This window comes from Cupressus sempervirens, chromosome 7 (genome assembly GCF_028749045.1).
Source record: "Cupressus sempervirens isolate cs-2001-9-10 chromosome 7, ASM2874904v1, whole genome shotgun sequence".
In the NCBI taxonomy this organism is placed as follows: domain Eukaryota; kingdom Viridiplantae; phylum Streptophyta; class Pinopsida; order Cupressales; family Cupressaceae; genus Cupressus; species Cupressus sempervirens.
The window spans coordinates 619,393,042-619,465,130 of NC_143124.1; the positions used below are offsets into that span (position 1 = coordinate 619,393,042).

The 72,089-nt window shown below is 34.1% G+C and overlaps 1 protein-coding gene across 1 annotated transcript; it reads left to right on the forward strand.

Moving 5' to 3' along the window:
• Positions 1-6,106: 6,106 nt before the first annotated feature.
• LOC149548230 (transportin MOS14-like) lies at positions 6,107-28,194 on the forward strand. The gene is made up of 28 exons (XM_089792278.1): positions 6,107-6,305; positions 6,398-6,475; positions 6,580-6,642; positions 6,827-6,874; positions 6,953-7,096; positions 11,728-11,859; positions 13,767-13,807; positions 13,913-14,004; positions 14,284-14,411; positions 14,515-14,556; positions 14,725-14,800; positions 14,891-15,011; positions 15,136-15,235; positions 15,354-15,435; positions 19,671-19,753; positions 20,031-20,153; positions 20,583-20,634; positions 20,860-21,015; positions 25,155-25,278; positions 25,412-25,493; positions 25,586-25,674; positions 25,793-25,867; positions 25,990-26,044; positions 26,160-26,279; positions 26,369-26,461; positions 26,569-26,714; positions 27,198-27,375; positions 27,624-28,194. Exons 1-28 carry the CDS (start codon positions 6,186-6,188, stop codon positions 27,897-27,899), a joined length of 2,919 nt encoding a protein of 972 aa, XP_089648404.1. The 5' UTR covers positions 6,107-6,185; the 3' UTR covers positions 27,900-28,194.
• Positions 28,195-72,089: the final 43,895 nt, after the last annotated feature.

Here is a 72,089-nt window from a genome sequence, read left to right on the forward strand (position 1 = left end):
ATGAGATGTTATTATATAATTGCCAAATGTTGACGATTAGTCAAATGAACAACCTTGCATAAGGGGTTGTTCTCATTTTCCTTTATGGTAACATCGTTATTGAGTAACACATTGTGTTCAACAAGTTCTATGATTATCCTATGAATGTTGGGTTGCATTTTTTTATGTAGGAGTGTTGAGATTATACTTCAAAGAGATAAATGTTCTATGATTTTTGTATCTAACTAGAACATAGAGTATATCTTTGCAATGATCTCTATGATAAGTGGATCTTATGAGTTGTTATAAATCTCTCTTGGTTGTAGGGTACAATGAAAAAGTGATAGATTATGCAATGTTGCTTGCATTCTTGATACCAAATTGGTGGCACATTGTCTTCATTAATAGATGAAGATCATGTTTAAAGAGAGACTATTCAAAGGGAGGCTGATAGAGGGAGATGTTCAGCCCTTTGCAAGTTTATGCAATAGTCAACTATCTTATTGTCAAGATTAAAGTTGTTCCTGTTGATAGGGAGTCTCTCTTACGAATGCATTCTTCTCTAGGAGAAGTTTGAGGTGAAAGCCCTTGTTCCACCCTCTGTGAGTAGGCATGGTGGAAGCACATTCTTCTTTATGATTAGTTTGAGGTGAGAGCCCTCATTCCACCCTAGATATGGTGGACCACCCTCTATGAGTAGGCATGGTGGAAATGCATTCTTCTCTGGGAGAAGTCTAAGGTGAGAACCCTCATTCCACCCTTTGTGAGTAGGTATGGTGGACCACCTTCTACGAGTAGGCATTGTGGAAATGCATTCTTCTCTAGGAGAAGTATGAGGTGAGAGCCCTCATTCTACCTTCTGTGAGTAGGTATGGTGGACCACCCTCTACAAGTAGGCATGGTGGAAATGTATTCTTCTCTGGGAGAAATTTTGAGGTGAAAGCTTGTGAGTAGGCATGCTAAAAGTCGTGTGTGACTACATTTTATGTGCTTATGAAATAACTACAATGGCTTATGTTATGCTAGATATCATCTGTGTTATGAGAATTTATCATCTTTGGTTACAATTATAGCTGTCTCATTTAAAGATCTCTCTCTTGCTAAGAATGAAATGGAAATATGTTTGTTATGGTCATCCTTAGTTGAAAGAGAAATTTGTGGTATTATTTAAGTTAATATTATATAAAATACATGTGTCCTATGTCATGTGAATAGGCATGCACATGGAAATACGAAATGTCGAATAGTTGGAATTATGAAGGGTCTTGTATTTGGAAATTGAATAGACCTTTGTGTGCAAGATGAAGAGTCTAAATTCAATCTATTTATATGATTGTTTAGCTTATTGTAAAGCAATCAAGTGAAAGCCTTATAATTGAACATTTTATTATATTAATAAAAGAGATATTTTGTTGGTGTGGTTGGGCTTTTCCCTCTAGTTGGAGGGTTTTCCCAAAATAAATGTCATGAGTCTTTGTGTGTTGTTTTTACTCTTACTTACTATTGTTTATCTCCATTTCTAGGGAAAAAATTTAACATGATCATTATGTGTTGTCTGTTATTTAATAAATTTAGTTAAATATCTAATAATAAATAGTAAACTTATAAAGTTGATAAATGCATGATAAGGTCTTGAAGGAGTCCAACCATAATTTAAATAAAACCTTTGAATGAAAAGATAATCAACTTCATGAGTATACCAATGACTCATTGACCCAAGTTAAGTTTAAATATTTTAATTTTAAAAAATAATTTAATTTTTGAAAGTTTTAAAAATTGACACAACTTTCTACCCTAAATGAAGACATGCAAATATTAGATAAAGAATTTAAGTAAACGATACTAACTATTGAGATCTTTTCTATGCTCTATAATTTGAAATATATGATTCCCATTTAGAATGTTGAATTACTAGATTCTTTCCTTATATACACTAGCAGTTGTATGTTTTTATACATACAACGATGAGCCGATAGGTAATACAACTTGTTGATATATAAAAACGTAAATATAAAATACATATTAAACTCTAATCTAAATTGAACTCTGATTATGATTAAATCTCTGATTAAACTCTAATACTAATTGTACTCTAATCCAACTTTATTTGAAGCTGAACTAATTTAAAACATGATTAAATTCTAACCAAAGATATCTCATACAAATCTATTTGAACCCTACTACTTATAATAATTAAATTGTACCCATAATTATTATTCTAGTTATAACAATTGATAATGTATTGTCTAATTTAAAGCCTGATCTTAAAGTTAAGCCTTAATAAATCCTAACATTAAAAGCTATTTGAAAGTTCATTTATTTAACCGTATCCCTTCCTAAGAAAAATATTTTATTTAAATTGTGAGATATTTATCTATTTTTCATTCTTAACCATGTATATCAAGATTCTAAACAATTACACTCATTATATATTTTTAATTGAGGTATACAAATATTCTTTACTTTTGAATAACAATAATGAAATCAACATTTTAATTGATTTCCATTTTTCTTTTTTTCTCAATTTCACATGCAAATCATTAAATACAATTTATAAATAATTTTTTTGATTTTATCAACAACAAATTTTAGAATAAATCTAAAGCTAAAATTTAATTACATATAAAATAGTTTTAAATTCTTGTAGATATCTTTCTAAATCTATACCTTTTTTTTAATAATAAATTTAAAACTAAAATCTTGATAGAAATAGAATATTTCTATAAGTTTCTAGATATGTTAAAATATTTTTATAAAAATCTAAAATGAAAATCTAAATAGATATAAAATATTTTTAGATAATATATCTCTAAATCAATATATTTTTAAAATAATAAATTTAAAACTAATCTAGCTGGTAAAAATACAATATTTCTATAAAGATTGATTAATTTTTTTATTAAAAAAATTCTATAAATTTGTGGGTTTTATTTTAATTATACCAATTAATAATCTATTGTCTAATTTAAAGCCTAACCTTAAAGTTAAGCCTTAATAAATCTTGACATTAAAAGTTATTTGAAAGTTCTTTTGTTTAACCCTATCCCTTTCCCAAGACAAATATTTTGTTTAAATTGTGAGATATAATTTATCTATTTTTCATTCTTAACCACTATGTATATCAAGATTCTAAACAATTACACTCATTATATATTTTATATTGAAGTATACAAATATTCTTTAATTTTGAATAACAATAATGGAATTAACATTTTAATTGATTTCCAATTTTCTTTTTTCTCAATATTACATGCAAATCATTATACAATTTATAATTTATTTTATTAATAATTTTTTTGAATTTATCAACAACAAATTTTAGAATAAATCTAAAGCTAAATCTAAATACATATAAAATATTTTTAAATTCTTGTAGATCTTTCTAAATCTATACCTTTTTTAAAATAATAAAATTTAAACTAAAATCTAGATAGAAATAGAATATTTGTATAAGTTTCTAGATATGTTAAAATATTTCTATGAAAATCTAAATAGATATAAAATATTTTTAGATAGTATATCTCTAAATCGATATATTTTTTAAATAATAAGTTTAAAACTAATCTAGATAGAAATAGAATATTTCTATAAAGATTTATTAAAATATTTTTAAAAATTTCTATAAATTTGTGAGTTTTATTCTAATTATAACAATTAATAATCTATTGTCTAATTTAAAGCCTGACCTTAAAGTTAAGCCTTAATAAATCCTAACATTAAAAGTTATTTGAAGGTTCATTTGTTTAACCCTATCGCTTTCACAAATATTTTATTTAAATTGTGAGATACTTATCTATTTTTCATTCTTAACCACAATGTATATCAAGATTCTAATCAATTACACTCATTATATATTTTAAATTGCATATACAAATATTCTTTAATTCTGAATAACATTAATGAAATTAACATTTTAATCGATTTCCAGTTTTTTTTTTTGTTTTTTTTCTCAATTTCACATGCAAATCATTATACAATTTATAAATTATTTTTTGAATTTATCAACAACAAATTTTAGAATAAATCTAAAGTTAAAATCTGAATACATATAAAATATTTTTAAATTCTTGCAAATCTATACCTTTCTTTAAATAATAAATTTTAAACTAAAATCTAGATAGAAATAGAATATTTCTATAAGTTTCTAGATATGTTAAAATATTTCTATAAAAATCTAAAAGGAAAATCTAAATAGATATAAAATATTTTCAGATAATATATCTCTAAATCGATATATTTTTTAAATAATAAATTTAAAACTAATCTAGATATAAATAAAATATTTCTATAAAGATTTATTAACATATTTAAAAAAATTTCTATAAATTTGTGGGTTGAGATAATTTTAAAATTTAAAAACAAAACTTAAATTCATTGAATATCATTGAGTAGTTTAATAGCAACAATAATATTTTTTTATTGAAGTAAAGAAAAAGATGATAACACAAGAAATTATGCATATGTAATGTCAATTTTAATAGCTCAAAACATGAATCACTCTCAAACATTAGTCATCACTTTAATGCTACCAAATAGTTCAATATATATTAAAAAATACTCATAAACAGTTTGCATAAGTGATAATGGCTTGTTCCATTTATTTATAAATGTCTTAAAAAAAGAGGAACATTTCTAAGGAAGATAAAACGTGAATAAAGTGTATTGCTATCCTTGAAGAAATGCACAAACAAACAATAGGAAGTTGTTTGTTGGTCACTGCCTCTTAAAGGGACTCAAAAGAAGCCCATCAATTAATAACTTGCTCCTTAAAGAATTAATACCATACCAAACTTAGTTCTCATACATATAGTAATACATGCAATGTATATAAATGCATACAACCATCTTAATGATATGTATATTGATCTATATAACATACACAAATATTGAACTGTACCACATGAGATAGCCGTTATAGATGTAATGCCCACTTATGAGAAACACCTCAACAAATGATGAATCAAGTACTAATACTAAGTATACCAAACATTTTAAAAATCCAGTTACACATGATCTAGGCATGAAAAAGATGTGGAAACATAGTCCCAAGAGAAATAGAAGTAGAGATATCACAATAGAAAAAAATCTCATAGAGAAAGCACAAGAGTGGTTCATATAAGAAATTAAAGATTAAAAACCATTGAATAAAATTGATAAAACCACTCATAAAAAATGTAAGTTTCCCAAATAGCTATAGATCTAGAAAACAGGCACATCTAATAAACCTCATTGTGAGCTTAGAAGGGCAATTTAAAGACATGGCAATTACAAAGATTGAGCATGTAGAAGGAAAAAACAAGTTAAAAGGGAAGGTTTTGATACAACAAATCAAATTAGAGAAAGTATTAATAATATGACAGATAAGAATAGAAAGGAATTTAAATGAAATAAAAAAGAAATGAAAAACATTTTAAAAAGAAAATATGATTGGAAAGTAGCTTAAAATAACCAGAAATATTTTCATTATAACTTGTAATTTTCCATTTCTTATTTCAAGGGATCTATAATCTCCAATCTCATAGATTGATAAAAATAATCAGTTCATTCAAATATGAAAATTAAATATGTTTTACACTGGTTGAAAATATTACTTACCCAATTAAAACTATATATATATATATATAAACACTATTACACATATATTTACACACATGTATATGTATACATATATATTCATATACACATGTATATATGTATTGTCTATATATGTATATGTATGTGTGTATATACAGAAATACATATACATATATACACATATATCTATGAATTAAATCTTACTTGTTATTATCTAACAAAAAGAAATCTGAAAACTGAAAAGTATTCAGTTCTTTAAAACTGAAATTTAAATACATTTTATACTCATTATAAATATTACTTCCCGACTAAAAATCAATAAAAAGTATATATATATGTTGGGCACTAGTTATTGGCTAACAAGGAAGAAAACTAGAAACTGTTTCTACAGTATAGAAATGAGATCCACTATTTCTTGGACAATAATTTGAACTTTTAAGGAATTTAAACAAGGAAAAATCAGTTGGCGCGACGTGTGTGGAAGTTCGTTTTGTGGCGGTTGGTGATCCTCGCCTATTTCCATTAATAAGCTATTCAGATAATCAGAGCATTGGATTGGGCAGAGGAGAAGCGGCGAACGGCGGGTGCGGTTGGCTGTAAATAAAGAAATTGATTCTTGTCCACTGGTACCAATGGAATGCCAACAAGTGGAAGCGGCTCTCAGAGCCCTGTACCATCACCCTGATGATCCCGTTCGCAGAGATGCTAACAAATGGTTGCAGGATTTCCAGCGAAGTAGGGATGCCTGGCAGGTATGCCCTTCTCTTCTTCTTGTTCTTCTTTTCCTCCTCTTTTACATTGCCTCCGCCTTTCATTAACTCGTGTAAAAATGCCTTTTTCTCAGGTGTCCGATAGTTTACTTCATAATCCGAGCAGTAATGTAGAAACTCTTATATTCTCTTCTCAGACTCTCAAGGCTAAGGTACCGTGGTACTTGATCACCATGTCGCCCTTTTGCTTCTCCAACTTCCCTACAGCACTTCAAAATTGTTATTTTATTTACTCTTTTTCCTTTTCTACTGTCAGGTCCAGCGAGACTTTGAGGAACTCCCACCAGAGGCTTTTGTGCCATTACGTGAATCACTGAAGGTAACTACAACACCACTCTTCTCAATCTGTTTTCTCCATTTTTCTTGTTTGACAGTTCCATTCTTGATCTATAATGGTGTCTAGTATGGCCCAGAGTTAAAGAGATTGAGGTACTGAGTGTAACGTTATGCTTCTTCAGACACCCATTCCAGTCGCTCACACAATAATTATTGTTGATTTGCAGAATTTGCTGAAAAAGTTTTGCAAAGGTCCCAAAAAAGTTAGAACACAGGTATGATTGACAAGTTGGGGACCCTGAAGTATAATATTTTTGGATTCCTGATAGCTGTGTTTTAATTTCTTTATGCAGATTAGCATAGCGATGGCGTCACTAGCAGTCCACGTCCCTGCACAAGAGTGGGATGGCGGTCATTTGAACTGGTTGAGCAATGAGTTGGGCGCTACACCTGAATACATTCACAGCCTTCTGGAGTTCCTTACAGTAATACCACAGGTAATACTTTGTCATCATAATACAGTTTATAGTCGAATCTTAAATTTGAAATTTGAAATACATTGCATTTCTTTTTCTCGAGGATTATGTTCATTGTGTAGATAGAACCATTAAACCTTGTATTCTCAATCTAGTTCAAGCTCGTGTGAATTTAATGAAGTTCCTATTTAGGATAACTCATCAGGAGAAAATCTGGATTTTTGTGAAATGAAATAAAATAAGGGACTTAGAGAGCCAGAAAATGTTTCTGGTTGCTTATGCAATAGCATTGGTTGTCCCTAATAACTCTATGCTTACTTTTCTAGATATCGAAACAAAACCAGTTTTGATTGCATCTAAAGGCATGTAGCCGTAACTATATATGATATCTCTCAACATCAATTTTTATGCAATCTGTAGATTCTGTACTATCATATTCAAAACAAAACTAGATTTCTGTCCACTCGCCTTCATTGTGTTCTTCAATTTCCCATTTTCCTGTTCTATTCGACGAACAACTTATTCATGATCGTCATCGTTTCTGAAAGAATTTTTTTGATTTTTGTAGTTTTACCGTGTGAAAACCTTTATATACAATCAGAAGCATACTTCAAGCCCGGAAAAAATGTGACCGATTTGGAGAACCTCTAATGAGAAACAATACATCATTTATTTTGCAAAAGTAGTCCCATAGAGACAACGTCAATGTTCCTACTATATTTGCCATGTCAAAATAAAAAGTAGCAAACTGTTCTATTAGTTTTCTGGGAAAGACTGTAAAAATCAACTTTTCTGATCAATTTTTTTCAGAGGCTTCTTCCAAATCCTTAAAAACTTGTAAATTTTCCTTGCCCCTTAATGGAATCAAAGGCACAAGATCCTCTAATTTTTTTAATTCGATTCAATGACATGTGACTTGTAATTGCAGATGAGGCAATGTAAAATGTCATTTGATAGAACTAAAGAATGGCAGTGATTGAATTCATGGACTTGTCTCATCTACACAACAAGAATGGCCCGCGCATCCTTACCCCATATGCATTGTCTGCACCAATGCAACCCAACTCGTTTCTTCCTCATATTTAATGACAAGTTTCTCCCCTTCCCATATACTCTACCAAAGACAAGCAAAGCTCTAGGTGAGCAACTCATTCACTCGATGTGTAGTAGACTCCTATTTCAATGAAGATCGAGTTCCATTGTTAAAGCACCATGTATAGAAAACAACATAATATTACTAATGATCCAATACCCTGCCCTAATATCCAGATTAGAACTATCCATGACGCATTGTCCCTCTAGCACCTTCCTTCTTAACATGTACAAGTACATATTGATCACATAAGTATAAATGCAAGTTTTCAAATGTATACAAGACTCATGGAATGTGAAATCCACAAAATCAAAACAAATATCGAAACTTAAAATATAAGTCTTCAGCTAAGATAGCCTACATTACTCATCCCAACATCATCGTAAGTTATGAAGGGTGCTCAAGATAAGTCTTCGATGTGCAGTCATGATATTTTCTCGTGTCTCAGTGATTAGTGTATATTCAAGTGAGAAATTTTTAAATTTTTCTCTAGGTCTTCATTGTTACATGTTTTGTTGTCAAGCTCATTAACAGAGAGGAGCGGCTATATGAAAAGATAACTATTTATGTTCTAGTGTGACCTTAGTTAGGATACTAATAGATGAAATTGTTTAATGAGATGTCTATGCAGGGCATTATGATACATTTTTGTATACTGAAAATTTCATTTTTGCCAACTATGAGTTACAATGACTATAGCACGCCAACTTTACTTATGGCAGTGACCATTCCTTGTACACTTAAAAAGTTGTCCAATATATGAAGTAAGATAATCCTTGCTTGTGGCTTTGACTTCAAAGATACCGAGATATGCAACAAGGGACATACTTAGATGTTATATTTTGTGTATGTATTTTGATGAAGAGAATGAGACTGGTTTGAAGGCAAACATGGGGAGAATCCTGAATTGGCATGTCGTAGACCAAGTCAGTATAGAAAGGCAATTAGTCTTTACAAAAAATAATAACTAAATGTCAAATAATTGTTTTACAATTTTTAAAAAATAAAATTTTAAACTTTTTGCCCCAATCCTGTTCGAGTCTAGCCTGCAAGGCTCATTGAGTCTGGCAAGTTAGACTTTGCAAGTCTCCCAAAACTCAGGTAGACTTGAAGAGTCTGAGTCTAGTGTTGGTAGGCGTAGCTTGCATTAGGACTTGTAGAGTCTGGGTGAGTCGGACCAAGTCCTGTAGCACTGATTTAAACTGCTCTACCGCTGAGCTATAGGCCCTCTTTGCGATTGGTTCATTTTTTATTAGGGCTTGTCTCATTTTCCAACACCTCCTTTGAACTACACTGCAATTGCTAGGAATCCTAGCTTGGTTTGGCTCTGCTGATTCTGATATCATGTTGAACTTTTCAGGACCAACTTGGAGTTGAACTTAGGACCCCCTGTTTTCTGCTGGGGTGCTCTCTCATTAAGCAAGCAGACTTCTTAGTGACCAAAGAACCTTTGGTTTGGGTGTGGCTCATTTTCCAGTACTTTTAAATTTATGATCTCATCAAACTTATCTATTACAGTTTAAATATTGAAAGTATAATTACCTAATTTGATGGATTCTTCTGTAGTTTCAGCAGCTGTATATTACATTGTGCCTGATAGCTTTTCCTCGGCATCTAGACAATCAGAAGTGCTCACCATTTCTTTTCCTTGTACCGTCCAGTCCCTCTTAGATTTTCTTTTCTGTTCTAATTTTTATTGCACCGTTTTTACCAGAAATTTAAACACTCACTCTTTCAGCTAGTAGGTTTCTACATTTTAGTATTCAATTCCCTTTTTCCACAACTTCTCTTCTTAGCACATATTTACAATAGCACTGGTAGATGGAAGAAAAACCTATCCAAAGCAAGCAATGATGGCGTCACAAGGACTTATATCTTTCACTTAGATAATAGGAACTGTACTAGGCGTGCAATTTCAGAAGCACTGTAAGCTACTAATTAAAAATTGGCTATGGCAGTGATGGGGCTGAAATACTGGATGCAAAATATAGACAGATCTTTAGGGTGACATTCTTAACATGTTAACATTTATTACTTCCCTCATTTTGGACTTTCTTGGCCACCAATTTTTCCAGCAAATTAGGCTATTTTGGATATTAAACTACTAACTTGTCCTGATGCTTAAGCCATTTATAAGTATTACCTTACTACATTTTCTCAGAATTTACACCATTTGTGATATTACCTCGGAAGCATATTTTTCTTCCCCACAAACTACATTAAATGTCATGCCACTCTCAAATAGAATACCTAACTGTTTAGGTAGGTTCTATCAAGATATATTTAGTATTGATCTCAATTACCATTGTCAGTCCCTCTATGATAATTCTCAAGTCCTATTATATCAGATAAAGACAAGTTTAGATGCAAAGAAGCCTACAATAACACATTTCCATCTTTGGTGATGCCACCTTCTTCATAACAGTGTGAATTTCCCTCAACTACACTAATGTTTAACCTTTAAAACCAAGCACCATCTTTTCTAGTGCGCATTAAATTTTAACTTTAATACCTTTTTGAAGGTTTAAGTTATGCTTTGAAAGATTACAAGAGGTAGTGAGCTTAGAAACACATAATGTGATAAATGTAATTCACTTTAATAAAGATGTACGAATCCTTGAGTCCATTCTATGTGTTGGAAGCTTGTAGGGCATTGCAATATTGTTCCCTCAGATGTGTCTAGCATTCAAAAAAAAAATTCTGAGAGAGCAGAGCAGGTCGTGTACTAACCAAATTAGAAGCTGGTTCTAACAGTTAATAAAAAGCTTCTACATACTCTAACAGAATACAAAGAATTTCTTGAAAGTAATTAACAGAAGCAATTTCAAATAAAGTTCAGATGTTTTTTATATTGTTTTTAGATTCTAATAAATTTGAAGATTACAAATTGCTGCTTGTTAATAAATACTTTTTTTGTCTTCAAGATTTTGTGATCAAATGTTGTGCAAGCTAAGACATCTAGAAAAGTTGGTAATCAATAAGCTTTATTACATTATTAGTCGGTGAACCATTAGACTAAAATCTAAATAAGTTGTCTATGCAGATTTTACAGATACTATTTTCTGAACTGGCATTTTTGTGGTTCTTTATCTCATATTTTTACAGCTATAAGTAGGAATGAGTAATATGTTAAGAGATACGCATTGTGCATTAATGTCTTTCTTACTGATCAATGGTGCTATGTATCATTTTCGAGTTATCTGTTGTAGTTTTGTCTTCCAAATTAACATGAATCTCATACAATCCAAATCAATGTGATTTATTCACCTCGTCAGATTTATATTATTGTCTCTCTTTTAAATTAATATGTTTGCCTTCCTAGTCAGCATTGCTTCTTTCAAATTGACAACCTTTATTTCTGTCATTAGACATTTTTGCAGTTTGCATGTGAGCGCCACAACTAGCCTAATTGGTTGATTTATCTTATTTACTTTTAGTTGCAGATTCTGTTGCCTTGAAGCAATGTACCAGACTCTAATCCCTTTTAAGTAACAATGGAATTCTGAGTAGTTTATATAATAGTGTTAATAGCTATAGTTTCTTGTACTGATTTGCTTAGGAAGCACATAGCTACAAAATTGCAGCTCGTCCAGAACGGCATCGACAATTTCAGAAAGAACTTGCTGCATCAGTTGAAGTTGCTTTTAACATGTTAGATTCATTTCTGGCTTTTGAAGAATATCATGAGCAGGTATTTGTTAGTCAATTATTCTGTTTTTACTTTTCTGAGTGAGGATTAATGGTATCTTATAATTTGCATTTCTTGGTAAACGAACATAAGTTGAAACACAGTTGAGCGTTGACTTCTTTCTGGAACATTTAAAGTTTGATTTGACTGCAAAAATAAATTATGTTCTAAGCAATGTGCCCAAGAGCAATGTTTTTAAGCACTGAACATACTTGAAATTTCACAATATTTTACTTTTTGTGCTATGAATTCTCCTTCTCAGACTTTCTGATGCCAGAGTATTGGCTTCTATCAAGTTTCCTTCCTATTCTCTGGTGTAGCCTTTCTATTATAATGTTTCATTTCTGGTTGCATGGAAATTTGTGAGCTAATGATTCGCTGTCTCAATTTGAAAGGAGTGGAAACTGGTTGTGAAGAAGCTCACAGAAGCAATGCTGTAAACATTAGCAACAGTTGCAAGGTTAATCTTTATCATGGAAACATGGACCCGAGGCTCTCTAACTGTGACAGACTCAAATGACGTGTCCAAAGTTATAAACCTTAGTATTTATTTGTAAATCGGATCTAGAGATGGACATCGGTTCGTCAATTGTCTTTCCATGTAGAACACTATATTGAACATTTCGATTAGAATTAAAAAAATATATTCCATGCATATCACATCATTTGAAAAAGTAAAGTATAAGCATGACATTCTGCTGTTGAAATTGTTGACAAAACAAGTGTGATAAACATGTATAATATAGGTAGTGTATTTACAATCTGAAACCAAATAAGAAGAATGAAAAGAAGATATGCAGCATTTTACCCTAGGAAACCCTATTGGCGAGAATCCAGCAGAGGGATTCCAAAAATTCAAATTATTCTTCCTTACAATAATGAATCTCTCCATCTTCATTCTTAAGCATTTGTGGATATAAATAGGCACATCAATAAAAGTTGAAGAACATATTGCATGAAATGATGCAAGAAAATGAATAGACTTCTTTAATGCATAGGCAAAAATAAAAATACCTAAAAAAATCCAATTTTTTTAAGAAATGCAATAAAATACTATTGTGTTTTTCCAATAAACTAAATAAAAATACCTAACAAAATCCAAATTTTTTATTTTTTTTAGAAATGCAATAAAATACTATTGTGTTTTTCCAATAAACTTGTCAGATTGATTCATTTAGACTATTATGGAAAGTATGCAACAATTATCCAACAGGAATCAAACATAAAATAACATTCTACTTTTCACGATGATTGGATTTACCTTTGAGAAAAAATGCTAATTATTGCTTTGTTGTCTTTTGATTACCTAGGCTAAGTGAGTAGGAATCTTGTTGGAATGTCACCTGACAATTTGATTCCATAAAGTCCTATAGCAGTTTTAGATTATAAGTAGGCACATCAAATGCAGATTTATCTATTGCGTGATTCCAAAAACTCAAACTATTCTTCCTTGCAATAATGAATCTCTCCATCTTCATTCTTAAGCATTTGTGGATATAAATAAGCACATCAATAAAAGTTGAAGAACATATTGCATGAAATGATGCAAGAAAATGAACAGACTTCTTTAATGCATAGGAAAAAATAAAAATACCAAAAAAAAACTTAATTTGGCATGCTCTTCCCTGTTGTGGGGGGATGATTTTCTTGATGTGTTAAGTGCTTTTCTTTTACTATAAAATATATGTAAATTTAGAGTCCTGTTGATCTATTATGGTCACTTTTTAACCTTATTATCCTATTTATATATAAACTGACATACTTTAATAGCTTGTAGTTTTTTCTTATTATTATTTTGATGTCTCTATTATACATTAAAATATTTTGAAAAAAAAAATGAATACCAAGAAAGTTCTTGTGCAGCTTGTCTTACTACAGGAACTCTAAATTCTACTAACACTTAATTTCAGGTTATAGATGCTTTTTCATCTTGGCTGAGACTAATTAATGGGTAGCTCTCGCTTTCCCTGTGATGCTGTAATATCAATTTCCATACTTTTTTTTTTGTTGTTTGCCATGGGCATCAGAAAACAATGCTGATATGATTATTTTTCAGAATTCCAGTTAGCACACTTCCTTTTCATAATCTAGTGCAAGCATCCCTAGCTGGTTTGAACTCAGACAAGCTTTTTGATGCAGCAGTAAATGGTATGAGACCAAATCTTTAAGTTCCTAGCACGTTCGCATCTCTTTGCTAAAAATAATCCTCACGTTTTCCTGGATATTGAAACCATATCACACTGGTGGGGTTTTAGTTTTGCTATTATTTAATTCAAATATAGTAATTCAGTAGATGTACTGCATTTCTTGGCAAGATGTTGCCTGGTAATTCCATCCTTTATAAATTTCTTACGTAGTAATTTAAAAAATATGTAGATTTGATTGTGCCTTGTTGGTAAAATAATCAAGAAAATGACCTTTATGCAGCTAGCTGTGAGTTGATACATTACACAGTTTCAGGAAGTCCTGATGATTTTCAAACACAAATGCCTTTAATTCAGTTACTTGTGCCTCATGTAATGGGATTTAGATCACGCTTTGTGGCTTCACTAAAGGTATCTTGTTTTTCCTCCTCATTATGGTTGCTAGTTTCAATTTTTCCTTACATGAAAGATGTAAGACAAATATCTTATTCCCACAATGTTTTCAAAACTCAAGAGTTCTAAGGGCGAGGCTGGAATGGGTCAAACATCCATGGAGGTGAATTTCTATTTAATATTTAGTCTTACAGCTTTTTCTTGTGGATGCATTTGTTTATCAAAATAATAATATCTCTTGTCTTTGCCTTAGTTGTACATAAATTTAAATGAAATAACTATATCTCCAGGTATTTTAATCACTTTCTGATGCTGTGAGATTTCTTTGCAGGATGAAGAGACTCTGAAAGGAATGGCTCGCTTATTTGTTGAAATGGGTGATGCATATGCTCGGATGATAGCCACTGGTACGCATAAGTATAGTTGAGCTTTTTTTGATAGCACTCTTCTGTAAAGGTTTACCTTGCAAGTTGATTCAATTGTATTTTGACTTTCAGGATCTCAAGAGTCGCTAATGATTGTTGATGCCATTCTTGAAGTTACATCACACCCAGATTATGATATAGCTGCAATGAGTTTCAACTTCTGGCATAGCCTCCAACTTATCTTGACAAGAAGGTAAGCTTTGCGGTAACAAATTGAACATATTTTTAACGAAAAATGCTATGCTGAAGACTAACTAATCTTAAGGTTAGTCTTCTGTGTAAAGCAATTTTTAGCTCTAATATAAAACTGTGTACAGGGAATATTATGTATCCTTTCAAAATGATGCAAGTATTGATGCTGAAAAAGAAAGGAGATTGGCTCTCTTCCGTCCAATATTTGAATTATTAGTGTCATTGGTGAACTGCCTTTCTTTTCTCTTTGATGGATTTTTAGTTTATATACTTCGATTCCTAAGAAGTGGGGTTTTCAAACACAGCACTCACTGAAATTGTCTTCAATCTTATTTCTTTGTAGGTTTGTTTCCGAGTAACCTATCCTGAAAATTATGATCAGTGGTCAATGGAGATTCTCACAGATTTCAAAAGAACTAGATATGGTATGAACTACAATTAAGTGGCTTACATCATCATTATGTGTATCATTTCTCTCCCCATGCTATCAAATTTGTTTTCCCCATTTGTTTCTCTGTGGTTTAGAGTTGTTTTTTGATGATAAAAGCATCATTTCATTTAGTGGATTTTATAGTTGTCAGCTGTTGCAGGATAGAGTTTTCTCTCTTAAACTTGACTCATGCAAATTTCTATGTAGCATGCCTAATATATAAAAGATTAGGAGTCCATGTCATGTTTATCCTCAAGAGTTTGAAGCAACATTGAAAAAATCATGAATGTCAAGTTTTTGTAATGATCGAGTAAAAGATAGAATAAAAGCAGAGAGAAAACGTAGGAAACTTAAAATTCCTGAAATTGAAGCATGAATGTCTTTTCTGTGTTTTGTCATCTGTAATTGAGAAGCAAGGCAAGGAACTTGGACTCATCTCAATTTGACCCAAGAGATCTCAAACATATTAAGTTTGTTAAATTGGTTTGTAAAATAAGCCAAGTTTATGTGGGTGTCAATACGAATATTCAGTTTAGTTATCAGAGTCTCTTTGGATGAACTTCACGTGTAGTTACCTAACAATATGCAGCCAAATACATCATAAAGAAGACAGTTGAATTGCAAACTCAATTTGCCTATTGTTGTTGTACAAGGTAACTTATTTCATATTCACAAAGTGCTTCAGCCTTCTATATTTAGATTTCTTCGATCCCTGACTGGTATGTTTTTTAAATAGTTTTTGAAAGTATGTAACAGCCTTAACTAGATTATGGGCTTGTTGCAATGATGGAAATATTTTGTCTGTAGTGCAAAATTTCTGTTGGAGTTTTGATCTTGCCCAAATTTACCTGCCCTTGCAAACACATTTATGTCTGTCTGAGATGTTCTTATTAGAATTAGGTTTGCTCTGATATATAATTTTGCTAGGAGTTCCTTCTTAGACCAATAAGAAATCTTGATTCTTCTTGGTCCCATGCAGAAATACGATTGGATTAATTTCAGGCAGTGTTTGTACTAGTCCTTGTTATCCTTTACTATTGGATTGCTTTGGGGTTTCCTTGGCTTGGGATGTGCTTTGTTTCCACCATAAAATTCACAGATACCAACTTAATTTTACTCAAGGGCAGCCAGGGTCAGCTGGGACAGTGGTTGTACTTTCTGTCTAGATGTGTTTCGTGTGTTTGTTGGGGTCTTCCATGTTTCAGTATACTATCTATATGGGTAGACCTAAGGTGCGATTGGGGTTCATTGAGGTGCATTTTGTTGAAATAGTTGGTGCCTCTTGCATAGTTTTTCCTTTTATCCATGTCTTAATAACCGATTCAACATCATTATGTTACTAATTCAAATTTCAAATTCCTTTAGCAAGATCTACAGATTAAGTAGTAAATTTAATCTTTTAAGTATTCAAAAAGATTATTTTATACTCTTGAAAATGATTCCAAACTTTTATATGATATCAAAAGTATTTGATCATAAAGATGATTACAATGAATATCATGATATCGGAACAAGTATAAAATCAAAATGTATTGAAGAAGGCTAATCATCCCTCGAACTATTAGACTCGCCAAGGTCAAGAGCCACCAAAGGAACACCTACCAGCTCTACATCTAACACATCCTCATCCTCATCAATCTATGATAAAAAGAAGTGTTTTTTTTAAAATATGTGCCTTAAGTTGTCGTCGTGGGAGGCATCCCTGAGGCGCTCAAGGGACACACAAGCATCCCCCTCAGCATTTGATGAATGTTGGGATGTCCTCGCATTCCCGTTGGTGAGTGTTAAAATTGGTGGTGCTACTGGGGACTTGGGAATGTTGTCCCACATTCTAGGGATGTCCCCACTCTATGAATGCTTGGGATTTAGGATGATACCGTAACAAGTGTGGTTGTCATTGCACCAAAAGAGCAATATGTCAATGACTGATACAACCACTAGACATGTAGAAACCACAGGAGGTAGTTAGTCCCTTGTCACGAATTTGAGGGGATTGAGGGGATTTGAACCTGTGACCAAGCTCTGATACAACTTGTTACAAGTGTGGTTCCTGTTGCACCAAAAGATTGACATGTCAATGCTCGATATAACCACCACACATAAAGAATCCACAAGATGCGGTTAGTCCCTTGTCACAAATCCTGAGGGGAGTGTTGACCATTTTGCCAATAGGTACGTGTCCTTGGGTACATTGATTAATATCCAAAATTTGAGGGTATTATGGAAAAGGATAAGAAGAGTAGCTACATACCCCCACTTGGATGTGTTTATTGACCTATTTGTGTTAGATACCATATTGACAGGTGCCCATAAAACAATATGTGCACGGGCACATGCAAAATACTATTTCCACATTGGCCCAAAAACACTAATTTCCTTAATTTGACATAGACGCTCCTAAACTTAATTTAAAGCATTCATTCAAGCCACTTCTATTTTACTTTTCTATTATTTTGTGAAATTTTATCAAGTTCTATTGTTTATCTAGTTATTTATATTTATTTAATTGGGAAGTCTAATAAGAATATAATCTTCTTTTTCAATTAATATTTAAATTTTACTTTCTTTTATCTAAATTTAGATTTTAGTGAAATAATTGTTAACCTAATTTTAGGTCATGGTTTTTATTTTTTTGGGTACATTATGGTTTATTAAACGTAGCTTATTATTTATGTTGCATTTGTAGTGATGAAAATCTCCACATAGAAAATTATGTTAAATGTGTGTGTTTATGAATATTGTATACAACCATATCTATGGGTCTTGAAAAATAGCACTATCTGAATCCAATATTGCATCTGTATTTATATTCTTATCCATATCCGTGCAACTTTGAATGAAAAAAATAAAGATTGATATACCAAACAGACTAAAATGGATGCTCCTAAACTTAATTTAAAGCATTCATTCAAGCCACTTCTATTTTACTTTTCTATTATTTTGTGAAATTTTATCAAGTTAAAATTACTATTGTTTGTCTAGTTATTTATATTTAATTGGGAAGTCTAATAAGAATATAATCTTCTTTTTTAATTAATATTTAAATTTTACTTTCTTTTATCTAAATTTAGATTTTAATGAAATAATTGTTAACCTAATTATAGGTCATGGTTTTTATTTTTTTGTGTACATCATGGTTTGTTAAATATAACTTATTATTTATGCACAAATAATATATTTATGTTGCATTTGTAGTGATGAAAATCTCTACATAGAAAATTATGTTAAATGTGTGTATTTATGAATGTTGTATACAGCCATATCTATGGGTCTTGAAAAATAGTACTATCTGGATCCAATATTGCATCTGTATTTATATTCTTATCCGTATCCGTGCAACTTTGAATGAAAAAATAAAGATTGATATACCAAACAGACTAATGAAAACAAAATAATAGGAGCTATTGATTCTTACGAATTTACAATAATTTAGTTATGCATATACTTAGGCACTTCTAGTTTCATATTTAATTTCTACAGTCATCAATATGCTCCATTTCTTCCTTTTGTGTCCTCTTCAGACATGATCCTATTCGGAGTTTCATATTTGGTTTACTCCCAAGGATGTCTATTCAGTTATGTTTCCTAATTAATTCCACAAGTTGAGAATGGTGAAAATGACATCATGATGTTCACTCGATCAATTGATAAAGTCGACGTCCCTCTCTGAGCTTCTGGATCAAATGTTTGGATGTGCAGGGTGGCGCCTACTCCTACCCCCTACTACAGCAAAGGGAGGGAAGGGTGAAGCTGCTTGCTTGCTTCCTTTAGTTGTTAATTTATGTATTTGTTTTGATATATTAGATCAGGGGTTTCAATATCAGCACTAATGGGGGCAAATAATACATCAGATTTGTCTTCTATTTAAGCAATTCTTTTTCAGAATTAATACTATATTATATTTGTCTTTCTATCAATGTCACTCATCAGGTACGTCACTTGTGGGTGCTAGATGCACGATTGGCAGAAACTCTCCACAGTAACACAAAAGCCTACTATGTTGGGTGCTTATTCAGTTTTAACATTATCAGAGTCGTCCTTTGTCTCACTAACACTTTTAAATGTGCCACAATGCATATTATTGTGGAGATATACATCATTCTTCTTTAAGGATCTTTCCTTCATTATTCTGTTAATAACCACACTTTTATTTTTAAATTTATGTGTATGCTCTCCGTTTGGCGTTTTTTCTAAATTTCAATTGTAACCAACATTAGATTCTGTTGTCAGCTGTTGCAGACATCCTGATGGATGCAGCTTCAGTTTTGGGAGGCGAAAACATACTCAAGATTCTGTCAAATAACTTTATCCAAGTAGAGGCTTCTCTTTCCCATCATGTTTGAGGTTACAGGAAATGCTTAGACAGATATCCAAATGCTTTCACAAAGGCCATTTCTTATGGTTTTGTAAATCATTTTAGTTTATAAAACTCACTTTTCCAATGCATAGTCATAGGGTATCATAATGCCGTGCTCATTTGCTTTGTTTGTTCCATTTACCTTGCATTTTATAAATTCTTTCAATAAGTAGAATATTTGGAACTTACTTGCCTGATATAGAGTACTGAAAAAGAGCTGATATGAATTGAAGCTGGCTGCAAGAAGTGTTGGCAATGATGCATCTTGGGATTGGCGACCTTTAGAAGCTTCATTATATTGTATTCGAGCCATATCAAGAGCAGTTTCTACGTCAGAGGAAGTTATAATGCCACAGGTTAGCTTCAGAAATCAGTATATTTATGAAAATATATTATTTTAAACTGATTAATAGCAACAAGATTCCAAATATTGTGTTTACATCTCAAGAATTTGGGCTCTTATATTTTGAAACAGTCAAAATGTAAGGGGTATAATACTATAAACTATAAAGTGAACTGCCATTGGTTCTTATGATTAAATTGTGTTTCGACGGCACTCCAAAAATACATATTAATATTAAGAAATATGTTTGCAATCGATTAAATAAATCACAGTAAAGCTGAAGGTTGTGAATATCATTGGAGCTTAAAATTTAATCTACTAGAAATTGATATTTGATGTAGGAAACATGAGCTGTTGGAAATGTGACATGGACCTAGAATTTTCTATTTACTTAAGAAGTTAACACGGATTAGATATTTATATGTCAGATGATATTTTGTAGGTTATGGACTTGCTACCAAAATTACCTCTTCAATCTCAACTTCTTCGCACAGGTAAACTTTAAAGTGTTATTCATGTGGTGCGCATCAATGTGATCGGGGTGCATATTTATACAATCAAGGGTGCTTGTTATTGTTCAAGCATACTATTTTTTTTGTTACAGATTTATTATTCAGTAGCTTATGTCGAGATTGACTGGTTATGAGTCTCTTGCTAATGTTATTTGTGTGGATTGTGATCTTACTCATGCATGTACATGATTATACAATTGGATGCAGAATGTTTGACCATTGCGGGATACTCAAAATGGCTGGGAAGTGCACCTAGTGCACCATCATTTCTGCCTTCCATTATACAGGTTCTAATTAGAGGCATGACTACAGCACCAGATGTTTCGATTGCAGCTTCATTGGCATTGAGAAATGTTTGCAATGGTACCTCACCAAAACTCCCTAGAATTTTCTTAAATAGGTATTTTTTGCCACTTAGAAAATGCGAATAAAGCCCCTACTGTAAAAGCCAGCTGTCGTGTTTTATAATACCTAGGCTTTTATCCATGCACCTGGTGTTTCATGGTCTGAGACTTTGAACCATACTTATTCTGAGTTTGCAGATAACATTTAGGGTTCTCATTTCATATACTTCGGAATGTGCAAAAGAGAACTAAAAATCTCCCCTCTTTTTGTATTTCATAAATGAAGATTTTTTTTTCATTTCACCTTAAGAAGAAGCAACAACTACTCTCAAGAATTTTACTTGTCATTTTATCTTTATTGACATTTATAGATGTGGATGATACTTCTGCTCTTGTCACATCTCTGTGACTAAAATTTTGAATACATATTTCCAGACTTTCGTCTTATCTTTTACCCGCCTTAGCACTTATCAATTCCTTGTATCAGCCACATGATTTCCTGTTAGTATGTATCAACCACTACTCAGTTACTACTATTTTCTTTTTCAATTCACCACAAGCACTAATAAATTGACCAAGCATCTTCCATCTAATTTAGAGGTGCCAACCTCAAAACCTTACCAACCATGGTTGTGGACCTTGTGGCGACAGATGCCATTACTTAGATACTGACACGTGGCATTTCCAATGTCAGTGTCATCTCTAGACTGAAATATAATCCTTGAGGATTCATTTGTGGCCTTTGTATTGATTTCTGGGAATCGAAAAGCTTTGATATTTGTACACAAACACTAGGGAGAACTCATACCCAATGCAGCTAGCCCTCACTTGCGCCATATGCACATGGGTGATTAGCTATTACACTTCTCATAGGTATGTAAGGTGGTTAGCTTAGGCGTACCTTGCCTATACATAGGATAACTAGCTCAACAACCCAGTGCATATTACACAGTGTAAACAAGTTAGCAAGCTCACAAGTACACTTATTGACCAGCCAACAAAAGGAAGGGGCAGCGACTACGCAGCCATGGATTTTGTTGGTCTTATGAAGGGGACACTTAGCTTTTTTTCCTTTATAGAAGATTACATACAAAAAGGGAAATTTGTGGCTGGATAGCCACTATTCAAAAGAAAGTAGTTGTGACCTTATTGCAAACATCACTTCCTTCCCACAGTGCAGTAATAGAAGCCTGCAGGAATGTCGGTGCATCCCATGTTGTGCTAGGGGTCCCATCCTTTTTCTCAATCCACTGCCACTTACGATGACAAGAAAGCCTTCCATATTCATCATCATTGGGAATGATGTATTTATAATAACAAGCAAACTATTTGGGACAAGCTTCCCACAAGAACACCATGATTGACTCACATACATATTGATCAAATAGTGTCAGGAGTGGAGGTAACATCAATGCATGCTCCTTCCTTGTAGTACACACTAGCCAAAACAAGAAACATTGGTGCATTACATATTGTAATGTGGGCCCCATCTTATGGTCTTAGCAGAGACCCAAGATTAGTACCTATACTGTTGATCACTTGGACTGTATTAACAATCAAAACGTTGAAAACCATACATCAGGTAGATGTAATGTAGGAGACACATTTGTTTTGATACAACATTGCCAGTATTAAAATCCTAAGATGGGTAGGTCTTTGCATCTAATGCAAGTATGCCATTGGAAAAAAGCCAATCTAAACTTCAAATGATCTACCACAATAGTTATAAATTGCTTTGTGCATTGATCAATACTCAAGTCATACTAAAGATATTTGGAAACACTATATCTGTTCGACCTCCAAATAAATAGACACATTTCATAAATTAGTGATGATAATAGTTTGAACCTTATGATAGTTTAGTTCAAGGACTAGATCATATATGAACTTAAGGGTAAGCAGTAAGTGACCCCTATTGCAATATTGAGTTTGCATATCGTTCCTTATTCTCATTTTTAGTACTCATAGCATGTAGAATCATCATAAAATCATAACGCATATTTCAATGTCCAACGTAGTGTGTCAAGTAGCAACCAGACATGACACAACATAGATGCAAGGCCTTTAAACTCGATCTATAGTCCTCATAATTTAGTAACCACTAATGATATGATAATTTCTTAGCTCAAGCATTTAGGAGACAAATTATAAGGGCAGTAGACCCTCAAGTCAATCAATAACTTATGCCAAGAAGTCAATTGCAAGATTTCCCAAATTCCAAGAGCTACAGTGATTCTTAATGTTCTCTTGCAATTGTCTCCAAGGCCATATAGCAAGGCATCTTAATTCAAAACCATCACCAGTTTAAGAACAGCCTACTAATATCAAATGTATGGCCAAGATAGTATACTAACAACCTTATAAAACCCACATCATCCTTGCATTTATCATTAATCATGCTATAAGCTCAAACAAGTTTTTTATTTCACCCTTCATTTACTAAGGCCAATAGTCCACATTGAGAGCTAAATAATGGCCAGTATATTTCTTAGTGCAGCTCCACTTATAAATAAAATATGCAATGATGTTTGATTTCCATTTTGCCTAAGCAGATGTTGTCTATGACATGCCACTAGAATACTAACACATACACATTATCATCACCTTATCTTTAAAAGGTATCATGTTATTGTCAAAGACTAATCATTTTTTAATCGAATAAATCCGGTAATCATTCATCTCTTGCCATTAAAAATATTTCCCATTCCTTAGATAGAGAACCTCCAAAATAAGTACTAATTGAAGAAGCTTTTTTGAAATGATCATTTGACAGCTTGATTCCTATTTGGTGTTCTTCAATTAAGAAATGAGTTTCTCCCATGAATAGACTGGAGTTCCCTCTTGATGCCTTAGGATTCCTTGCATGCTAGGGCTATAGCACTCTACCTCGGAGGCATTCAAAGGCATCTAGAAAGATGTTCTTTAGACCTAAGCCTAAAGACCATTTGGGAGAGACAACACAATCTTTTGCTACCCCAAGGTGCCACCTTTGAGGATAAAGATAGTTTTTACAAGAAATCTATTTTGTGCATCTCCTATGATTGTTGAATTCCACAAAACCATCTTCAGAAATATTGTACTGCACATCCTGCAATCATTGCATTCCATATTTTTGGTATATAGGGTATCCTCTGCTGCATAGAAACCTGCATTTTACATTTTTTGTATACAGGTATTCTCTTATGCATAGAAACCAACATGGTAAATGAGTTAGCTTGATGTTGAACATGATTCAGAAGAACGATTCAAACTCCCCTCTCTCTCCATCTCCTACTTGGGCCTCTAAACTTTTATTTGGCATAGTACCCTTGCCTTACATCCTAATTTGTAGATCGTTTAATAGGCAATCCTAAGCTTTAATACGCTATTTCCACTTAGATACAATGAAAACGATCTTCCATGTAAGTTTCTGGTAGATCTGTGTCTTGCCAAAATTCAACAAACTGGGATCTGATATCTTAGTTTTTCACTTTGTTTCAGCTTTGCCTCAGTTTCATATTTTAATATAGGCCACAATTATGCAAAAGCAGAAGCATTGAGAAGGGATACAGTGCCTTGGGTAATCATATAGAGAATCTAGGGGAGGCTAGCCCCTACTATAGTCCTGGCTTCCTGTCAGAATGTGCTTCTTGGTTGAAAAAACAAATGTCTGGTGTTGTGATTCACAGCAGATCAACGTGTCAGACAAAATTCCTCAATCTGGCTTTTACACCAGCTGATTGCCTTTGCTCGAAAGTTTCAAACTTTCTATATACTTTCAACAAATCAGTTCTGTGCATATCCTGCAATAATGTTACTCTCATAACTCATTTTAATATTTATTAATGCAATGATGAATGTCCACAACTTAGCCTGTTTTTTAATTCCTTTTACCTCTACTCTAACCAGTGTGTGTCTTCCTCTTGTGGTGCCATGTCTCGTTAATGGCACAGCTCCCTGCACTCTTGGTTGTCATACCTGTTATAATGTGTTTGCAGAATGTCATTCTGTCTGTCCTTCCCCCTTTCATGTCCATTTAATTCCTTTTATTTTTTTTTTATACTTTACTGCTCCCGGACCATGAGGGGTGTGACATGTTAGAATAGATATTTTGAATATTTATGTGGTTAATGATATCCAGCTGTCTTAAATCCCTAATGATTCTTTGGGGGATGACAGCTTGCAGGGACAAGCTAGCTGGTTCACTAGACGGTCTTTTTGTGATTTATCGCGAGGCTTTAAGTGAACAAAGTAATTACAAGCTGTCCAATGATGATGCCTTGCAACTTATTGAAGCCTTGAGGTAGCTTTCTTATTACACCCAGATACACGAGTCCCAACCAGAAGCTTTTTAAAATACAGAACAAAAAAACTTGGACTTGCATTTTTGGCTTCCAATTTATTTTTCCTAAGTGGTGTACAAAAACATCTTGCAGTGCGGTTATAACTGCCCTTCCAGAAGAGCATGCAAAGAGTGCACTCGACTCATTGTGGATCCCAGTAGTTGTTCCTTTGCAGGTAGAAAGCATTTGCTTTCAGATTTTTGCTAATTTGAAATATCTTCGTAGAATATTCATGATGACAATATAGCACTTTTCTGATGATTGTAGCAAGTCATAACACAACATGCGCAATCATCTCAACAGATTAATGCAAATCGGTACACTGTTCCTATTGATCGTATAGCAAATATTTTCAGGTAATTGTAATGCTTTTACATGGAAAAATATTAATGTGGGCTTGAATTGGTGCTCCACGTATGTATATTTACTTTACTCAATATCTGGTAGGCCATGTTCTTATCTTTGGTTTTACAGATTTGTGAACCTTCCTGAAGTTGTCACAGATGCATTCCAAAAAATGTGGCCGATGTTGAAAGCAATCTTTGACCAGTAAGTATTAACTGGATCACAACTAACAATATCAGAGAAAGTACCCATTTGTTTTACATTTTTTGAACAATCAATTTAAATTTTACTTCCATTCCGCTGACAAGTGATAGTTGGCTTTGTAGACGAGCTTGGGATATGATAACCATGGAGCGGCTTTGCAGGGCATGCAAGTATGCCGTGAGTAGAAAATTACAGTGGACGGAGAAACAAAATGTTGTTTCAATACTTTCTTGGAGATGATTATAAAATAAAAATATTCCATATAGTTTAAATAGAATGCTTGTTCTTGCAGGTTAGAACATGTGGAAAGTCCATGGCAGTCAATATGGATGATATGTTACAGGAGGTCCAAATGCAGTATACAAAACACCGTCAGTCTTGCTTTCTTTATCTTGCAAGTGAAGTAATCAAGGTAATCTGAAGATTTTATTTGCTTACAAAATTTGAAAATTGCAATGTCTTTTTAATGGAATCTCATAACAAATCGCTATAAATGCACAGGTTTTTGGCAGTGATACTTCATGTGCAAATTATCTAGGAGGTTTGATTACAGAGCTTTTTGGGCAAACTGTAGGCTTCCTCATTACAATTCAGGTTGGTTTCTTGTTTTCCTTGAATTCGGATATATCATAGAAATGATAAAATAGTGCGGGCATGTAGAATAGTTTCTAATTTCTGTTTTCTAAATTTTTGTGATCCAGGAATTTACGTCAAGACCAGATATCGCAGATGATTGTTTTCTTTTGGCATCAAGATGCATTAGATACTGCCCGCGTTTGTTAATATTCTCGAGTGTTTTTGCTTCACTCGTTGAGTGTGCAATGACTGGCGTCACAATACAACACAGGTAAATAAATGAATTCTGGATCTAAGCTGCTACGTATGTGTTGTCCAGCAATGTCAGGTGAGCCATTCTGTTGGAATTTTTTCAATTGTGCATCTCTAAACACATGCTATGCCCACTTAATTCAAGTTTTGTTTGACCATCAGACGACAATTGAGAAAAATCTGTTAATCACAGTCATATGTTACATTAAGTTTTCATATTTCATGAGATTTAAATTTTAGCTCATTGGGTGTGGCCCAAAACTTGATCATTGAACTTCTAGGGTAAAAAAAACATTGAAACAATTAGAAGCTCTAACACGTGGTCCTCAGCTATTCCCAGCAGACCACTACAAGCCTAAGTTTGACGCAGAATCGACCCAGAGCATTTGGATCTCCTTCATGCTCCAGTACTGAGGCCTCTAATTTAATGTGTAACACACGTAGAAATCGTTCTTTTTTGCGCATCAGAATATCTGATTTTTCTGTTCTGTCTTGCATACAGGGAAGCATGCCAATCAATTTTGACATTTCTGACAGATATCTTTGACACGACGATGTCCCCTACAACAAATCAGTACCGTTCAGTTATCGATACCGTTATGTTAGTTCGTGGTGCAAATCTTACTAGAATTCTCCTAGCCTGTTTGGTTGGAGCTCTTCCTGAATCTAGGGTTGAAGAGGTACAGTAAAATAGCAATTGCCCTTCCTGAGTCATGGGTCAATGAGTTTGACTCAAAACTATACATTTGTATGCTAATCCTAATAGTAATATTACAATTTGATTTCCAGTAGAAAATCTCCTATTTATCAAAATAGCAGTTTCTGAAATAAAATTGTTCTAAATTTCATTTGATTCAACATTTTAACCCTATATTAGTAAAGATCAAAATTTTATCTCTCATTGAAAATACTCAACAAAATATGGCAGGTGATATGCGTTATTTTTTCACTGGCACGAACATATGGAGGTGAAGCAATTAAGTGGTCACAAGAGGCAATTAACTTGATACCAACCACAGCAATAACAAATGAAGAAAGATGGTCAGTTTTGCAAGCAATATCATCTGCAGCTGCTGGTGAGAACAATCCTGGCTTTGCAAGTTCCCTCGAAGATCTGTCGGATCTTTGTCGTCGCAACAAAGCCACTCAAGATCAAGTACAAGGATCATTGCAACCTCTCTCTTTCTGTAAACAAAGCACATGACATGTCCTTCTCAAACCTCCCTTCCCTTCCCTACCTTGCAACACTTTTCCATTCGTTATGTGAGGGATGAATAAGAGATTTCCTAATGGTGGAAATTTAAATCACGCTGCCAACCCTACAATTCTTCCCATCTCTATCGTCTGGAATCTTACCATTATTTGAAAGGCCGCCGGTGTTAATACCAAATGTCATCCTCCCAATTGAAGGAGCAAAGCATAGCAATTTTTTCCAAGCTTTTAAAACAAATTGCCATTTGAATATAATGGAAAGATTATTTAGTCGCGTTGACAATCTATTTGAATGTTTATCATAATGGATGTTTTTAAATTTAGAGAGTGAGTTCATTCTTAGGGTGGGGTCTAATTAGGGGGTTAAATTTCTATTTTCACAAAGAGGTTCTATTGATAAGAAAATTAATTACTTAAGATTATTTTGATTTTTTAATATTTTAAAAAAATTAAATTAAATTTATGTATTTTAAATATTTATTATATTAAATTTATTGTCATTATTTTAATTGTCTGACTTTTATAAATTGGGGTATGCCTCTTCGAGGAGGTTTTCTTATTCTTGTATTTCTTTAAATTATGACTTTTATAAATAGAAGACCTTTACCGATTAAAAAAATTATTACTTTAATTGAACCTTTTGTATTGGATAGATTAAATGTAGTTTATAAATTTTATTATTATTAAAATTTGAACTTAAATTTCACACTTAGTTTTTTATTGTATTACAAATTTTCTTAAATTTTAGAATTAAATTTTTTTGTTTATAAAATCTATTTTTAAAGTCATAAGAATGAAGATAAAATAAAAATAATAACAATTATAACTTTTTTATTTTTAAAAAAATATAATAGAAATATTTTTAAAATATAAAAATAAAATGTTTATATAATCTTTTAAAATTTTAATCTACTAATGTACTATAATAATAATAATAATATCATTTATAATTAAATATCAATTTAATTTTTTTAGTAATGCTTCATAGACATATAATTAATCATATTAGTCTTCATCTAATATTGCTTAGCCTTTGCTTATTTATTTGAATAAGTTTGCTAAATTATGTTTGTTTTGGGAAAACACTTTTTCCTTGTTATCATTCTTTATTTTCAATTGAAATAAATGTAACAAATATTGATTTGCATTTTTTCATGTATTTTTAAATATTTATCATTTTTATTTAAAAAATATTATTTTTATTGATTATTTTGTAAAATGATTTAAATTGTCTATATAATGTTATTTAAGATAATAAATAAACACTATATTAGTAAATCATTAATTTTAAATAAAATATGTTGGGTTTGAAAACAATCAATACAAAGTTAATACAATAGATTGAGTGGAGTACTTTTCTTGTATCCATTTATGTTGTGATTAATATTAAAAAAATCAATAACCCAATGAAGGAAGGCTTGAAGGAAAAGGGGAGGGAGAGAAGAATTGGGAGGAATGAAAGCTAAGAATTGGTAGACACATGTTGCACTTGACTACACAAGCAAAGAAAAATCATTGATTCCATTATGGATAATAAGATCATGATCTAATTCCCCTCTTTAGCTGACAACCTAACAAAGAACAATGAGATCCAAAATCTATGTTTCTTTTGAGAAAACGCTTTTTCATTGCTTTATTTTAACTTAAAATAAATATAACAAATACTGATTTGAATTTTTTCATATATTTTGAAGTATTTTTCATTTGTATTTTAAAAAGATTATTTTAATTGGTTATTTTGTAAAATGACTTAAATTGTCTATATAAAGTTATTTAAGATAATAAATAAACACTATATTAGTAAATCATTAATATTAAATAAAATATGTTGGGATTGAAAATAATTGATACAAAGTTAATACAATAGATTGAGTGGAGTACTTTGCTTGTATCCATTTATGTTGTGGTTTATGTTAAAGAAATTGATAAGCCAATGAGGATGACACGACCTAGTTAATTGGAAGGAGGAGAAGAAAAAGCATTGATTCCATTGTGGAGATTGAAGAGGTTGTGTGCATCATCACCATGCAATTCCCTAATTTTATAATCACAATACAAAATAAATGATAAGTAAATCAACCTTTCAAAGGAGAATTTGCAAATTGTATGCTCCCAAAAAATTAGAATAAATTCCCCTCTTTAGCTCACAACCTAACAAAGGACAATGAGATCCAAAATCTTTTTATATTCCCTTCAATAATATTTTTCGCCCAATTAATTTGAATTTCCATTGGTCCCTTGAGAAGGACAATTAACCAATAGGGTTTCGGTTAAATAATAGTTTAAGTCCTTTTGGAATTTTAATTCTTTTTTCAAAATTTTAGTTGGCATAATAGTCCTCTCTTCAAAGATGGTTTGTCCTTGAGAAATCATATGTAATGGATGCTCTTATCAACAATTTGGTCCAAAATTAATCTAGGGCTCAAGAGTGTTGTTGTGTTATACTCCTTCAAGCTTTCACTATTCCAGTTTGATGAAAATATTACCATGCTTGGAGTTGTGAGCCTCTTACCATGATCCCACTAAATTAACACACCAAACATGCCAAATATCCATCTCAATCGGAAGGAACTTCCAAAAATGGGAAAAGTGATTGTCTTGAATGCATAATCAATTGTGATAGTCTTCCATATGCAAATGTTAGCAATTAGGAAATCATCTGTCTAGTTCCTCCCACTAGTTAATGTCCTCATAAGATAAATTGGAATTCATATGATCAATGACACCAGACAATTAACACTATTTTTTCTTTTGCCACACCCTAGTGAATTATAGTTGAAAATACTCTCTTGATGTTTAGTTTGTCATGCCACATACAAGGTTCATGTGATACTTATTTCATTCAACATGAAAGGTATTTAAAGTAGCTTGTTATACATATGCAATGTGTTGTGCATTTCCTCAATCTATTTTGCAAATATGATAAGAAGTTGAATAATTGAAAAAAATGTGCTTTTGATTAGCAAAATTTTGTTTCTAATAAGAACTTGTAGTATTGATAGGTAAAGTTGCACATTTGATAAAAATGCACAAATTTAATAGCAATACTTGTACAATTAATATGTTTGGGCACTATAACAAGTTCAAGACTAGCTTAATAGGTTTGACCAAGAGTGTGATAGGATAATGTAGTAGTTATTGGATTGTAGTTTTGATGTCCTACAAGTCATTCCCTCTTAACTAATTCATGTGAGTCATTTCATTGAAGACAAATCATGATGTTTTCAATGTCATTAGATTGTGGTATGTGATAGTTATGGTTGAGATTGGGGCTAACCTAGGGTAGATGAAATATTTGAAGTTGAGACCTAGTATAATGAGCACCACTCATTTTATTTTACCCATTTTCAGGTTTAACCTAGGGCTAACAATTTTTTTGAAGGTGATACCTAGTATAATGCACCACACATTTCATTTTACCTATTGGAGAGAGATGTTTGTGACTTGGGTTGACTTTCATAGTTGGAAAGATCATGGTGTATGATTGGGTTGGAGGCAAGGATTTTGTAAAATAGAGATTTTTTGATGAGGATCTAGATATTGTAATACCCCTAAATTGGCACATACATTATTTAATTCCTAAATATTGATTGCAATTAGGTAAATTAATGCCCTAATTTAATTAATTTATGTATAAGTCATAAGTACTTTAATTTAATTTAATCCACCATCTTTAGCTAATACACATAAAGAACAAATTAAAATACATTGGTTTAATTATATATATATCATAAGTGTTGAAACTAATTATTTAATTAATTAGAATATTCTATTATGATTTCATGTTTGAATGGATCAATATTCTTTCCTAATTCATCTCATATGAAAAATGAATTAAATTTATTGATTAAATCAAATATACTCATCATAATTGTTGAAACTAATTATTTAATTAATTAGAAAATTTATTATGAGCACATATTTGAATGGATCAATGTTATCTCCTATTTCATCTCATTTAACTCCATAAAAAATGGAAGACTCAATCTCACATTCAATCTAGACCGTGCACTCAGTCTAATCTTTGACCATTGGTTGAGTCCAAGATTCTATCAAAAGAGATCCCCGACCTCTCATTTGGGAGAATGCACATGAAGAGTATTGAATTGTTGTTGGATTGGTCACTCAAGTGCTTTGCATTCAAATCTCTTTTTTTGTGTATGCTCATCATTTGGACTAAAATGCATTCATTTAGCTTAACTTGATTTCCATTGTTCTTAGATTAATTTGAAAATCATCTAGATTAATTCATATTCTTTGCATTTGAAAAACATCAAAAATATAGATTATATTGCATTTGCATTCATAAATCCTTCATACTAGTTTGGTCTAGTTACTAAGCTCTCCATTTTGAGAGTGAATAGTAAAACCTTGTCTAGTTAGAAGGCAACAGATTGCCTTGTGTAGACATACTGAATGGATAACCTCATATTCATTTTGGGATGTTACTGACAAACAATGATCATGTTGAAGTGTGTGTGGATTTAGAGGCCCATAGTTAACACTTACATTTCAGGTGCTTGTTGTGGGGCAGAAAAATCAAAATTTTGGCATTATTTTACTCATTCTTGACATTCTGATTTTTTGTCCATACAATATAGTGAATTCTTGTGCAACAAGAACTTTTCTTCCGTGAAGAATTTGAAATTTTGTGCAACTCTCTATAATTTCTCGCACAGGAAAGCATTTGCTTGCGTAAAGAAAGTAATTTCTCATGCAACACAAAGAAAATTCATGCAAAAACATGTAGAGTCTCGCACGAGACTTGACATCAGAATAGAGAAACATTGCATTTTAAAGTCTTTTTTCATGATTCTTTGGTCTAACTCTTGTTTCTGAAGCATCTATTTTATGTTTTCTGATTTTTGAAGCAACTTGACAGTAGTTTGTAGGATAATTTCCAAAGATACCTTGAAATAAACATACAAACATTACTAATGGTATGATTGTAGGATGTTTTGTCAAAGATCAAATTTAAACCTACTCAAACAATGTGTATGTTTTCATGCTTTTTCATACACATAGTTTAATAGGACTTGTGAACTTTGTAGGGCTCTAGACAAAGGAATAGGGGAGTATACTCCTTGCTACTTGGAAGTGATGCCAAAAGTAAATCAAAAACTTGGATACCTTTGGAAGATGATACTCGAGGGAGGCAAGAAAGGTAGTGGTTCTCCTAAGAAAATATTTTTATGAAGAGATGATGCTCTTTTCCTTTTAGGAAAATTAGATCTTAGAAAAAGACAAGTTGAGATTGATAAGCTAGCTCGATGATGAATATGTTCTGCGTGTTTGGGTAAGGTGACAAGGAAGAGAAGTATTTTCTTTTCCCTTTGTAAAATCAGAAACTTGGACCCTTGAATCTGAGGTATAGTCTAAGTCAACCTTTAGAGGGCCTGTCAGAGCGATCCAACCTCCGGGAATGACCTAAGTGAGCACACACCTAACGTCAATGATTCCAATTCACTATAATAAAGAAGTTTTGTAGAGCGAAAGAATCCAAAGCCATGTTAGTTTCTTCTTCTTGATTTTGACATCACATATCAAGAAGAGGCTCTATTTGTTGTAGTGGGCAGTGCTACCCCTAGTCTTGCTAGTCAAGTGTGTACACTTTCAAGTTTAGTGTGGGCTGCTGGCTTTAACCTCACTCACAAGGATACTGGGGATTAATATGAATGGAGGCCTATTAAAAACTTTGTAGTTAGGTGCTACCTAGTTCACCTCTAAAAGTGGGCATAAAATTTGTGCAAGGAGGAGGAAGAATCTCTCCTGTAGATCCTCACCATAGGCATGTACCTGGAGGTTGGAAGGTGGTGTATGCCCTTGACCCCTGCCACAAGGGTTCTCATTGAGTGTATATGTTATTGAGTCCTTGGAATACACCAAAAAATGGGTGCCGTCTAGTGGGGTGACACAACTAGGTGAGGTGAACACATGCACATAAGTTGTGAGACAATGATTTTGTTGCCTCTACCATTTCTAGTTATAGGGATAAAACAATGTCTTTTTTGAGTCTACAAATTGTCCAAACTATTCAAATAAAAAGGTCAAGACTCTCCCGTCCCTCCGAGTTGCTTTGTCCTCGATTAGATTGTTTACAACTATTGTTTGCATCCATTGTCTGAAAATCAACTGTCTACTTGCAATCCAAAATGATGTCCAAATCTAAAAATAATGTCCATGTCTGATTGAAAACTACAAACACTATCAATACTCTATCTGGAAACTGTCAAAATTTATCAGAATCTCTTCAAATTTAGTCAAAACATGTTAGTGTGTCCTTTACTTGCCTACACTTTTATAAAATTTCATGTGAGTAAAGACCATAGGTCTGTCAATCTACATTTCCTCGCATAGTGCTCTGTACTTCCTAACACAAGAGGTTGAGTTTTCTCATGTGAGAATCTACCAAAACATTGTCAATTGGTATAGAACTATCAAAACATTGTTCAAACTGCCAGTCTATCATTTCTTCATGTGGTTCAATACAAAAATTCTCGCAAGAAAATGCTATGAAAATTGATGTATTGTTTCTTAGCACAAGTCTATGTACTTCCTCCCACTGTTCTTCCAAAATCTTTGTATGACCTTTGGTCAATAAGCTGTTAATTTTTTTTTCAAAATTAGTCTATCAATTGGTTTAAAATAGTTGCTCACCTCAGAGTCATTTCCTCGCACGAGTTTGTTAAGAATCATCAAAAAATAGTGAGCTATTCTGAGCTCCCTCGTCAAAACTCAATCCAAATCTGGTCTTTGATTGAAAACATTAAGTCATTCCTTTATCTGCAAAAGTCTAAAACTTAGACATCTTGATTAGTTTATCACTTGTGATCTACACACGAACTAGTCTCATTACTTTGTTGTCATATTTGCTCTCTTGTGTTTGTCATATCTTGTGTCACGATAGTCAAAACCATTAATTGTTCTAGCCATTTCTCTGACTACTCATACCTAGGTATACAACATATTTACTGAATCTTACTTACTGTGTTCTAGTGTGATCCTTGTTCAAACTTTGTCATAAGTCATTGTGTATGACTATTGCAACTAGGAGTGGAAACATGTTTCCTCCCCATAGGTTGAGATGAGGTAGAGATAGAGGTAGAAATCGTGGTAGAGGTTGTTCATAGGGTTACATATAGTCTAAGTATAGTGAAGGGTCTTCACGATCTCTTTCACCTATTGATCCTCCTAGTGCTCGAAGAGTCTTTTCCATAAACTTGCAAAAAGTTAGGAATTCGTTATTCCAAGAACATCTAGACATTGACAAGACACCTACGTCTCTAAAAAACAACCAAAATTCCATTTGAAACACTTATTCAACCTTAAAAAATTGACAACTTCTACACCCCTAGAATAGAAGATCAAGATTTTTAAAAAGGGGAAAATAATAGGAGACAATATTGAGAAGACTCCCAAAGAAATGAAAGGATGAAGGATCTTTATACTTATACGAATGATTATGGGGATATTGAAGAGATACCCCTAGAAGCCATAGTGAAATGTCATAACAATAAAAAAATTCTAGAAAATGATGGAAATCTTACTCCATGATGAGAAAAAGAAATATTTCCTCAAACTCACTCAAGAAGGAGAAAAACTACCTCAACACTTCAATGTTGAAACAATTGTCACATAAGAAGAGGAAATTGAAACCTCCAAATTACAAAAACAACTCCAAGCCATGCAAGAGCAATTGGCCCAAATGTTGAAAGATATAGATAAACCAACTAAATAATAAACATTAGACACTATTTGTCCATTTCCTTTCAACAAGGATTTGTATATGCCTCCTTTTCCCAGAGGAGTTGAGTTACCCAAATATGACAAATACTTAGGAACATTTGATCCCTAAGATCACTTGAGGGAGTGTGGTGCTTTATCTATGGAATTCATGCACAACCAAACGTATCTTATGCATTTTTTCCCATAGAGTCTAGGTGGTCAAGCCATGGAATGGTTTTCAAGATTACCTACTAGAATTAAAACATTGATGATATTGCTAATATGCTTATTCAACAGTACTCACACAATGTACAACATCTAGTCAACATACATGATTTGTGTAACCTTAAACAAAGAATTGGAGAACCTTTCCTAATGTTTCTCCAAAGATGGTGTCAATTGTATACCAAATCCTCAAGTAAAATCCCTTGAAATTGAAAAACTTGATATTTTCCTGGATAATCTTTTACCTAATTTCGGGTACAAAATACAACTTCAATGTCCACATACCTTTTAGCATATTATTACACAAGGTATCCAAATAGAAGAGTTCATGGTAAAGAAAGGAAAATTAACCCTTCAAAAAGACATCAAACATGGGTCTACCTCTAGCAAACATAAATCCAAGTATGTCAATAAAAATTGAGAGGTAGCACACAATGGAGTGGTTGATAATATCATTCCAAAGCCTTCTAAGGTGGCCTTTAATCTCACAAATAACATCAATGCATCTAAAAATACTAAAAAATCTACTTCAGATAATAAGACATTTGAAAAAAAATCAAAGAACTCACTGTGGGTTACTCGACTCAAATGTGAATACACACCCCTGGGTAAACCTCTAGATGTGGTCTATTAAACTTTTCTTCAAAATTGAATTATTATCCCACTTGATAATTCTCGTCCTTATATTCCACAACCACAATCCACATGGTGGAATGAGAATGCATATTGTGAATACCTTCAGAATAAGGGTCATAAAACAAACAACTATATTAACCTATTTCATAAGGTTCACTATCTCATTGATGATGACGAAATAGTTGTGGGTGGACATAACAAGAATTTGGATCAAAAAGCTTTTAAGGAACCATTTCCACATTATGAAAAGGGAGAAAGATCTAAATAGAAAAATAATAACAAGGTCAACTATACATATACCAATGATGATAACATAATCAACATGGTTGAACCTTTGGATTTTGAACAGTGTGATGGACCTTTAGACTTTGAACATTGTGATATTCACACAATTAAAAGTGTTGAGATAATGGGTGTTGCACACATTGCATAATATTGTTATATTTTATTATTTTATCTTATTATGTAATGTTGTATCTAGGAGCACCTATATGGACGAGCAACATGGAAAGATTCCCATAGGATATACTTGATGCATTGTATTTTAACATTGTGATAATATTTCATGTAATTATTTAATATTGGGGAAAAGAATTAAATTTCCAATATTAAATGTAGGATAAATGGGTTAGGTAGCACGTGGTTTATGTAATACCACTTGGTGGTTTTGTGGGACTTGCTACTATATAAGTAGCCACAAGGGTAGCTGTTGATGTGAAAAGAAGGAGAAGAAGAAGGCAAAAAGGGCAAGAGTCAAGCAGGACAAGGCTTGATAGGTTAGCCAAGGGAACATTTGTGAAGGTTGGAAGCATGGCATGAGATGTGTGGATTCATGCTTGTTCACATGGATTGCTTGGTAGTGGCTATGACATTTGAAAGCTTCCATGGTTGTATTGCAATGGTGTTTTTGCTAAATAATACATGGTGATGGATGCTCTTGAAGGCTAGTTTTTTCCCTCATTGAGGGTTTCCTAGGGTATATCTTGTGTCACATTTTGTGGTTATGTTGTCTATTCTCTTGCATATTTATTTCAGATCTACTATGGGTTATGTGGAAATAATTATATTCTTTGTTGCAAGTTTCTTTAAATGTGGTATTAGAGCTATGGTTTTATTGTTGTTAACCTGGATTGAATCCATGTGAATGCATGAAAGGATAAAAGAAAGGGAAAGATATATGATTTGTTTATTACAGATCTGAGGGTTTTGGGTTTGCTGTTATAATGAGATATTGGTAGATTTTGAGCATGTGAAATTGTTGGACAAAAGGGTTTTTCGAATGTTCTTTTAAATGAGGGTTTTAGGAGGAGCTTGCAAAAATGACCTCCTAGGTAAAAAAAAACCTCACTATTGGACCCGGGTCGATGTTTTCATAAATTTTGATATATAATATACCCTAGTTTGGCCATGTTTAGAGGTAATGAAAGAGTTTTTTAGTTTCAGCCCATGATGAATGTCAAATTTAATCTCGTCAGAATTTTCATCACCAAAAAAAAATTGTAGTGAAAATGGTAAAAATACTATCTTAGTAAAACAACCATTACTGTCTCTTAGGATATCAGATTTCAAACTTCTTATAGGTGTTGGAAAGCTAATTCAAAGAACTACAATTTGGTGTAGGTTTGGTTCTATGATTTTGATATTTTGTTAGGTTTTAACATCCCAAAATTTAGATGTTGTTTATTTTGAGCACATATCAGGGCATAACTTGGGCATACAAAGTCGAATTTTAGGCTTTCAGTAGTCAATGAAAAGCTCTTGAAAATATCTACATATTATTTCAAATTTGGTGCAAGTTTGGCATGGTTTATTTGGTGATATATTTATCTGAATAGTTTATGGTATATATTGACTATGGTAGCATTGTGAGTTTATGACATTGTATATTTTGAAAATTTAAGATTTGATGCCATTATATACTCAATTAGTGTTTGGTTTGGATATGTATGATATTTCATACTGGTCTCATGATGATATGGTTATTAGTGTTTGGTTTGGATATGTATGATAACTTTTTGGGTCTATAAGTTGTGCAGTGTTGTAAGCGGTCTATACTTACAAGTTGCATTTATGGCTTAGTTATGGGTTGTCTTTGCCCATTGATCTTTCATTATTGATGCATATTTATATTGGTGGCTTGGATTTGGGTTGTATATGCCCTAAGTCACATGATTTGATCATTTTTTCTTCATGTAGAAGGGATGAGATGTTGTTACCAGGTATAGTCATGATGGAGGATTGTGGTTGACTATTTTATGCCGACAGGTTGGACATATTGAGAGTCATATGCTTGATTCAGGGATATGATCATGGTACCATAGATTTTGGCATGAAATGATTGGATATACAAGTACATCCTTGATATTCATTGGTTTGGACTCCTGATTTAGTTATGGTGGTATATCTTCTTGGTTGAGGATCATGGTTATTTGGTTTCATTTGAGGAGCTTATGATATACATTTTGAGTTCTTTGATGGTTTGATGTCTTGGTTGATTCTCATGGTTAGAGGATGATTTTTTCATCATGATGTCATGGATAGCTTGGATACATGATTTAGTGGGGGTTTGTGATAGTGATGAGGTGACAGTGCAGGATTAGTTCCTAGTTTGGTTTGTATCTTCTTGGTTTGGAGATCTTGGTTTCACTTGGTATTGACACTTTGGTTGTGAGTGTAGACCTGGAGGATCTTCATGTAGGAGATGGTATATGATGTCATTGGTGACTTGGTACCACAGTTCAGTGAGAGCTTTTTGGCATTGATATATTTATTGAGTGTTTTTAGATGTTAGAGGTTTGTCTTAGATCCTGTTGCTATGGAAGCATCTTTGACATTTGCATGGTGCACTTGTTATCTTCATGGTATGTGAAGATGGTTATATCTTAAGGACTCATGGAGTTCTTGGTTATCTTCATGGTGTGTGGAGATGGTTCTTCATGGTATGTGGAGATGGTTTTGTTCATGGTGTGTGGAGTGTTGGAATATTCAAATATGGAAAGAGTACTTATGAGGGGGGGGGGGGGGGGGGTGGGGTGGGGGGTGGTGAATCAGAAGTATCCCACTTTATCCATTAAAACTTTTCGGTGAAAGTAAATTGCATGCATGTAAATACATCTAGTAAACATGGAACTAAGACATGCATCAACAACTCATAACACTGGGATTTGGTAACCCAAAAACCCTTCAGGAATACAAAGGTAAAACTGGGGTGGGGATGATACCCACAAAAATTACTGCAGCAATATTGTTCAACCACTTCTGATGGTCTGCCCTGTTAAAGGCTTTACACTGTATTAATAGTGACCTAGTTAGAGGCTTTACAAATACTTTACATGAAGTGTCACCCTGTTAAAGGATTTAATCACCTAATTAAAGGATCTACGAAATAGCTATTAAGCTAACCTATCACCATAGGATTTTCATTCTAATACAATTGCTAGAAAGTATTAGGTATAATGAACCTGATAGATTACAATCCTTGATTGCTGAATGCAGGCACCTATTCCGCTTTCTCTGATCTTGATCCTTTTGTGATCTGATAACCCTCACTTCTAAAAATAGATTTCCTTGTTCACCCTCGTATGTCCACTCATATATTTTACAATGAAATTTCATCTTCCTTATAAAGACATTTGAGGATTTAGGGTTAGGTATGGATCTACGATCCATATTCAATCTCCATTTTTCGCTTATTATTTGCATTTCTTCTATTGGTTGTATGCCTTTATCATTTTTCTTATTGGTTGCATGTATATTGCATAGGAAAGATAAAAGATTCGATCTTATCATTAAATCCTTCGAGATTTACCTTATGTCAGCTACAAAAACTGTTTGCATCATAGTTTGTGCAATTACAAAATCTTATGCTGATTTTCTGAGTTACTCGGCTCTTGAAGTATTGCTGATACTCTGCACATGCTATTTCTTAGATATTTCGGCACCTAAACACAACTGTATCACTTGGCACCTTATGTTACTCGGCACTTGTTAACACTCGGCACCTTATTTTGCTCAGCACTTGTTAACACTCGACACCTTATGTTGCTCGACACTTGTTAACACTCGGCACCTTATGTTGCTCGACACTTGTTAACACTCGACACCTTATGTTACTCGACACTTACACTTCACTCGGTATCTGATCTTCACTCGACATCTGAAAACTACTCGGCACATGAAGATTACTCAACACTTGAAGTCTTTCCTAACTTGGCATTTGTTGTGGCTTGGCATGCATGGTGTACTCGGCTTCAATATAGAGTAGGTAAGTGTTATTGGCACTCAAGTGTCAAAAATCATTATGAGGTTAACAATCTCCCCCTTTGACATGAGTGACAAAAACACTTAACTCAAAAAAAAATTTGTAACTCCCCCTGAGTTGATTGTGCCTTATCTGTATATCAAGCTCCTCCTTTGTATCTTTTCTCCTGTATATCAAGCTCCTCCTTTGTATCTTTTCTCCCCCATTAATTCATCTCATAATATCTGTATCTCCCCTATTATGTCTCTTTTCTCCCCCTTTTTTGACACTTATGTCAAAGAATGTTTAAGGGTTAAGACCATATTTAGCCAAAAATGTGTTGTTTACTTCCATAATCATCCTGAGAGCTGCATCCCAATTGTTCAAAGCAATTTTCAGTGACTTGTGCTAGATGGTAATCTCAGCAGCAAGATGAATAAGACCTTCTGAAGTAGAAAGATTTGGGTCTTTCTTGAGAATAGTTTCAGCATATACTTGCTCTTTATGGAGTATTTCTAAATGTGGAGTAATGGAGGATGAAATGTCCCTTTTCTGATTTTATATGATATTCCCAACCTCTAATCAGATTTTTAAGATCAAACAACTAATATCACAAAGATCCACCAAATTTCTCAAGAAACCCCAAATCGGGTATGCCAGAAATTGTGCCAAAAGCTTCACAGCTTCACCTATTATTAATAAATCTGAAAGTAGACATTTTTACAGAAATTTCAGCAGCATAACAGCCTACAAAATGACATTTCCAGATCTGTATATCCTTTACACAATAGTTCTCAAATGTAGGACAAAAACTATGCTCATCGGGCTCCCGAAATTAACACAAAAATGCCCGAAAACACCACAAAAACACTAATAATCTATCTCGGAAGTTTAATCATGTCCCAATACATATATTCAGCTCTATTTTAACACCTTAAAGTCTGAAATACAGTAACAACCCAAACTGATATGAAATACTCAACTGAAAACACCAAACTCATACAAAAAACACACCCGAAAACCCACAAATCTGCACTGTTCAGCACAAAGGCAAACTCTATATGAGCATGCACATGGAATGGCTTCAAAATCCCGTCCTTAGCCTTCTTGGAAACCTGAAAACTCCCGTTCTTGGGTCTCCCTGGAAACCTGCAAACTCCCGTTCTTGGGTCTCCTTCTCCACAGGTTTGGCAGCCTCTGAAGAATAACAAAGAATGAGCAAAAATCAAGTTCTGTAATCTGCCTAAAATGCCTCCAAACCCCTTAAAAGAGGCCATAACCATAACTCACGTCCAAGAGAGGTTAATGAAACATATTTTAATAATAATTTCATTTATTAGTCCAACGGTTTCCAAAGATTAACCCCCTTTTTTCGAAACTTCACTTTCTTGGGCCTGCTTGCCTTAGCAAAGATTATTATTTTTTTATTATTTGAAAAGGGGACATGAAAAATCCTCCCCTCCCAAACATTGCTTGTCCTCAAGCAATGGCTGAACAATAAACCAATCAATCCACCTGGATCCCAAATGTAGTCATGAACTATACTACTACCAATTAACACAGGCTCCTGCAATATCCTCTGCAATATGACCAAGAGGAATCCATAATCAAACTGATAATTATAGCTCAACCAAACTCCAAAATCACCACCACCATAGTCAAAAACCCATGAGACACAAACTCTTAGAACATCAGAACCCATGTAAAGTGGACAAATCAAACTACCAACACAATAAATACCATCAACGCATCCCACTGGCCTATACGGAATGTACAATCCAACTCTGCAACAATGGTGAACGCTCTCGAATGAAACTGTACCAAGTATGGAGAATCCACACACTGTACAACTCCTGCAGTCAACACAACTCTGCAAATCACCGGCCACTATCTCATAACCATAACTCCCATGCACTGCTAATGGTGAAAAGAAATTACAAGATAAAGAGTAAGAAATGGAATCCAAACCAAATTTGCCTGCCATCAACTCCTCAAAACAAGGATCAAATGCTAACTGATGTACATACCCTGCAATATAATGTTGATTAAAAAAACCAACCTCAGTCAACAGCTCACCATGAACAAGTGATACAACCCACTATGACTGATCACTAGCTAAGTCAGGAGATGTCATAGCCAAAGGAGTAGAATCAATAACAACACCCACTGAAGCATCACTCCCAAACTCCTGCTCTAAGTCACATATTATCAAGCTGTCAACTGTAGAACCTATCACCATGTCATGCCCATCACAACTCTCATCTTGAGGCATCAAATTGTCCCATAACTGATAATAAGCTCTAGGAACCAAAGTACATCTTTGTATCATTATCTCATCAACATGGTCATCAAAGGTAAATTGATGAGCATACCTCACAGTGTAATGCCGATAGAATGAGCCAATCCCAGTTAGTGGCTCAGACTGTAATCCAGATGAAACTAACTGCAATTGATCATTAACCATGTTGGAACTGACTACTACCTCTGAAGATATCACCAAGGGGGCAGTATTACTAGCAGGAACCATGCCAACTGTCGACTCACCAACATCACACATGATCTTTGATACATCTCTAGTCTCTATGACATCAATACTAGAGGCCACCACCATGTCAAGCATACAACAATCTGCTACAAAACCCAACTCAACTGAACCTGACTCTAGTGGGAATGAACCTGATATGCCAATGTTAGTATCAAGAATGGATGCATCCCCATCTCCACTGTCTCTGAAAATCTCGGCCATGGACATCCTCGGATCACCAAACACCACAGCTTGTGACTGTATAGAATCAGGTAAAGACTGTAGTCGCTCTAACTCCATGGTCACCTTAGCCAAATGAAACTGTGACTCCTTGAAAGCCAACTGTGTACTCTCAAGAATCTCAGAAGTCACCTCAAGCTGCTCAGTAAGCTCACTCACCTCATCTTCCTTGGCCAACAATGCATCATATGTTGTACTGCCCCACTTCATAAGATAATCTCTGTCGGCTACCAACTGCATATAATCCTGTTTCAGAATCTGGATAGCCTCCCATAAAGAGTGGAACTCTGTCAAGGAAAGATAGCTGCCTCCCTGCTCGTCACTAGTAGGAGAACCCCATCCATAAACTGCTAACAATTGACGAGCAGCATTGAAATGCTGGCAAGTGATAGCAATGTCTCGATCACTAACTCTCAACTGATTAGACACATGATGGCACTGGCTTGACTGTCTCCTACAAACCTCCTCTAATGCACTATCTAAAGGAGTATCCTCAAAGTTACTAGTCTCTAGAGTATTACCATCCATATCCTGTGAATCAAATCTAAAACTCATATCAACATACAGAGTATCAAAAACATTAGCATTGCTGTCCAACTCCTCTATACCCAAGGAAACTAAGTCTTCAAAACTGTCCACTGCATCCTCCTGGATGTCATCAATGCCAATATGATCCTGGGACTCATCTATACACACTGCCAAATATGAAATATCATCAACACATTCCAGCAAGTATGGTCGACTGGATATATGAACAAAGCCCAACATCGGTGTATAAAAACTAATACCAACATCAGATAAGATACTGGCACAAGAAAAGACAACACCGCGTAATCTGCTAATCAAATCCATGATAGCACCCAAACAAACACTGCTACCAAAAAGTGTTAAAGATCTCTAGTCAACTAAATCCCAAATGCCAATATAACAATCTCGAGTCCATATTCGTAAACTAGAATCAACTAGTAACTCAAGCAAACTCCTCACCTGAGTAATATGACCAATACCAACTAACTCCACATACCTGTCATGATGAGATAATGAAGTCACAATACTATCTTTGTTCACCTTTAGCTGGCTAGATAAATCATGTGAAGTACTACCAGCCTCAACCTCATGTGATGAAGCATCTAACTGTGCCTGGTACTCTTTCTCAACAAAGTCATGAATGCTCAATGTCTGCTCATCTCTACCAAGTATCTCACCATCCTGCACAACAACATCCTCATAATTATCATCTGAACCCACTACATTGTAGTCACTGCCTGTTGTAACTATACCATCCTGAATACCTGTGGCATCACCCTTTGATGACCTGTAAACAATTGTCTCAATTTGAGTATCAAGTTGACCGTTACTATCAATCTATGTAATATCCTTTCCCACCACCTCCTGTGGCAGAGTAGAATCTGAGACCTCTACTTGGCTATCAATTAGTTTCTCAAACTCCTCATGCAAGTTCTTGGGAATTGTGTCATCTGTCCTGTGAGAAAATCTGCCAAATAGAAATCCAGTCAACTTATCCACCTTAGCTGGGTCAGACAACATGTCATTCATTATACGGTGGTGTTCAACCAACTGTTCAGACATGTCATGGCTTATTTTCATAAGTTTATCTCGAATGTCTAAATAACCATCCTTTCTACTATTTTGACTCTGGATATCAATTGTCCAAGATCGTGTCCTCTGAGACTCTGTACTATACCTGTCCATTCTGAATAAAGTAGAGTGTAACCCCAATAGGATATAACTTCTTCAAACACCAAGAACTAACATGAAAATGATTAGAAGTAGCATGCAACTGATTAGAAGCAACATGCAACCACCAAATTCACCAAGAACTAATATGCAAATGATTAGAAGTAGCATGCAACCATAAATTTTGACATGTAGCTGATTAGAAGCAACATGCAATCATAAATTATGACATGCAAGATTTGGGTAGTTTTCAAAACTGACATGCAAGATCTGGGTAGTTGTCAAAACTGACATGCAAACTTCTACAACCACCAAATTCACCAAGAACTAACATCCAAATGATTAGAAGTAGCATGCAACCATAAATTTTGACATGCAGCTGATTAGAAGCAACATACAACCATAAATTATGACATGCAAGATTTGGGTAGTTCTCAAAACTGAAATGCAAGATCTGGGTAGTTGTCAAAACTGACATGCAAACTTCTACAAACCCTCAGGCTGGCAAGATCATGGCTCTGATACCACTGAAATGTCCCTTTTCTAATTTTATATGATATTCCCAACCTCTAATCAGATTTTTAAGATCAAACAACTAATATCACAAAGATCCACCAAATTTCTCAAGAAACCCCAAATCGGGTATGCCAGAAATTGTGCCAAAAGCTTCACAGCTTCACCTATTATTAATAAATCTGAAAGTGGACATTTTTACAGAAATTTCAGTAGCATAACAGCCTAAAAAATGACATTTCCAGATCTGTATATCCTTTACACAACAGTTCTCAAATGTAGGACAAAAACTATGCTCATCGAGCTCTCGAAATTAACACAAAAATGCCCGAAAACACCACAAAAACACTAATAATCTATCTCAGAAGTTTAATCATGTCTCAATACATATATTCAGCTCTATTTTAACACCTTAAAGTCTAAAATACAGCAGCAACCCAAACTGATATGTAATACTCAACTGAAAACACCAAACTCATACAAAAAACACACCCGAAAACCCACAAATCTGCACTGTTCAGCACAAAGGCAAACTTTGTATGAGCATGCACATGGAATGGATTGAAACTCCCATCCTTAGCCTTCTTGGAAACCTAAAAAATCCGGTTCTTGTTTCTCCCTGGAAACCTGCAAACTCCCGTTCTTGGGTCTCCTTCTCCACAGGTTTGGCAGCCTCTGAAGAATAACAAAGAATGAGCAAAAATCAAGTTCTGTAATCTGCCCAAAATGCCTCCAAACCCCTTAAAAGAGGCCATAACCATAACTCACATCCAAGAGAGGTTAATGAAACATATTTTTATAATAATTTCATTTATTAGTCCAACGGTTTCCAAAGATTAACCCCCTTTTTCCGAAACTTCACTTTCTTGGGCCTGCCTGCCTTAGCAAAGATTATTATTTTTTTATTATTTGAAAAGGGGACATGACAGAGGACTGGAGCTATATTAATTTGGCCTTGATATTAGCCTCATCTGCTGTTAATATGGCTATTTCTTTGTGAGTGTGAAGCGATTGAGCAAAATGCTTCTCACTTTGAGCTGGATCATTTGGTAGTTGCATGCTTGAAATGTTTAAATTTCTTTCCAGGCTCAGTATCTTTTGGCTTGTCTCTTGTGTGAAGTATGAAAAATCACACAGCTTTTTCTACAATGAGAATATATTCTCAAGTACTTTTTTCACTTTGTCCATGAGCTTTGCTAATTCAACCTATGAAAGTGCAATTTGACTTGATATTTGTTCATTTACTTTTCCTTGGAATTTTCTCTCTGACCATTCCATTAGTTTTGCATTTGTTTCTAGGTCTTCATTTGTCACCTGGTCAATAATATCTGATAATTGCTCCATGATATGCTTTGACTCATCTGGTGATTGCAAACTGAAGGCATCCATAAAGATGTCCTTAATTTCATATAGTGTTTGCTTTTGTTTATACTCCTTCCTGAGTATCTCATGTCTTTTCCTCCTATTCAGTGCTTCCTGTACCTCATTGATTTGATCAATGGTTATTGTTTTTGAGTCATAGCCTGGTATGACTATCTCCTCATCTGATTCAGGGTCTCCATAGTGAAGTACCCTTGCAACTCTGGTAGTACTAGATGTTGGTACAGATATTTGCAGTGGCTGGTGTGAAGGAGTTCCTGAGGTAGGAAAATCTATAAATGTTTGTATTGCCTCATGTTCTTTAGGGGTTTTCACTGTTTCCTCCTCCTTCTGTCTACCATGATCAACTATTGTAATTTGTGGAAGTGCACCTTGTGTTTGTGTTGTAGGATCACATGTAATAGTCTGTCCTATTTGTTCTGTTCCTTTTTCTACAGCTATACTTGGCTTCTGTTTTGTAGCATCAACTATGCTTGTTGGCATTTGAAATTGACTACTAGTAGTTGTAGAGATGATAGAAGGTGGTTCTTGTGGATTACCTTATCTCTGACTGTACTTTCTACTAGTTTTTGCAATTCATCCATACTGACCAATACTGGATCTACACATAATATTGCTTGTTGGGTAGATTGGTCAAGAATTCTTTGAAGATCTTCTGTAGTTAATGGATTGATATTCTGACCAGAAGTATCAGGAACATCAATAATAGTTACGGTGTCTGTAGGTGAGATGGATGCTTGAGGAGGGCTAGGGGGTGGCAATTGTGTGTCTTGCACACTCTGATCTGGTTGCTGCTCTTGCTCAGCTGTTCCCGTTATATCCTGTTTTTGTGTCTCTTCCTCCTCTCCATCTTTCTTTTCTTCTTCCTTCCTCTCTTCTTCTCTTTTCTTTTGTTCTTCTTCTTTCCTTTCTTCTTCTCTTTTCTTTTCTTCATCTTCTTTCCTTTTTCTCCTCTGCTCTATTGGTACAACAGCTTCTTCCTTGTATTCTTCTTCAAGAAAATCTTCAATCTTTTTGTACAAGTTCTTCCATTATTTCATTGTCTTTGAACAATTTCTTCCATCCTGTTTTGGAGTATGAAGAATGCCCTGTATTTAGGTGTAAACCTATTATTGTGCCTTTTGACTGCACTCTTTACTTGTTCCTTAGTCAAATCTGGCAATACACTTGCTAGAGTTGATTCCCTCATCTCCTTCTCCATTTTCAAATAGAAATGTCATCTGTCTTCTACAATTTTTGACAGTTCTTTTGGCAATTGTCCATCTAGTTCAAGTGGAGTGTACTTGAACTGTGCCATCATTCCATAAACTGTTTCTTCTATCTTATTCTGTTCTTCTTTAGTAAATTTATTGAAATCAACTTTATTTAAATTACTTAAGTCACCATTTCCAATATTTTTACATAAGGTATCAACTGAAGAATGGCTTACCTTTTTAGATTGGTCTTCTTCATCAGTATCAGGTTGAGCCACATATCTTCTTCTTTTCCTCGGCTCTTCCTGTGTTTCCTTGATTTGTTCCTTCTTTGTAACTTCCTCTTTGGCCTTTTGAGTGGAGGCCCTTGTTGCTACTCGTGTTGTTGGCTTTTGAGGTGATGGTGTGGCACTTTCTTTGATTTGGGCTTAGCTGGAGGCTGTTATATTGTCTTTCTCTTCTTTGGCTCAGCTTCAGTTGGTGCTTCCTTGGCTTCTTGTTCCTCTGCACCTTCCTCCTTGTCTTCTCCAATACCTTGAGTTAATTCTATTGGCCCTTGTTCTTTCTCATCTTCATCATCACTGTCATCTTCTTCTCCTTCTGCTTCAGCCTCAATTTCTTTACCAAATTTCTTCTTAATCTTCTTTAATAATTTGTCTGTCTTCTTCAATGTGGAAGCAATTTTTAATTCCATGTTTATCTTTGATCTTACCACATCATAAGTGCCAAAATGTGGAGCACTTTTATCTGTTTCTTCTGCCAATAATGCAGTTATTGCTGCAGATGCCTCATCAATATTAATTTCATATCCAAATGGCCTTAGCCATCTTACCCTTGGTATTACTGCTTGAATATAGGTAAAATCAATGTCAACTAAGAAACATATATCATTAGTATGTTTTTCCACTAAGGAAACTGGTATCCTTGATCTTTGCTTCATTGATTTCTTGAAATCCTCAAAATAGCTTGTCATCAAGGTATCAAAATTTTCTCCCATTTGTTCTATGTATTCATTGATTTGGGCAATGATGGTTCTGTCATTCCTCCATGCCACTTTTCCAAAAGAAGGAAACTCATTCTGAACATAAAAGAATATGCAAACGAGGATTGTTCCAAATTTGCATTGAGTGCCCTTTTTTCTTCTTATGGCAGCTAAGTTTTCATTGATCTGTTGTAGTTGTAGTTCTACAAGTTCATAAGTATGATCCTTTTTCACCAATTTGTAGCCTACATCTACTGCAATACATGGTACACTGTTGAGTCTACTGGATTGGTAGAATTTATGGGAGATGACTCTAACAACAAACTCAACTAGAGGATCCTGTATGGTGTGAATTTTCATTCGTCTTTTGTTCCACTGGGCACTAGTGTTCTTTTCAATAACCTCCTTTGATTCACTTCTCAAAGTTTTGAACCGATCTAGGGTTGGGTACCCTGTTACTCTATGTATGATTTCTTTTGTCAATTTGATGGGAGTATCTTCTAACCACAAATTTCCACCATGAATTCTGCTCAGCACAAGTCTAACCCATTCTATTTTAAATACAGTGGGAAAGCTCAAAACTTGAGTTAAACCCTTTCTTTCAACAATTTTGAATTCATCTTTCAAGACTCCATCTACGCACAATTTTTCATAAGCTTGTCTTATTTCCATGTCTCCTAGGGCACCTATCTTACAGTTGTAACATTTTCTCACGTCTTGAACCATTACAACTTTTGGGGGAATTTGGGAGAGAGCTCCGGCTGGGTCGTTTTTGTAGGCAACTTTGGGTGGGTCGAAAATTGGGTTGCTTGATCTCATTTAAACTAATTAAACTTCAAACATTTCTTTATCCTCAATTTTCTTCGAACTTGATGCCATTTATGCAAACTAGGGTTTTCACAATAAAAAGATACGAAACTACGTAGCTCGGCACAAATGAAAATACCTTAAGATCGTTGAGAAACATGTTGAATGAGGTTGTAATCTGCTTGAAATAGTGGATTCTTGCTATGAAGTCACTCAGATCTCTTTCTTCTTCTTTGCTCTTTGATCGCATTGAGTAAAACTGATTGAAATCGCGATAATATACCCTATTTCCATCGCATTAAATGCTCAACTGCCAACTTAGCTTCTGAAGAAATCTTGACCTAACTCGGCTTGCACTATGTTTTCACTTTGCTCGGCTTCCATTCAAGTTAACCAACTTGGCATCAGTTACCAGCTCGGTCACTGTTAGGAGCTCGACATGTGTTGGAGTTTAACTCGGCATCCAAAGACAACTCAGCATCAACATTTAGTTTTTGTCTTGACATCTTATTTCATGTAGATTTATACTTAGCATGGCTTCTTTGTCTTGGGACTGATGTGAGATATAGCTTTGTATATTAGTCTCGTATACTCCTCGTGCTTAGTTTGATGGAGTGTGATCACTTGACCCATTGGATGAAGTGATCCCTCTACTTGATGTGTTGCACTCATCTTTCTTTTTCCAAGTCTTATTCATTTTCCTTCTTATCTTTTCAACATCAATTTTTCCTTTTCCCTTGTTTTCTTCAGTCTTGGGTGCCTTTGATCTTGTAGGACAGTTTCTGCTGATATGACCAATTTTCAAACAACTGAAACATGTAGTTTGATTCAACCATCTTTTGTAGTTCCCTCTGAAATGTGTTCTTATGCAGTTCTATGGTATATGTCCATATTCTTGACAATAATGACAACTATACCTGGTATTGTAATCCCAATGATTCCCTTTTGTTTTTGCTAGTTGATTTGATGTCCACATAGGTTTTGATCTGCACTCAAATGCCCTATGTCCATACTTTTTGCAATTATAACAATGTCCATCAAATCTTTGAGTCCTTGTGACATTGGATCTGCAATTTTGTGTCATATGTCCTTGCATGTTGCACTTGTGACAGAAACTCTTATTTTTGGGTGTGTTTGATTAATTGAATCTTCTACTCCTGCACACATTAGCTGTATGCCCCTTCTTATTACAGTAATGAAAAGTGGGTTTTGAATTCTTACCTTTGTCACTTCTTTGTTCATCATTCTTTGATGATTCCCCAACTTTAGTACTATTGTATCCTAGTCCTGATGTATCATGGGCAGATTTTGGGGATTTTAGCAACTGTTCAAAATATTTGATGGCTTCACTTGACTTGTTGAGATTCTTTGCTACCTCTTTTTCTCTATTCAATTCATTCTGCATTTTTTCATTTTGCATCTTTAAAGTAGAGATCTCAATATCTTTCATATTGAGTTCATGATGAATGTTCATCATTTGGGCAAGTATATCCATCTGCATGTTTGAGATCCATGTCAATTCAGTACATTTTTTTTCAAGTCTATTTGCAAGATTTCTTTTGTCATTTTCCATCATAACTTTATCTTTAACTACTCTTTTATTGTGTTCAATGATTTCACATATCATTATGGCCTGTGACTCATGTTCCATCTTGAGAGATCTTATCTCATCTGCTTGAACTTTATTTTTCTCCATCAGTTCTGCTATTGCTGCATCAAACTCTTTAGTATCTCTGTTGGAAAATATGTTGGTGGTATCAATCTCCTTGTAGTGTATATCATTTTCAGCTATGGCTAGATCCTTCCTTTTTTTTAATGAGTTTCTCAACTTGTTTCTAAATTCCTCCAAGCTATGCAGAGCAAGTTGCACATCTATCACCTGATTTTCAATGATCTTTCCAAGTTTGAAAGCTTCCATCTTTAGATCTTTTCCTCCAAGCTGTTAGGCTTTTCCTTGTGAGAATCTGGATGCTCTAATACCAATTGTTGGAATATTCAAATATGGAAAGAGTACTTATGAGAGGGGGGGGGGGGGGGGGGGGGGGGGTTGGTGAATCATAAGTATCCCACTTTATCCATTAAAACTTTTGGGTGAAAGTAAATTGCATGCATGTAAATACATCTAGTAAAAATGAAACTATGACATGCATCAATAACTCATAACACTGGGATTTGGTAACCCAGAAACCCTCCAGGAATATGAAGGTAAAACTGGGGTGGGGATGATACCCACAAAAATTACTGCAGCAATATTGTTCAACCACTTCTGATGGTCTGCCCTATTAAAGGCTTTACACTGTATTAATAGTGACCTGGTTAGAGGCTTTACAAACACTTTACATGAAGTGTCACCCTGTTAAAGGATTTAATCACCTAATTAAATGATCTACGAAATAGCTGTTAAGCTAACCTATCACCATAGGATTTTCATTCTAATACAATTGCTAGAAAGTATTAGGTATAATGAACCTGATAGATTACAATCCTTGATTGCTGAATGCAAGCACCTGTTCCACTTTCTCTGATCTTGATCCTTTAATGATCTGATAACCCTTGCTTCTAAAAATAGATTTCCTTGTGCACCCTTGTATGTCCACTCATATATTTTACAATGAAATTTCATCTTCCTTATAAAGACATTTGAGGATTTAGGGTTAGGTATGGATCTACGATCCATATTCAATCTCCATTTTCTGCTTATTATTTGCATTTCTTCTATTGGTTGCATGCCTTTATCATTTTTCTTATTGGCTGCATGTAGATTGCATAGGAAAGATAAAAGATTCGATCTCATCATTAAATCCTTCAAGATTTACCTTATGTCGGCTACAAAAACTGTTTGCATCATAGTTTGTGCAATTGCAAACTCTTATGCTGATTTTCTGAGTTACTCGGCTCTTGAAGTATTGCTTATACTCGACACATGTTGTTTCCTGGATAGCTCGGCACCTAAACAAAACTGTATCACTCGACACCTTATGTTACTCGGCACCTTATGTTACTCGGCACTTGTTAACACTCGACACCTTATGTTGCTCGACACTTGTTAACACTCGATACCTTATGTTGCTCGGCACTTGTTAACACTCGGCACCTTATGTTACTCGACACTTACACTTCACTTGGTATCTGATCTTCACTCGGCATCTGAAAACTACTCAGCACATAAAGATTACTCGGCACCTGAAGTCTTTCCTAACTTGACATTTGTTGTGGCTTGGCATGCATGGTGTACTCGGCTCCAATATAGAGTAGGTAAGTGTTATTGGCACTCAAGTGTCAAAAACCATTATGAGGTTAACATGGAGATGGTTGCATCTTAAGGACTAATGGGGTTCTTGGTAAAGGTGTGGTTTATGCTTTCATTTGATATGTTATCCTTGGTGTTAGGATAGTTTCATTTTTTATGTCATGGTATACTCTTGATATACATTTAAAGTTTTGACATATTATACTATGTTCATACGGAGCATGTTATCTCTTTGGTTGAGATGGTTAGATCATGTTGTCATGTTTATGTTCCTGAGGCCATGGTTGGAACTTTGACATTGATCTTGGTTTAGTTTCTTGGTATTGAGTACATTGATCATAAGCTGAATACTTCCTGATATTGCTATGTTGCATTTGGAGTTGGCATGGATCGATTGGTTATAGGTGCTCATGGATACTTAGAGATGGTGGCGATATTGGTTTCTCTTAGATTAGAGAAGTATTTGTTGGGGCAGTTGATGGTTTTAGCATGAATTTCAAGAGGCATTCACCTAATATGGACTTGAGAGGAGATTGTTCTTAGATGAGTCTTGGTTGGAGACTTGGATATCTTGATGAGTATTCTCATTCCCCACTCTTGGTCTACTCAGCGGTTTTATACTTGAGAGGTATATCCCATTATTCCTCTCAAGTGCATTACATTTATGCTTTTCTTTCATGTATATGGATCTTGAGCTATGGTACATGAGTTAGTTCTAGAGGGTTCATTTGAGAGATGGTTTAGCATTGGTTATCTCTATTTGCATACGTTGTTATGTTGGTTGAATTTGGGAGATGGTTTTATATTGGGCATATTCCTTGGATTAGGAATAGTTTATGAGTTTGATCTTCTAATGAGAGGCTTACATCCATGATTAGTTTTATGGAGGATATCATACTTACATAGTTTACATCTAAACGTGTGTGTAGAAGAACATGATATAGGTTATGATTTACATAGTTTCTCTTTGGTCTTAGTTATCTTCTTAGATGTTCAGTTTCACTTACATTGGATTTGAGATTTGTTAGATATTGTGATCACTGGTTTGTGTTCATGTATGTCATGTGAGAGATGACATTGTTATTCCTTTATCTCTTTCCTCTATTGGTTGTGGAGAGCTTGGGAGACTATTGGAGATTTTTTATGAGAGTTATTCTTGAAAGTTATTAGTTTATGTGTTGTGGATGTCCTTGAGACTACATGGATTCACTTCTTTGAGATGTTGTGAGTGGATTGGTTACAGATTTGACATTATCTTTTACAATGGGAGCTTCTTTGTATATATGTGGAAGGTATTGCTCTCGAGGCTTGTGATTGCAGGTTACAAATTGGATATGTTGATGATGTGAGATTCACTTGGTATACCTTTAGAGGTATGGATAGTTGGATGGGTTTGGCACTTGCTATGGGTGCTATTTCAGCTATAGATATTTTGACAACTATGGATACATATGATTACCTTTGGATTAGGTTTTTGTGCTTGGCATTTTAGTTGGTACAGGATTTTAGAATCTTCTAATGCGACAGGTTGGGTGGCTTTCTCTTTGGATGGCTTCTATGTATGTTTAGTGGTAGTGGCATAATAGAAGGTGAAATCATATTTGAGATGTTGGATACTTTAATTTTGTTGTGGGTACTAGGATGTAGCACTTTGTGTACTTTGATCCATGATAGTGGATGTGATGGGAGGGATTGTTCCCTTGTTCATTTATGTGGCTACAAATTGACTCTATGCAATGTATACAAGTGGGAGATTGTTGAGATAATGGGTGTTGCACACATTTCATAATAATTTTATATTTTATTATTTTATTATATTATGTAATGTTGTATCTAGGAGCACCTATATGGACGTGTAACATGGAAAGATTCCAACAAGATATACTTGATGGGTTTTATTGTAACATTGTGATAATATTTGATGTAATTATTTAATATTGGGGAAAATAATTAAATTTTAAATATTAAATGTAGGGTCAATTGGTTAGGTAGCACATGGTTTTACCACATGGTGTATGTAATACCACTTGGTTCTTTTGTGAGACTTGCTACTATATAAGCAACCACAAGGGTAGTTGCTGATGTGAAAAGAAGGAGAAGAAGAAGGCAAAAAGGGCAAGAGTCAAGCAGGAAAAGGCTTGAGAAGTTAGCCAAGGGAGCATTTGTGAAGGTTGGAAGCATGGCATGGGATGTGTAGATTCATGCTTATTCACATGGATTGCTTGGTAGTAGCTATGGCATTTGAAGGCTTCCATGGTTGTATTGCAATGGTGTTTTTGTTGAATAATACATGGTGATGGATGCTTTTGGAGGCTGATTTTTTCCCTCATTGAGGGTTTCCTAGGGTATATTGTGTGTCACATTTTGTGAGTATGTTGTCTATTCTCTTGCATGTGGGTTTCAATTGCATATTTATTATAGATCTATTATGGGTTATGTGGAAACCGTTATATTCTTTTTTGTGAGTTTCCTTACAAAAAGAAAACACAAAAATAGGAAACATAAGAATCCATTTGTCTTAAGAGGTGTTACATATTTTACATTTGGTCATGAACAATCACAAGCTTGTTCCAATATTGTTACATGTTCTCATGCCAAGATCGTACTCATAGGTCTTGCACCTTCTACTCTTGAGGTAGATCAACATAAAGAAAGACCTATTGCTGGTTTATCCAGTAAAAATATAAAAATCACAACATCCTCCACATATAAAAACTATAGTATCCTTGAAAAATTGCAATGAATGAATGCTCAAATAACAATCTTTGAACTACTTAAAATATCACCTACTCATAGGAAGATTCTTCACAGAGCCCTCGATGAGGCAAGTGTACATCAAGATATTGATCTTGACAGGTTTCAAACTATGGTAGGTCACTTGACCTCACCTCTTTATTTGTCCTTTTCTAAAGAGGATAATAATTCATTGAGTCATCCTCATAATCAACCATTGCATATTGAAGTCGTGATACATCAAAAACGTGTTCGTCATGTGCCTGTAGACAATGGCGCTGGTCTTAATATCTATTCTACTAGTTTTCTTAAATAATTAGGTTATGGTAAAGAGTCTATTGATCCTTGTTGCAAAATAACCATCAAAGCATTTGATGAAGTGGATCGTAAATCTCTAGGCCTTATTGTGTTTCCTCTCCAACTTGGTCCTATCGAAAGAGATGTTACTTGTTAGGTCCTCGATATTCATTTAGCATACAACACATTCTAAGGTAGACCATGGATTCATGAAATGCAAGCAGTACATTCAACATACCATCAATGCATCAAGTTTCCATTCCAAGGATCAAAGGTTACTATACCTGCTAATCATAGTTACACATGTGACATGCTTAAGTCTATTGACAATTTTGTTCCTTATAATAGAGATTCTATAGACAATCATGTCAACAAGCTCAAAGAAATGGAGAAGACTCTCAAGTTAATAGAAAAAGGAATGGGCAAATAACACATTGAACTAGTTTTGTCTTTGACATCTCTTCTTGAATCTCTCTATCATTATGGAAGACCATCTGAAGCAAAGAGACCTTTTTTGGTATTACTCAAGACTAAATTCAATGGCACCTTTGTAAAAACCACCATACCTCTAGAAGATGAAGATGAAAATAGAGCTATCATTGTATGGTTATACAAAGAAGAATTCCTAGCTGATCTCATAGTCCAGTCTCGTGAGATAACTCCTAAAAGTATGGAATAGGTCTTAAATTGATAATGCACCTTGGCTATAAAGGAAATGGTCCTGTCAAATGTAACCGCAAAAGGTTGATTGATTCGATCAAGGAAACATTTAGAAGGCCTCGTGACACAATAGGGTTAGGCTTCAAGAAAGTTCCTTTTCATCTAGGGATTAATAAATTTGTGTTAGAATTTGATTGTTCATCTAAACATGAGTCACAAACTGAGTCTGATGATTACACATTCAACTCTGATGATTATGATACTTTTACTTATCCTATTTCGCTTGATCTTGCTACATTCTTTGTAGAACCAAATGAATTTGTACCACGTGTTAGTATTGCAGATGCTGACAATGATTCCTCTGAAAACACTACTAACACTTCCTGAATTCAACAAGAACAAGGTGATTCTAGTCATATTATAGTTGTTGAATGAATCTCTAAAAATCAAGATGACAATGAAAGTGGAGAATGAGTCCCCATAACTGTTGAGGAATTCTACAGTTTGCCTTCATGTAGCATAGACTCTCACAAGTATGAATTTGATTCTCTATTAGAGGAATCTTCTAATAAGGATGTAGATCAAGTTCGCACATATGAGAATCAACTCAAAATAGGAGAGAAATCTAGGATTTGGTTGGATGAGTCTTATCCTCTTAATGTCGACAAGTCTTCGATTAATGTTGTTAGAACTCAAACGAATTCAAACATACCTTTTGACGAAATTGCTTACTCAGATATGCCAGGCTTAGATCTTGATCTCATAATGCATCATTTGTCTATTGCACTAGGGGTGAAACCTGTCAAACAAAAACTAAGGAAAATGCATCCTCATGTGGCACTACTTGTTAAAGATGAACTAGAAAAGCTCTTGAAAGTTGGATTCATCCATGCTATTGATTATGTTGAATGGATCTCAAACATAGTCCTAGTATCAAAACATGACAAGTCTATTAGAGTTTGTACTTATTTTTGAGATCTAACGAAAGCATGTCCCAAGGATGACTTTCCACTACCCAAAATTAATATGATAGTAGACATGACAGTGGGATATGAAATGTACTTAATCATGGATAGTTTTTCTAGTTATAATCAAATTAATATTACACCAAAAGATTCGGAGTAAATTGCTTTCACTTGTGCATGGGTTACTTTTTGCTAGAATGTAATGTCATTTGGTTTAAAAATGTTGGTGCCACATATCAATGAGTAGTTACAAAAATCTTCCATGACATGATGCATAGAATGATGGAAGATTATGTTGATGACACCTTGGTCAAAAGTATGCATTGAAACACTCATATTCAAGATCTAGAACCTATCCTAGATCATATGGAGAAATTTAGTCTCAGGTTAAATCCTAAGAAATGTGCTTTTGATGTTACATCAAGGAAGCTACTTGGTTACATTGTGTCTGCAAAAGGAATTGAGGTGGACCCTATCAGGCCCCTTCCCTATTACCTTATTATAAATCTTAATAACATGAATATGGTTAGATCTAGGAGGAATAAAGGAGATGAGGTGTTATGTTTTGTCTCTTGTGAATTATAGACTATTACTATACACTTATGATAGAGAAATGATAAGAAGGTTTTGGAATCTAAGTATGCCTTGATTGACATTTTCCTTATCAATAATTAACTTGAGATCTTATTAAGACTGTTGCATATTTTAGTCATTGTTGTGCTAAATATCGTGTTCAAAATCACATTAGGTTGATAAGATAAGACCTTATGGAATAAATGCTTGAGGTGTCACAACTTAGAAACTATGTTGATGGGTTCATAATATTTTATGACCTATTAGGATAATTGGATTAGATGGTTATTATGGAAAGATGAATCAACACCCACCCTTATGATACTACTAATAGTTATAGATGAAAATTGTTAGAAAAATTGGATAAAGGTTTACATGGTAGAACTCGATATGATGTAATGTAATATGTTAATTTGTGTGCAAGTAGTATTAGGTATATTGATATTCATGAGGACCAATTTTATGGCACAATAAAATATACTAGATTTATTCTATGATTGATTTTGAAAGCTATATGACTATGCACACATCCTAATTACCTGACATAATTGATACACCTTATAATATATTATCTCATAATGATAATAAGATACTATTAATAATCAAACTATATTTAATTGAATAAAATGATGCTAGCTTTGATGTTTACGTTTAGGAGATTTTGATCTAAGACATGTATTTGGAACTAATTTTCATGTTGGCTGATTTAACATTGTAGATTCAACATTTCATCACTATGATTAGAAATAGATTATGATGTGGTTTAGAATGTTAGATCATTTGATTAGATAGTAATATTGATATGAAAATTATGATATTTTAATGTTTTAGATGCTTTATAAAAAAATGCTTAGAAAATAAGAGTTTATTAGAAAATAAAGTTGGTTAGGATAGTTGAGTATGTTAATGTGAATTATTCAATATGAAATTTTTCATGCACCTATATACATATATTTTATATGATTTTTCATTGGACTACTGATGTTTGAGTTTAGTGTGTAACCAATTGAACCATGGAATTCTATTGGGGAAACAAGGTCCAAACTCATGTAAACATGGTTTAGCCAAGGCAAATCTTTGGAAGATTCAAAAGCCTCATTGTGATGTATTTTATTTCGTAAATGTAACCTTGCATGTGTGTGTAAATTTTAATCTCAAAGATGCATTAGGGATATGTCATGGTGATGTGTAATGTTCTTTAATATTCACTTGACACTTGTAGATTGTTGTGTGTTGATGACATGTCACCTAGGGTTTTGGTCATGGTAGCATTTAAACCTTAAACTATTTTTTTATTTTAAAGATTAAGTAAACCTACTTGGCAAGGGATAGGATGAGTCAATATCAAAGGGAATTTCGAATTCAAACTTGACAAGGATTTTTAGGGTCAATAGGTGGTCCCAAAGTGTTTTTTTTTTTGAAAATAATCTACCCATATGTTAGCATAACATGTTAGGGCTCTAAATTTGACCATTTTAGTGCTTAGTAGGCCTAGGGGGTCCCTTAACCAATTCATTCTTCCACCAATTTGAAAATTAAGTTGTCCCATCAGTTCACCCCTATTTTTTTCCTCTTAGTGAAAAGTACCAAATTTGGCAGGGACAAAGTTGTAAGAGATAGTGGCTTGATGTTTTTGTGAAAAAGAGATAGTGGAAGAGTCTATTTAGTGAACTTGGACAAACTAGTGGGGTGTTCACCCACTCTCTAAGTTTAGAGACAATTAGGGTTGGAAGGAGAAATGACTAAGGAGAAGGGAGCTCTGCAACAATTTTCATTTTTCCTTTACCTTGGACCAAGGTTGGTGCTCATGCCATAACTCTCATTACACTTCCTCAATGATGTTGTTCTTGTTTATATTGTGTTAAAATTCATGCCATGTGTTTGTGTTGAGATTGTTGGTATGTGTCATTTTCTGATGGATTTCTATTGCAGATTTTTCCTTGTTTTTGTGTGTATGAATGTTGATGGGTGTGAAGGGGTTAGTTGGGCTCTATATTGAAGTTGAGATATTTTCCTCTTGGTGAGGGTTTTGTTATGGGATCTATTGAAGCCATATGCCTTTTTTGTTACTATGGAGGGTATGTTTTGATAGCCTTGAAGAGACATTTGTATTATGGGAGGTATACAAGTATTGATGTGATGAGGAGGATGCATTTTGATAGCCTTGAAAGGCATTATGCAATTGTAAATGTATATGTGTATATGGATATGACATTCTTCTCTTTACAGAGCCCACCTTCACCCATTGTTTTCATGATTCCAATGGTACATCATTGTGTTAAGCCTTGGAAGGGAGTTTATTTGCTGTAATGATATGTTGTATGTATCGTTGGTGATTGAGGGTAACTTGTTTGAGCCTTTTTTCCCCAACTTGGTGGGTGGCTTCATAGAAGCCTAGGATGGGAGGTGAGACTCCATGGTTCTTGTGTAAATATTTTGTAGGTTTTTTTCTTAAAGGAGCAATAGAAAATAAAATCTTGAAATAATCATCTTGTAGGTGTTGCTTGAAGGAGAAAACTTGTCTTTGTGCATTGTACATATATTGGAAAATCTCTCTCCATCTTATTCTTGTTGTTGAAATGAATGATTGCAAAGTATCAAGTGAGGGATATGTCATTTTGTAATGCATTTGAAAGGATGAAATCCTTCTCCATGTTACTGTATATACATTGATAAAGTCTAACCCTCTACTTATGTCCTTGAGTATTGCATTGTAAAGGTAATTCTTTTGAACATTGTTGGGATGGATGATCCATGAAAGAAATAAAGAATTTGGATATTATCGTATGTGTTGTATTGTAAGATGGATTAGCATTCATTAAATACAATGAAATGAAAGGATGTTAGTAGCATGATAGACATAGTTGGATATAAAAGGAATATAATAGGAAAGATACATCTATTAGTTCTTTTGAGCTTGATCCAATGTATTTAATGTGTTAAGTATGTCTCAAGTGATTCCTAATAAATCCATTAAAGTAGATCTTTGCATTATAGTATAAAAGTAATATCAAACCCTATCAACCAATATTCATAACCCCATAAATGAGTAGAGAAGAGAAAACTGATAGAAAATAGACCTGTGCATGCACATTTACCTCTCTAGATTTTGTATGGGAGAGACCATTTAATCTCCTCCCCATTACAGTTCAAAAAAATATTGCTTGAGAATATTCCATAAGATCCTGACCCCTAAGTAATCCTATACCACAAATCACATGTACTTAAGGTATGCAACATAATAACAACAATATTATAACATAAGATATAAAACTACACCTCTACCTAAAAGGAGTCACGTGACCTTGTATAATGACTTTCAAGGAAAGTAAAAAAAAAAGAGAGATATAATAGTACCCATCCACCTCCTTAAGAGAATCACACTTCATCCTATACATATCTCAAGCCCATGGGCCTATGTGCATGAGGAAAGTTCTTAACATACAAAAATATATAAATAACAAAAAATAAAAATAAAATAAAGACAAACTTTATGTTTTCTATGGGACGATACAAATCCCACATCTTGTTGGGTGCCCAAGGAGATAGGGATCACACTTTATTTAAGGCAGAGTGGTCCCCACCAAAGCCACCCTCTCACATCGAGCATTGAGGAGGTGTTTAAGAAAAATGCATTGGGAGATGTTTCAAAAAGCACATAGGGTAAGAATGTCCATGTGAGTGGACTTGGCCATTTGCTAAGGAAGACATTAAAAATTGGGAAGGATGGGGAGCAATGTGTAAACCTTGGCAAAGGATTTTAGAGTGTTAGGAAAAATTGTAGGAGATTGAGAAGTGTAAATAGGTGCTAGATGGCAGTGGTTAGGTTAATGGAAAAAGTTAGGGACATATTATAAGATGAGAATATCATAATGTATACTTAGGGAGTACTGTTGAGATGATTAGGTGTTAAATGCATTTTAGTCATGTAGTTAGAAATTAGTATATTTTGGGGCTTAATGGAGTGGGGTTTGAAATTTGATAATGGTTAGTGAAAACTTAAGTGTAGATGGATATTATTATGATGTATGCATATTAAGCCATATATATATATATATATATATATATATATATATATATATATATATATAGGTAGATCTTTGTAATCAACATGGTTAATAAGGAAGAATAAACTAGTAGTAAGTGATAGTAGATTAATTGAGGTAGTAACTAGTATGAGTGATTCAGAATTAGAATCATTATAGAATGAGGCAAAATTATATGGGTTTTGATTAGTATGAAGAGAATAATAAAGTTAGTAAATAGTGACTAGACAACTAGAGTTTAGAGTAGGGATTATTTCAATACTGGAATATTAGTAAATAGCTAATTGAATTATAAGAATGTTCAGGATATTTTGAAGTATAAGGTAAATTTTTATATAATAAATAATATTTATCATATATTTAACATTTTAGATCCAAAATTAAATAAAATTGTACTTCCTTGATATGGATATACATGGCAAAGTTTAGAATTATGTCAACCAACAAATAGTTTTGCAAAATGTTCACCTATCATGAGTTATCCATAGAAATACCTAAGTAGGTGATTTAACTCAATACTTATTTGATTTTATTAAATGATCTCATTAATAGATTTAAAATTCAATTTCATGAAATGAGAGATTATGTGGGAACAACATATTAATATTTTATTTAAAGACGGAAATAACATAGTTAGGAGATAAATCAATAGTTTCTTTAAAAGCTCCTCAAACCATCTTGTAGTACCTCAAACAAAGAATGTGGCTTTTCAGATGAGTAAATTATGCTTCCACCACCCTCCTAGAGACATATTGAACTTTAGCAGATTCATGTGTGTACCCAACCTGGAAGCAAGATTCAAACCTCCAACACTCTATGAAGGATCAATTTGATTAAAGGCTTAAGGTTATGTTGCAACCCTATAATCATAACCAATGGGTATATTGAACCTTTAGCCTTCTATAATCTAGTGTAGTATTGCTTAGTTCCTTATGCTTTAAAAAAAAATTGTACTTGTGTTTGCCTTAAACTTTGGGCATGATAGACCCAAAAAAGGTTCAACCTATGATGGAAATGCCCCTACCTTGAAATATTAGTCAAATGAGGGGCCTACAAGGAAGACTTCAATCTATTCACAAATTCATATCTCAGTTAGTGGATAAGTCACAACCTTTTACTAAAACTTTGCATAAAGGTGTAAAATATGACTAGAATAAGGATTGTGATCAAATATTAGTGCAGATTAAACAATATCTTGCTAATCCATTGATACTGATGCCTCTTATTTATGGTAAGCCTCTCATTTTATGCATCTCTACAACAGACTCATCTTTAGGTATCTTTCTAGATCAAGAAGAGAACAACAAAAAAGAATGAGCTATTTATTATCTCAATCATACATTGATCTCCAATGAGATGAACTACGACATTATTGAGAAAGCTTTCTTAGTAGTTGTTTTCACTTCCCAAAAGTTGAGACACTACATGCTTGCTCATGATATGTGACTGGTTGCAAAGATTGATCCATTAAAGTATTTTCCTAGCAAGGCTACTCTAATAGAAAGGCTAGCTAAATGGGTCATGATCCCGAGTGAGTTCAAAATTGAGTATGTCAAAATAAAAGATACAAAAGGATAAGAAATTGTTGATAAACTAACAAACACACCAATACAAAGTCTTCTACCAATGAACATTGAATTTCCCAATGAGTCTATTTTATTGCTAACACATCAAATGTGGATGATGTTATTTGATGGTTCCTTCACACAACATGGATCTAGTATTGGACTTTTGTTTATAACACCACACAAATATTGTTTACCTAAGGCATACAAGATTCTTTTTCCTTGTACAAATAATGTTGTAGAATATGAAGCATTAATCATTGGCATGAAAATTGTAGTTGAATGGAGGGTAGATGAACTAAATATCTTTGGTGACTCATAGTTAGTAATCACTCAAGTCAATGATGTTTATTAGGAAAACGATGAGAAGTTGACACCTTACAAAAGAATGGTTGATGATTTTAAAACATACTTTGCACATGTCACTTTTCAGTAGATTCCTTAGGAAAATAATAAGGCATCCAATGTAATGGCCACTCTCATTTCTATGTTACAACTGCCTAAAAATGATTTTTGACACTAGTTCCTGGTGGAGACATTATCCTACCCTACTTATGATTCACCTAAATCTTGGATGATTTGTTCTGTCATAGAACATGAATCATCTCACTACCATCATATCTATTCTTACCTATGTGACTAGATAGTTTTGGACAATCTAATCCAGAACAAAAAATGTCACCTAATCTAGACTACTTTACAGTATGTCATCATTGCAAATGACTTGTTTAGGAGAGGTATTGATGTTACATTCCTTAGGTGTCTAGAACCTAATGAGTTAGAATATGCATTAATCAAATGACTTGACACTGGCTTGCAAACTTATTCAAGTTGGTTAATATTGGCCAGATATGGAGAAAGAGGTAATTAAATACACAGTGTCCTACAAACAGCGCCAACTCCATGGATATTTGATTCATGGTCCATCTAGGGAGCTTATTCATTTCATCACACTTTGGCTATTTCAACAATAGGCCTTTGATCTAGTGGGTTAGATTCATTTTTCTTCTTCGAATGGACACAAATTCATTATCATTTCTATAGACTACTTCACAAAATGGGTAGAAATAGTTCCTCTTTTTGAGGCTAATGGAAAAAATGTAGCTATGTTCATTCTCAAATACATCATATATAGGTATGGTGTACCATCCTCCATGATTACTAATAGTGGGGGACATTTTAAAAACAAGGATCTCAAGGAGTTGTGTTTAGAATTTAAAATCACACAACATTGATCTTCCATCTATTATCCCTAGGGTAATGGACAAGCAAAAGCATCCAGTAAGGCTATTCTTAAGATCTTACATCATACAATTGAAAAATATTGAAGGGACTAGCACCTTCAGATCAATCCCTTTTTATGGGCTTACACAACAAGTATCATAACTCCTATGGTAACAATTCCCTTTTCTTTGGTATATGGAGCGGATGATGTGCTTCCTATTGAGGTTGAGATTCCTACTTTGCAAATATCTCTGAAAGGCTTCATTACTAATGATGATTATAGAATATCTTGGCTACAAGAGCTAGAACTACTAGATGAACTTGAACAAGTGGCGTTTGATCATCTATGAGCTCTTCAAAAGTGAATGTCTAAAAGCTACAATAAGAAAGTCAAACCATGTGACTTCCAAGTGGGTGACCTCATTCTGAGGGAAAACCCCAAGAATCACCAACAATGAATACATAAAGGGAAGTTTGAACCTGATTGGCTTGGTCCATACATAGTCAATGTAGTGTTTGGAACTGGTGCTTATCAACTTTCAACAACTGAAGGAGAATCACTCAAAGATTCAATCAACACTCTTCATCTAAAATGGTTCTACAAGTGACATTCTTTTGAATCTCTATGTACATATTTAAATGTCCTAAAAAATCTATTATCCTAGTGAAAACCTAGCAATAGGTACCTTGGTAATAATAAAAAAATCCAAAAAACCCAATAATCCAAAAAAAAATGAAAAATAAGAAAAAGTGTCATTGATGAAAACATGGAAAATAGGAATTGTGGTAGCAAAAATAGATTATGCACCAAGAAGGTGAAAACCTAGTAAATAGACACCTCTTGTTTCAAATGCTACATCTTGCAATGCATCTTCTAGATCCTATACAATTACTTTCTTGCTTTAGTTTGTTGCTTTCACTCATGCATACACTCTCAGTTACATTTGAGACCTTGCTCGAAACTCACATGGATTGAATCTAGTTATAGTCTTGGGGGAGCACCCTATGGTCTCTTAGAACATCTCTTAAGCATCAGTCACCAATTGTTCTAGCTATGTTTGTCTACCGTCACTTACTTCACTATTGAGATTCCTCTTGAAAAAAATCCCTTTCACGTCATCACCAGTTGTTCTAGTCATGTCTGTCTACTTTTGCTGTCTCCTACTGGGATTTTTCTTAATGAATATTTCTTTTTGAAATTTGTCACCAGTTGTCCTAACTGAGTTTTTCTATGGTCATCCTCCTTCTGAAGAGATTTCTTACATATATGTTTTGAACATCGACACTTGACACCAATCCAATGAAACTAAAACTGAAATAGAAAAATTGATACTATTTGAGTTATGCTAAGCTTTTCTTTGCTTATTTTTCTTTTGCTTTATCATTTCCCTTTGAGAAACTCGAGGATGTCTATTTTGAATTGAGAAGCAAGTACTGGGGGCATGATATTTTCTTTTTTTTTTGGTTGATGGTTTGGTTCCAATGATCTAAAGCAAACATATGAAAGGGGTGTCCACTATAAGCATCTCTATCTTGTATTGGATGGTTGTGTGTACCTTGACTCATTTTATATGCACACTTTAGTGAGGTTGGTTCTTCTCCTTGACTGTTTGAGTGAATTCTCTATGCTATAGTAAAATAATGACACTCATCCTGATAAGTGAACATATGGGTCATTGTGAGTATACTTAGCATACTTTTGTCTTAGCTTATGAATGCAAGGGTCATTGCAGACAAAATATTTAGCAAGAGAAGGATCTCTTGTGTGTCTAGTGTGTTTGCATGCAAGAAATATTCTGGTCATCCTAGCATTTATTCTTCGATGGTTATGTTCACTTGTTACATTACAAGGGATAGATGTTCTAGTCATTCTGGCCACTTGTACCTTAATGCTTACATCTTATCATGAAAAACTAAGATGGATGTCATATTCATATTCTCATGATTGCAATGTTAGAGTGAATTGTATGAAATTCATGGGTCTAACTAAAAGCTAAGTAATGATAACTATCTCATGAGTTCAGTAACCAGTCCTAGGGATTGCATCTAGCATAGGGTTGCATTTCATACTCAAATTGTATTAGGGCATAGCTCCAATTACTTCTTTACTTGTATATTTTGACTTCAGAGATTGTTGATTTCTTCAATGTACCATGTTTCATCTTGATTACACAAGCATTCGATTCCTTCGTCAATCTTTCTAAATTTGACAAAGTACCTATCATGAGAAAAAAAATGAGAATTTTGCATGAGATGTTAGTACATATATATTTTGCACTATCATATTATTCATCTACATATTAACATGTCATGTTATAAGCATACATTGTATCTTATCAATCACATTTTCATAATAGACATCCATCTCATCTACATTACATATTCATATACCATATCCATTTGTATTAATCAAAATCATATAGCTACACATCTCATGTATGAATAATCATAAGTGAAACAGTGTGACACATGTAATGGTACTAAACAAGAGCTGAGTCAGAATGTATATCGATACAAAATTGAGTGCTACTCAAGTATCGTCAATCTCAAAAATAATACAAAATGATGCTGATACATTATAGAATACATGATCAAAAGTAATATAGAAGAGAGAAAGATAACTACATCCTTCTCCTTCATCCTTGGGTGGTGGAGGAGGAGGAGGTGCATCTTCTCTAGTTGGAGGGTATGCACCCTCTGATGCTCTAACATACTCATAAAACTAAGGCACCTACTATGCCACCTCCGAGACTACTCCAACATAAGCCGCATAATAATATGCTACTTTCACTGCCTTTACATGGGCCTTGTCTCACTACTGCTCTATCTACTCTCAAAGCTCACATATCTCTTGATCTCGCTCTACTAGGTGTGTGTCCCTAACAACTAGTCAGATTTACAGCTTGCCCAATTACCACTATGTTGTCATGACTTAATCCCTCAATCTCCTAAGGGCATCTTAGGTCTATGCCATGATATCTCCACCCTGTGGCTCTAGAGTGGGATGATCCTACATCTCCTCATTTCCCACACTCTACTCTACATGCTATAAAGGTTGGCCCTTCACCATCCATCTCTAAGCATCATCTCTATTGTAACCCAAGGTTCCCATCTCTCCTTGAGCTCTCTTATGCTTGAACCCATTACCACCAACACTTGGATCTACTCTCATTTGTTGAGGTAGGATTAGAACTTGTGTAGTCCATTTTCTCGAACCTTCTTATTGTTACTGCTGTAGTGCTTGAACTGGCTGCACCAATATTGTAATCCCTACTAGATCTCTGAACTAAGGGAACGAAAGACTCACAAAATACTCTCTATACTCAAGCATCATTCCTCCATCTAAAACTGCCACCATGTAACCCAACAAGTCAATGTGATACCCCATACATTTATCATAGTCCTTCCTAGGTCTACCCTCACTAACCACCCTTTTTTCACTTCCTTGGTGAATCAGGTTTATGCACAATACTCCTGTGAAATGTCCTATGACTAGTCATACTACCTCCACATGCGAGTCAATGGAAACCACTCAATGACATGCATAGAAAAACCAATAAGTGGCCAAGAAGTGGACATATAATAGAGCTATGCTTAGGCATCATCCCATTCCTTTGTCTCTCACCACGGCCACCATATCACTACAACCAAATCATCTAACTATGCCCGCCACTTCTTGGTCTTACCTAGAGCAGTCTGGGTCATTTGCCCTCTATATCTGCAAATGTAGTGCTCCTCAGTTTGTCACTCATCCTCATATATTATCCTCATGATTGGTAGGTTCTCCCATGCCCATACCTACAACAAATATACTCATGTTTTCGTACTCTTCATCTTTCTATAGATGATCTCGTGCATCTCATGGAGCATATGGGCCAAAATGCACTGACCCCACCCAACATGTGTTGACTTTTCCTGCATCCTCTATAGCATCTATCTCCATCCACACTTTAGCTCGTGTTTTCTACTGTCTGGCATCAAATAAAATATGAGGAAATCTCCCAGTACCACTACCAATCTGTGGGTAGGCCCATACACCTACACCAACTCCTCCTATGGGATAGCTTTGCCCATGATGATATCATCCTAAAATATGGCTCTTAGTGCCAATATCCCTAATTGCGGTTGTGTATCATAATCTATCCATGGCCCATGGAATGGTACCTAGAGTATTTTGTATGTTTCATCTGGTGTGATGGTCATCTCTCCTAGAGATAAATGGAAATCTTTCACCTCTTAATGAAAGTGCTCCACCAAAGTAGTCAGTAAACCATGATTCACCCGCAAATTGGGGATATCACAAAGATAGGAGAGATCGAGGGTATCAATGTGTGTCAACTTGGCAACATCTAGTTGTCTAATCAATGACCTGATGGCTAGATAATGCAATCTAAATCCACCATCTAGACAATCAACCTACGAACAAGGAAACAACATAACCACACTTAGTATCTGACATGCGCATAAACATGGTTTCTATACTACTATAACACAAACATCTTGAAAACATGATTCAATGATTAATAATGATGTGAAAAAGATGAAAAACATGATTTTTTTTGACACAAATGATCCAAAACAACTCCAATTCTTGCACAAGACTTCACATCTTTGCATAAGACCTTACAATCACATGTGCATGATCCACATCATCACGCAAGGAAAATCTACAACTCACGTGAGAAAACAATCTTGTGTGAAACATAAACTCTATTTAACATAAATGAACTAAATTTAGGGTCTCTCATATGAGAGATGGGTATTCCCCCATGAGGAAACCCCACTTCATGCATGAGAAAGTTCCCTAGTGGCACTTTTCGCATGAGCTTTCCTAGCACCTTGCACGAGGACCCTGGCAATAAATATTTTGAATTCATTAAAAATGGCAAAAATTCAATAGCATGAAATTTGAAATGTACTATAGGTTTACGAGCTACTCATTGGAGGTCCATAGGCCACTGGCTGACTATTTTTCCTAGATCACTTGAATCAGTGTAAGTGCACAGAGACCACCATTTTCACCTCAAAGCTCCTTCTCCACAAAAGACAAATGCACAAATGATTTGAAAATAACTTTTTCAACCCTTATATAGGTTTTGTCCTAATTTTTAAAGTGCTCCTATGGACATGAAAATCATTCCCTTGGCTAATTAGACTACTTTGAACTCAATTTTGGGATCAAAATAAAAATTTGAAACACTGAAACAACTCAAAGTCACGTATTAAATTTTTGGGACCGATGTGATTGAATGCTTGTGAAGTATATCTTTCTAATACTTTATGAACCTTGGAACTTCATCATAAAAACATTTTCTCAAAATTCTCAATTTTTTTTGACAAATTCAACTCTAGTCAAACTTGGTCAAATAGACCTTCAAATCACTTTGAATCATAGTTCCAAGAATCATGACGATTCACGTGATTCATGTGATTCAACTATTTGATTCAAGCCAAATAATTTTTTGTGAATCGGTGAACTAAATCAACGATAAAGGGTTTATGAAATAAGTTACTCACTAAATTTTAAGGGTTTCTTTAATTTGCCAATTTGTGGCCGAGTCGATTTCGATTCATGGCTGATTCACAATTCGATTCAGCCTTGCCGATTCTGATATGATTTTGATTCTTGTTACTTTGCTTTGAATCAAATCCAAAATTTCTTCATGCTCTTTTGATTTGATCTACATTCTTCTGCATCTTTGATCACATCTTTATCTTCGAATCTACTTCTCTTTATTGCTATTTTGGTGTATCATCTTTTGATTTCTCTTTTGATGGGACAAGACAATTACATTATTGAATCTTTCAAAATTGGCTTCAACCTAATCTGAATATAATGTCCTAATTGCCAGGCACATCTCATCACTAAGGGAATCTTTGTTCCCTCTATTTGGCATCATATGCTATCTAATTTTACTTATTGATCAACTGATCAAACTCATAACAATGCTAGTCATACCTCAATGGACAGACATCGATGCATTCTAAACCTGACTCCTGAGGATTAAGCTTCATTTTGAGGATAATCCTATGACTCATGATTTGGTCTTGTTATCTTTTATGAACCAATATTCAAATGTTCTATCTGGACTCTAGAGGATTAAGCTTCACTCTGAAAATAATTCTAATCTTTCTTTCAATCACTCTTTAATGGACATGTATCGAGGTGTGCTAACCTTGACTCCTAAGGATTAAGCCTCATTCAGAGGATTATTCCATGAATCATGATTAATCTTGTCATCTTCTAATGGATAGGTATTGGGGCATTCTAATTCTGACTCCTGAAGATTGAGTCTCATTTTTGGAACAATCTTGTGACTTTTGACAATCTTTGCGCTATAAGACCAATATCTAGGTGTTCTATTTGGACTCCGGAGGGTTAAGCTTCATTATGGAGATAACCCTATAAATCTCATCAATTGGTTTTTGTATCATCAATCTTAGTTCTTGATCTATACTTCAGAATTCTGATTTTTTTGAATCAAAATGTTGCTCACATATTTATTCAAAGAAGGGCAAATGTAATACCCCTAAATTGACACATTGGTATTCTAAACCAATTTCAGTGCCTCAATCTTACAACGTCTATTTCTTGATCAAATTTAAGTCCTACTGTACTAGGCATTTATGGTTTTGATCATCTCTTTTTTCCCTATTTGTTGAATACAAAAAATTACTAATTTGTATTAATCACATACTTGATTAA

What these genes read in the sequence shown, in the direction of transcription:
- LOC149548230 (XM_089792278.1), top strand. Translation starts at nt 6,186, where the DNA reads ATGGAATGCCAACAAGTGGAAGCGGCTCTCAGAGCCCTGTACCATCAC. An exon ending in AGGAAGTTATAATGCCACAG is followed by an intron (nt 20,154 to 20,582) that starts GTTAGCTTCAGA and finishes GATATTTTGTAG; the next exon opens with GTTATGGACTTGCTACCAAA. An exon ending in ATTGAGAAATGTTTGCAATG is followed by an intron (nt 21,016 to 25,154) that starts GTACCTCACCAA and finishes GGGGGATGACAG; the next exon opens with CTTGCAGGGACAAGCTAGCT.